The 72,089-nt window shown below is 44.5% G+C and overlaps 1 protein-coding gene across 1 annotated transcript; it reads right to left on the bottom strand.

The window, feature by feature from the left end:
- Positions 1–16,780: 16,780 nt before the first annotated feature.
- Positions 16,781–52,842, bottom strand: AKIRIN1 (akirin 1). Its single transcript, XM_073572245.1, has 5 exons — positions 52,205–52,842; positions 22,978–23,118; positions 22,732–22,863; positions 19,856–19,927; positions 16,781–17,837 (listed from the first exon to the last, which is right to left on the bottom strand). The coding sequence occupies exons 1-5, from the start codon at positions 52,404–52,406 to the stop codon at positions 17,827–17,829; spliced, it is 558 nt and encodes a 185-aa protein (XP_073428346.1). The 5' UTR covers positions 52,407–52,842; the 3' UTR covers positions 16,781–17,826.
- Between the last annotated feature and the right edge of the window lie 19,247 nt (positions 52,843–72,089).

The raw sequence follows: 72,089 nt of genomic DNA on the forward strand, positions 1-72,089 counted from the left end.
GATGGAGGATATGTATGATGGGTATATGGGCACTCGACTATGGGATGGCGAATATGTATGATGGGTATATGGGCACTCGACTATGGGATGAGGATGTGTGATGGGTATATGTGCATGGGACTATTGGATAGAGGATATGTATGACGGGTATATGGGCACGGGACTATGGGATGGACGATATGTATGACCGGTATATGGGCACGGGACTATGGGATGGAGGATGTGTGATGGGTATATGGGCACTGGACTATGGGATGGAGGATATGTATGATGGGTATATGGGCACTCGACTATGGGATGGCGAATATGTATGATGGGTATATGGGCATGGGACTATGGGATGGAGGATGTGTGATGGGTATATGGGCATGGGACTATGGGATGGAGGATGTGTGATGGGTATATGGGCACTCGACTATGGGATGGAGGATATGTATGATGGGTATATGGGCACGGGACTATGGAATGGCGGATATGTATGATGGGTATATGGGCACGGGACTATGAGATGGAGGATATGTATGATGGGTATATGGGCATGGAACTATGAGATGAAGGATGTGTGATGGATATATGGGCACTCGACTATGGGATGGCGAATATGTATGATGGGACTATGGGATAGAGGATGTGTGATGGGTATATGGGCACTCGACTATGGAATGGAGGATATGTATGATGAGTATATGGGCACAGGCCTATGGGATGGATGGTGTGTGATGGGTATATAGGCACGGGCCTATGGGATGGAGGATATGTATGATGGGTATATGGGCACGGGACTATGGGATGGAGGATAATTATAATTTGTTATAACTAACCACAGTTAGTTACTATGCCCGGGCAGCATCGGGCTCTTCAGCTAGTACATACATATAATTGCACAACATATTCTGGGTGCTGAGTGGTTCTGTAACACGGCTCCCCTTTTCAGCGACGAGATCGGCATACACAGTCTGATCCTCAACGGATCGGTTTGGGGATGACCGAAGTTTATGGGGTTGGTACAAGTTCCGTTTGTCGACTTAGTCCATCGGCGTTACCATTTTGCTTGCCGGGTCTGTGGTGGATGGTGAAGTCCAGAGGTTGTAGGGCTAAACTCCACCGCAGCAATCTGGCGTTGTCTCCTGAGACGCGATTAAGCCAGACTAGGGGATTATGGTCCGTTAGGAGGGAAAACTGTCGTCCATACAAATAAGGTTGCAACTTCTTGAGTGCCCATACTACCGCCAGGCACTCCTTCTCGATGGCCGCATAGCTTACTTCACGGGGCAGTAGTTTCCGACTCAGGTAAGCTACCGGGTGTTCTTGGCTGTCCGGCCCGACTTGGCTCTGTACTGCCCCCAATCCAAACATAGACGTGTCTGTGTGAACAAGGAAACGTTTAGTTGGATCGGGTGCAGCCAATACAGGGGTATTGGTGAGGGCGTCCTTTAGTTGGCGGAAGGCTTCCTCACACTCTGAGGTCCAGGTTACCTGGCGGGGGAGGTTCTTACGGGTCAGATCAGTGAGGGGCTTGGCTACGCTGCTGTAATTGGGAACGAATTTCCTGTAATACCCCGCTGTCCCTAGAAACGCCATGACCTGGGTTTTAGTGCGTGGGATGGGCCATTTGGCTATGGCCTCAATCTTGGCTGGTTCTGGTCGCTGTTTCCCACTTCCCACCCAATGCCCTAAATATTGAACCTCTGCTTTGCCCACGTGACACTTGTTTGGGTTCAGGGTGATTCCGGCCTGGTGGATCCTGTCCAATACTGTCTCTAGGTGATTTAGATGCTCTTCCCATGTCGCACTGTAGATGGTGATGTCGTCCAGGTAGGCACAAGCATAGTCCTGGAGACCATCCAGAAGCCGGTCAGCCAGCCTTTGGAAGGTCGCCGGGGCATTCTTCATCCCGAATGGCATAACTGAAAATAAGCCGAACGGGGTGACAAATGCCGACTTGGGAATAGCGTCAGGACTAAGGGGAATCTGCCAGTAGCCTTTGCATAGATCGATGGTGGTCAGATACTTTGCCCCCGCCAGCCGGTCTAACAACTCATCCACACACGGCATGGGGTATGCATCCATCACTGTTTTCTCATTGAGCTTACGATAGTCTACACAAAACCGTGCAGTCCCATCCTTCTTGGGCACTAACACTACGGGGGATGCCCAGGGACTATCTGACTCTTCATTGACCCCTAAACGCAACATATCTTGTATCTCTTATCGCATCCCCTCTCGTACAGACTCAGGGACACGGAAGGGGTTTTGTCGCAGGGGGGTCTGATCCTGGGTCTCAATCCTTGTGTTGTGCCAGGCGAGTGTACCCCGGTCTCTCTGAAAACATCCTCTGTCGCAGCCTCAACAACGCCTCCGCCTGATGTCTCTCCCGGGGGCCTAGGTCTTCACCCAAGTGTACCTGGTCCCATGTTTTAGACTGAGTCCTTTCCCCTAAGACATCTGGCAAGGGAAGTCCGGCTAAATCCTCTGCTTCAGGTGCACAGATGGCCACTACCTCTTCAGGGCGCTCCCGGTAGGGCTTCAGCATATTCACGTGGAACATGCGGATAACCCTGGGGTCGTCACAATCGGCGACATTAAAGGTTGTGTCTGCTATTTTTCCCACTACCTGGTAGGGCCCCTGCCATGCAGCTTGAAACTTATTCTGCTTAGTGGGCTCTAACACCAGGACCTTCTGTCCTATTTCCAAAGTGCGCTCTCTGGCCCTCCGATCGTACCATACGCGCTGGCGCCGCTGTGTCTCCTGCACGTTCTCACGTACAACCTGGGTCAGCTCCTGTAGGCGGTCCCGGAATTCCAGCACATAGGGTACAATAGGTACCCCTTCTATGAGGTCCTCCACTTCCCAGTGTTCCAGCATTAAGTCTAGGGGTCCCCTTACCCGTCTCCCGTATACCAGCTCGAACGGGGAGAACCTCGTGGATTCTTTGGGCACCTCCTGATAGGCAAACAGGAGGTGTGGAAAGAATTTCTCCCAGTCCCTGTAGGTCCTGGTAAAAGTCCCAATGAGCTGTTTTAATGTCCCGTTAAAGCGTTCACACAACCCATTGGTTTGCGGGTGGTACGGGGCACTTATAATGGACTTTTCGCCGCACAGCTTCCACAGTTGGTTGGTCACCTCTGCTGTAAACTGGGTACCCTGGTCCGAGATAATCTCCCGGGGAAATCCAACCCGTGAGAAAACCTGGAGCAGGGCGACCACCACCGTCTCTGCCAGTATGTTAGGTAACGCAACCGCCTCTGGATACCATGTGGCATAATCTACCACTGTCAATATATACTTTTTCCCGAATGGACTGGGTCTGGCTAACGGCCCTATCAGATCGACCGCTACTCAGCTAAATGGTTCCTCCACAATGGGGAGGGGGCGTAATTTGGCCTTGCATCGATTCCCCCCTCTTGCCAATGCGCTGACAACTGTCACAGGTCTGGCAGTACTGATGAACATCATAGGTTACCCCCGGCCAAAAGAAGTTTTGTGTCAGACGATGCCTGGTGCGACTGACGCCGAAGTGCCCGGCCAAGGGTATATAATGAGAGATTCGCAGTAACTCCTGCCTATACTTCTTGGGAACTACCAGCTGTTGTTTTAGAGTGGGGCTCGTCCCTGTGTGGTGTTGCTCTGTGATCCGGTAGGAGTCCCTGCTTCCATACAAACTGTTCCCCTTCCAGTACTCCTCTCCTCTCCTGTGCCTTCCCACGATATCCCTCTAATGAAGGATCCTCAAGTAACTCCCTCTTAAATTCATCTGGGGTGGCCCAAGAAATGTGTCTGGCTATGGGAATACGTGCAGGGCTGGGATGTCTTACCTGGGCCTCCTCTTAGTGTGATTCCGCCTCTGCAGCTCGAGCTTGTCTCCGGGTGGTCACAGGATAGGTCTCAGCCAGAGGGGCCACCGAGAATGCAGGCAACATGGGCCCCAAGTCATTTCCCAGCAAGACGTCTGCAGGCAAATCCTCCATCAAGCCGACCTCAACAAGGCCATCCCCGACTCCCCAGTTCAGGTGAATCCTGGCAGTGGGTAGTCGATGTATAGCTCCCCCTGCTACACGGACTGCCACTGTCCGGTCCGTCTTCTCTTGGTCCCAGATGAGATGAGGCTTCACAAGGGTCAAAGTTGCCCCGGAATCTCTTAGTCCCTGCATACGTTTCCCATTAACCCACACGACCTGTCGATGCTGTTGTCAATTATCTGCCTGGGCTGCCTGCACGGGGTCTACTTCATGCAGCACTTCCTCCATCTCTTCCACCCCTTGGTTAGTCGTTGCCCCCAATGCCGGGTCAGCTTCGCCTTGGTAGCAGTGTACAGCAGCCCGGCTGAAGGTAGCTGTTCCCGCCTTTAGCCACTGGGTATGCTGAGTCTGGTTGGGACATTGTCTTTGCAGGTGGCCCAGCTGACGACAGGTGTGGCATCGCGCCCCAGGGGGACTGTGGTAGGCTGGGTTTCTAGCTGGTCCCCCTACAATCTTCGGTGGTTTGGGGCCCTCCAGGTCCATGGGCGGGCCCCTAGTGACCACCTTTGATCCGGACAACTGCGGCCTCCTGGTATCATGATGTTCATCGGCCAGACGAGCGGCTTCCTCAAGAGTCGTTGGCCGCCTGTCCCGAAGCCATTCCTGTGTCTCGGGGTTTAGTCCATTAAAGAATAGTTCTAACAGGAAGAGCTGGAGGACGTCCTCCTTAGTGGTTGCTTGGCTCCTTTGTACCCACTGTAGCAGTGACCGCCGTAATTTACAGGCCCATTCAGCGTGGGTATCGGTTACACGTTTTACAAGTCCGCGGAACTTTTGGCCGTAGGCCTCTGGTGTCAGCGCATACCGGGCCAAGATCACTTCTTTGATCCGCTCATCGTCCATACAGTCATCAGGTACCGTGTGATAGGCGTCCGCTGCCCGGCCTGTCAGCTTGCTGGCCAGAATCTGAACCCGTTCCTCCGGCTTCACTTAATGAAGTGCACACTGCCGCTCAAAGTCCTGCAGAAAGCCATCAATGTCTTCCTCCGGTCCTGGTCCGATGGGTGTTGCGGTCAGGCGCGTCCCATCTTCTAATGGTGATGTCCTCTTCTTTGCTGCCTGTCGTGACTCCTGCGCAGGCGCACTGCTCTGCCCTGTTGAGGGCAGAGCAGAAAACTGCAGTGCTTAGGCGTCGAACCTCTCCCGGCGCCTGCGCACTGCAGGACTCTGCTCTGCCCTCAACAGGGCAGAGCAATGCGCCTGCGCAGGAGCCACGACAGGCAGCAAAGAAGAGGACATCACCGTTAGAAGATGGGAGGCGCCAGACCGGACCGCGGACCAAAACCGGAACCGAACCGCCCCTGGGTGAGTATAATCTAACTCATTTTTCTTATCTTTCAGGTTACATCGGGTGCTTATCTACAGAATTACAGAATGCTGTAGATAAGCCCCTGATGGCGGTGCCGGCAGCGGATACTCAAAAAATGGGGTGACAGATTCCCTTTAACCAGAATTTAGAGTCGTATCTCAGATGTTTTGTATCTGAAAATCAGAAGGTCTGGATTACCTATTTACCGTTAGCCGAATTCCCTATAATCGTTGTCAGGAATAGACCGGCAAGTCCCCGTTTTTCTGGACATATGGGTTCCATCCTCAGTTTGGTTCATTTAATAGTAATCGCCCTTCTGGATTACTGATTTTCATCTTCTATTTCTACCATATGGCAGGGGGTTACAAGTAATTTGAGGAAGATGGGATCTAAATATAAGAGAGTGTTGCTGATCGTAGACGTTTGGTGAGTCCGGATCTGTCTGTTGGTGACTTGGTGTGGTATTCCTCTAGGAAGATTAAGCTGAAGGTTCCGTCTTGGAAACTAGGTCCCAGGTTTATCGGTCCTTATAAGATTGCAGCCATCAATCCCATAACATTTCGCCTTGCTTTACCTCCTACCTTTAGGATCCATAATGTATTTCATCGATCTCTCCTCAAAAAATGCGTTACATCTTCATTACCATCACCACTACCACCATCTCCTGTCATTGTCGATGGAAACTTGGAGTTTCAGAATGCGAAGATCTTGGATTCTCATCTTGTTCGTCGGTTCCTTCAGTATCTGGTACATTGGAGGGGGTACGGTCCTGAGGAGAGGATGTGGGTACCAGCATTTGATGTTCATGCGGCCAGACTGGTCTGGGCTTTTCACGTGGCCCACCCCGATAAGCCTGGTCCGGAGGATCCCGAAGGTCCTTCATAGAAGGTGGGGGGGGGGATACTGATTTTGATGATATATATATATATATTTTCATTTTGTGAGAAGCACCTGTATCTTGCTTTTTTTCATATGTTCTCTTACTACCTGATCCATCTTTAGGATTATTATTCTATTTTTCGACTAATGCCTCAGGTCTAATGTCATGAGCAGCACTTCTGCTGCCACCAATTTGTCACAAAATCCACTCGCTCAGGACACACATGCCTCACGCTACTGTAAAGGGGGACTCCGCTTCCTACCCTTGTTTAATCACTTATCGCAATAGGCTGACAATGAGCTAAGCGCGCCCCACAGCCAATTTCCACATCAATATCACACTTTTTGCTGCCACCCCTCACATTTTTGATAGGCCAGCGAGATGGGTCACACCCACCACCCAGATTTCCTGTGCACCCGTTAGGTACATTTCTTGCACACTGGAGTAGAAGGAGTAAGTAGATTTTTTGTGGTTTTTTTTTTCTGCACAGATCTGTCACAAAACCTGAAGGATTTCCTGATACAAGCAAAGTGAATGAGAATCCAGAGGTTTCATGCACACAATGCTTTTTTTCTTTGCAGATTTAAATCAACTTTAGATTATAGATTTTTGCTAGAGATTTCACCCATACAAACTGCAACAAAAAGCCGACTATTTTACACACCGTTTTTCTTGCCAAGAGATGCAGAAATTTCTGCTGCAAATAGAGTGGAAAAGACGTAGTTATTTACCGGTAACGGGATGTCTCAGAGCCCATGACAGCACCATGGAGAGAGGGGATCCACCCTTCAGGGACAGGGAACCCACAGATATAAGGGAAGTACCTCTCCCCCCATCAGTTGGTTGGTTTACAGAGCATTGGAGGGCCTTCTGGTTAATGATAAAATATATATACATTATCAAAACTGCTTGTCAGAAAAAAAAAACACCGTGCCTATACATAAACAAGCTGCAGACAGTAAAGCCCCCGTCACACACAGCGATCTCGCTAGCGAGATCGCTGCTAAGTCACAAGTTTTGTGACGCAACAGCGATCTCACCAGCGAGATCACTGTGTGTGACAGGTATCAGCGACCGGCACCCGGCAGGGTATCGCTGATCGCGCTGGAATGGCCAGGACATTTTTTTGGTCGCTGGTCTCCCGCTGGCCAGCACGCATCACTGTGTAGGGCGGGGGGGGGGGGGGGGGAGATCAGCGATCAGGAGCTTGTAACCAAGGTTAACATCGGGTTTCTAAGCGCCCCGCGGCACTTAGAAACCCTCTGTGTACCTTAGTTACCAGCGCGCTGATGCAGGGAGCTGGTAACCAAGGTAAACATCGGGTTTCTAAGCGCCGCGCGGCACTTAGAAACCCGCTGTTTACCTTGGTTACCAGCTCCCTGCATCAGCACGCTGGTAACTAAGGTATACAGCGACGCCAGCGCTCGTCATCGCTAGTGCTAATCGCTGAAGCTGCCTGTTTGGCAGCTCACCAGCGATCATGTAGCGACACACCAGCGATCCTGACAAGTTGATATCGTTGTCGGGATCACTGGTGAGTCGCTATGTGTGACGGGACCCTAACACATGCTCACCACACACGTGATGGAAGGGAATAAGCAGGTGCTGTCATGTGCCCTGGGAAATCCCGTTACCAGTAAGCAACTACGTCTTTCTCTATCCCCCATGACAGCACCACAGAGAGAATTACAGAAATTTGTTAGCTTAGGGAGGGACCACAGCCTGAAGAACCCTTCTGTCAAAGATTAAGTCAGACGAAGATGCTAGGAACAGCCGGTAGTGCCAAAAAAAAAAAAAAAAGGTTGAAGGTGATGACCAGGTGGCCGCCTTAAAGATTTGTTCTATTGATACCTCTGACCTTTCTGCCCATAAGGTCGCCATTGCTCTTGTGGAATGAGCTTTCAGCCCCTCTGGGACTACATTCCCATTGGAAGAATAGGCCAAGGCTATCGCATCTCTTATCCATCTCGCCAGGGTACTCCTTGAAGCTTTGAGTCCCTTCCTCGGTCTCTGGAAACATATAGAGATCCTTCCTTCTTACATGTCTGGGTGGACTCTAGGTACTGAACCAAGCATCTTTTCATGTCTAGGGTGTGAAATCTTTCCTCTTCCCTATTCTTAGGGTTGAGCAAAAAGAAGGACTACCTCCTGAGACCTATGGAACCAAGATGCTACCATTGGTAAGTAGGCCGGGTCAAGCCAAAAAGAGGGAAGCCATATACTCCCAGTCCGATCCCTCCAGCTCTGGGGGCATAGACTCAGATATAGCAGATTCCTCATCCTCCGACGATGAAAAGGGGGGCGTCACTGCTTTCCCCCTAGATGAAGTAGCTACACTGGTAAAAGCAGAAGCAGAAAGACCTATCATGGGGGGGGGGTGGACCCTCGTCCCGATAAAACGCTCGACGATATCCTCCAAAAAGTAGGGAATAAGAAAAAGGGAATCCCAAACCTGGGCCCCCCATCAATTAAACGGTTCTTTCGGAACAAAAAAGTTTTTTTTGCAGAAAACCCCCGAGGGAAGAGAATAGGTGGGATGAGTGGAGAAAGACAGCAGGTTCCTCTTTGGTAATTCCTCCCGGAACAAAAAATCCTCGAAGTGACGGTCTCCCAAGGGGGGGGGGGGGGGTGGTGTGTGTGTGTGTGTGTGTGTTTAATTTTTTTCCTTCCGGCCTGGGAAAAGATCTTGAACAGCCCTTCGATCTTAAATCTAGTCAAGTCGGGCTTGCGGATAGACTATCTCTCTCACCCCCCCCCCCCCCCCAAAACTATGTAGTGACACCCATAAGATCCTCCCTGCAAGAACAAAGGGCTCTGGAGTGTGAAGTCATGAACCTCGTACAAAAGCAGTCCTTCAGGAAGTCCCCCCTCAAGAAATGGTAAAGGGATTCTACTCCCCGCTTTTTCTAGTGTCCAAGCCAGGTGGCACCTATCGTACAATAATAGCCATTCAGTTTCCGCAAGTTTATGTGAGAAATCAAAAATTCAAGATGAAGTCAACAAAATCGATCAAAATATTGATTCTCAACTGTTTTATGATTGTTTTGGATCTCAGCAATGCGTACTACCATGTCTCCATTCACAAAGAGTCCCAGAAATTCCTGACTGTCCGCTTCCATAAAATGGATAAGAGAATTTTAATACAGAGTCCTCCCCTTCAAAATATCAATAGCCCCCCTGTATTTTTTACCAAACTAGTAGCAGAAATGATGGCTCATCTCCGAGAACAAGATATTTTGATAATCCCCTATTTGGACGACTTTCTAATAGCAAGCGACTCGGCCCAACACTGCAGAGAGCAGAGGGACAGCGTAATGAATACCCGGGTGAATATAGGCTGACTTCTAAGCCTAAAAAAAAATATCAAGGCTAGAGCCCAGCAAAGTACAGGAATTCCTGGGGTTAACATTGGACTTTTGGAAACAAGAGTGCCACCTCCCAACTCACAAAAAAGAGATCATATGCATAGTGTCAAAAGCATTACAAACCCCCTCCATGACACTCAGGAAGGCGACATCTCTACTAGGCTCCCTTTCCGCCTGTTTACAAGCAGTACAGTGGGCACAGCTACACACAAGGGATCTCCAGTGAGACATATTAGAAAACCAGACTACACTAAGGGGTCACTTAGAGGGTCACATAATTTAAAATTAAGTTACTATTCATTCCCTAGCCTGGTGGAAGGATGGCGACAACCTATCCAAAGGAATCCCCTGGGTAACAGAACTGTGTCCTGCATAGTTACCACCGATGCAAGTCCTATGGGAAAGGGAGCGCACCTGGGCAACAGAGTTACTCGGAGTATGGGGAAGACAGGAGCTAAAAGCTTCTGCGAACCAGAATGAACTTTGGGCAGTGGGTCATGCTCAAGTTTTCTACAGATTCTGCAGGGTCACCAAGTCCGCGTTTTCTCGAACAATCACGTAGTAGTGGCTTACATAAACCATTAGGGGGAACCAGATCCCGAGCCCTAATGGACACCACGTCCAAGATCCTCAGTTTAGCAGAGAGCAATCTTCTATCCCTTTTTGCGTTACACATCCGAGGGGCAGAAATCCAAAAGGCAGACTTTCTGAGCCATACTCAACTGAGACAGGGCGAATGGGTTTTAAATCAGTCCATTTTTGAGAAGATTTTTGAAATGTGGGGAACCCCGGAAATAGACTTGTTTGCCGACTTCAACAAAAAGGTGGAGGCATTTTGTTCTCTAGACCCCAGGGGAAATCCTCAGGCCCTAGACGCCTTTATGCTTCCTTGGACTCATATGCCTTTCCCCCAACTTTCCTCATCCCAGCAGTCTTATGAAAGGTTGGGAAAGACAAAGCAAGACTAATATTAATAGCCCCTTTCTGGCCAAGAAGAAGTAGGTTCTCCTGGCTGAGGATGTTATCGGTCACCGATACTTGGATTCTGCTAGAACTTCTGGACCTTCTGTCTCAAGGACCGCTCAATGCAGGAAGAAGCTGTCAGCCCCAGGACAAATTAGGATGCAGGGGACGTTCAGCGATTGCACAGGAGTGCGAGTATGACGGCGCGGGGGGGGTAGGGAGCACGACGGGGGGAGAACTGAGGAGGACGGGGGTGCACTGAGGATTGAGGAACATGGAGGAGGATGAGCCATACATAGGATGGGACTGGGGAGCCGAGCCATGCATACTGGGAGGGGGGAAAGCCACACAGAGCGGGACAGGGATGAGGGAACAATGTATACCTGGCTTATACTCGAGTCAATAAGCTTACCCAGTTTTCCGTGGCAAGATTAGGGGCCTCGGCTTATACTCGAGTATATGCGGAATATATTTTTTTTTATCACCACCTAGTAAAAATTGCAAATTTTGTGCTAAATCTACATATTATTGTAACAAGTGTAATTTTCCATTTTCAGAGCCAATGGTTGAAGAGAAAATAAATCTTTGAAACACCAGCATGATAAAAAAATGCTCCATAGACGAATTTCTGGAAAGGTTTTGTCTCTAAAATGGGGTCATTATGTGGAGTTTCCACCAAGTGAGTGCCTCAGGCGCTCTGCAAATGTCATATAGCAGCAAAAAAAAAATAAAAAAATAAAAAAATCTGTCTGAATCGGTGCTTCATGTACAAAATGGCGCTCTTTCCCTTCTGAGCTCTGCTGGATGCACACTGTATGACTACATATAGGCTATTGGATCTACTTGGACTTTAGGGAAAAAAATATTAGTTTCAAGAAACCTAAAAACTGCTGCTAAGTTTATAAAAGTTTAGGTCTCGAAAAATTACATGGAAGTACCAAAAAAAAAATGATACCAACCTAAGTAATTTGGTAAATGTTAATTAACTATTTTAATACAAAGTACAATGTGTCACAGAAAAAGAAAATAGTTCCTTGGATGGTAAGGTCATGCCACCTTTATAAAAACAGGGCTGCAGATAACATGTCCATGCATAAAATTCATGTCATAAGACTACACTCCTAATATGCACACGAGAGGGGATGCACAGAAATCTGTTTATGCTTCCATGGTCATTAGTAAGCAAGCGCAATATTTTCATTCTGCAGCAGTTACATCAGGAAGAGAGCTTATGAAAACTATCCAGAAAAGGTATTTTCAAAGAAACCAATTGAGATACTTATGTTTGAAATGTTCAAAACCCCTTTCAATACTCCGTAGTTCTGAGTGCTCCGGTAGTCACACCACATCTTCACCAGCAAATACCTTGATGGTGCAAGACTAAGCTTATTGTCGAAAGCAACATCCTCAAAACTTGTGTTATAAAATGACACCCGGAAGAATTGAGAACTGCTGATCAGATCATGCGAACCCTACAGCCAATGAAGTCAGCACCTTTATCACTGGAACAACATCGGAGGCAAGTACAGGCGTTTTTTTCAAGGGGGGAAATACAGCAATTGAAAAGGGGTTCTCAGAGTTGTGGACAACCCCTCTGTCACAGTCCAATTCTTGGATCTGTGTCAGATTCTGGATTCCCTCATTTAAACCTTTTTTTTTTCCTTTCAGGCCTTTGGGGCCTTAATATGGGATTTTGCCCCCGGTGGTCACTGGGGTTATTACATGTCTTTGCTTTCTCTGATGGTGACCACTCCTCCTTTGCTCACCTGGTGTATCAGCTGGTGTTGGTAACAGCAGGTCCTTTTTGGATTCCAACCACGTGAAGTTAGCAGCTGGCTCTGAGGTGTTTAGCCACTGCTGAAAACTGATCTGGTGCTGAACTCTGCTGTCCGGTGTTTGCAGCAGAGAAAGATGGTGAAGGTAGCAGCTGGCTCTTAGGTGTCAAGCCACTGCTGAAAGCTAACCCGGTGATGAACTCTGCTGCCCGGTGACTGCAGCAGAGAAAGAAGTGTTTTGTTGTTTTCCCCGGTTGGTGTATTTTCCTTGGTGTGTATTAGTGCAGCGGTGGGACCAGTGTCCGCACTAACCAGTTCCCTAGTAAGGGATAGGTACAGAGCTAGTGAGGGATTCAGGTATCCTGGTCGCGACAGGTGAAGAGCCTGTATAGGGAACCTTAGGAGTGTTCAGGGACACTGCCTCAGGGGAGTGAAGGAGGTCTCCACGTCCCCTATTGCAGGGCCCACCGTTGTAACTGTTTCCCCTTTTATCTTGTTGGTTCAGTTACCGACCTGCGGGGCGTGTCACACAGGACAGGTATACGTGAAACCCTCTATTTCGGTAAGGCTAGGGTCACACGAGTTTTTGCTCATCTGAGAAAATCAGTCCGATTGTGATAATCACACTCCGAAGAGAGAGTGATCAGATTTTCTCAAATGAAAATTAAAAATAATTTTTCTGCATCTTCTCCATTCATTTTGTCTGTGAAAATTGGACTGCACTTGGATGTCATCTGGGTGTGATCCAATTTTTGCACGTCTTTGATGGCTTGTTCCCACCCCCAACCTTGATCAACAGCTCTCTCCCTTTGTGTTTGCGTAGGGATAGAGCCGGTAATCCTGTGCAGCAGGACAGGAGAAGCTGTTCTGCCTCGGACACGTCATACACGCAGAATAGGGTTTGGGTGGCTTCTCAAAATGTGTTCTCTAAAGCGCCACAGCGTTTCAAAGCAAAAGATACAAAACAACAATAACGCAATCAGTGTCTGCTTCGAGCCATCCATGGTTTGAGCAGCACGAATATCATGCCTGGCTCTCTTTAATTTACAACACATTTTTAAAAATTCCACACATTCTCAAGAACCTCTGTATGTCCTGTATAGACATCGTATGGACCTTCTTTCACTCAGAAGGTAGAAATATTTCTTTGGGGATTGGCTAGATCGAACAAGAGTTCGGCACATTGGATTTCAAGCCAAGCTCCTTCAACATAAGCAGCTGTGCGATATCCGGTGAGCACAAAGCCTTACCCTTACCATGCAGGTTTGGTGGAGGAGTCAGGGAACATTACAGTTATTCTGACAGTGTATTCAAGGCCAAAATTCAAAAAAGCTCAAGTTTGTTGAAACAGAAATCCAACTGATAAAAAAGCAATTCGGGGATAACAGCCTGTAACTGTCAGCTGCTCTTAACATTTTTTTCGGCATGGTTCTATTTATAATACCACTCCAAATTTATTCAACATAACAAATAGCCCCACAAATGATACATCCACATGACTGATGCAAAAAAAAAAAAAAAAAAAAATCACTGGCATACTACAAGATATGACAAGCGATTGCTGCAGGACTGAACAGATGTTGTTTCTTTTTTACACCCCTTTTAACTGTTATGGACAGGTTATAAATATATCTTTCTTGCAAATGTGAAGGTACACCAAAAATGTGGTAATTATGTGATCTATATCATGCATGTTGATCCTATACATTTCTAATGACAAAGCATTATTAAAAACGGTTATGTAATGCAAATAAGTTATCACCTATCCAGAACATTTTGATCCGTTGGGGTCCAAAAGATGTGACGGCAGCACGAGGAATTTTTATTCCAGTTAGAATGGAATGACAGTGTGCAATCCCATCCGCCTCAAAGCCACACTCAGGAACAACCCCATGGGAATGAATGAAGAGGCGATCAAGCATGCACATTGCCCGTCCATTGTAGACATGGATGAAAGTGTCCTCTTTCCTGATCGCCCAACACTGAGCAATAGGTTATCGCCTATTTCTAACTTGTTTTCTCTAGACAACCTCTTTAAGGCTACTAGACAAAAGAGAGACAAGTGTAAACAGGACTTGCATAGTATTATATAGTAACATTTTATTTTTAAATTTCAATCCTTTGCAGCTACATTACACCATTGCAGAAATCTGTAGACATTGCTTGCTTTTAGTATGCTCAATGTTTTCTTCTCAACCATACTGGTTACATAGAAGGAAATATCTATTGAGCACAGCCTAAGCATTAGGTTGTGCTCGGAAGGATTTCAACCTCATCTGGAAGTGTTATTCGTTTTGGTGCTCAGTAAGGTCTGGTGGGGATCAATTTCCCACTATTGTTTATGTACTTAAAGGGAATCTGTCAGCAGGTTTTGCTATGTAATCTGAGGACAGCATAATGAAGCAGCAGAGACTGTTTTCAGAGATGTATCACTTAGAGGCTGTGTGCCGTTTCCATACAATGAAGGTTTTAATCACTAGGAGATCACTGCCTGGACTGTATACAGGTCATGGGAGTCCTGGTCTGACCATGCCCCCTCCTCCGATAAGCAGCTCACTGTCAATACACAATATAAAGCTGTGCTGTCTGGCTTAGGCTAGGTTCACATTGTGTTAATGCAGTCTGCTCAACACATAGCATTGGCGGACTGCATTAACGCTACTCCTGATTTGTGATCGCAACATGCGATCCCGCTAGCGCAGATGCTTCATCTGAGCTAGCAGTGACGGACGCTGTAGACCGCATCCGAGGGTTCGTCACAGAATGATGGCACATCGCTAACGCATGCCGATTATGGCATGCGTTAGCAATGCGCTCGTCTATAGCGGTGTATGGGTGCGTTAACGCATCCGTTACATAGCGTTAATGCCGCTATGTAACAGATGCGTTAAACATACACCCATAACGCAATGTGAACCCAGCCTTAGCGTTCTGAGCTCTGCTGCATGCTACATCTAACTCTGTCACAACCGCTGCACACAGAAAACTACCTGGTGACATATTCCCTTTAAAAACATCTTGGTAGGGCAATTTTATTACTGAAACTAATGGTATGGCTGCAAAACATACTAAAATCCCCCAACAATAACTGTTTTAGTAATCCAATAGCAATCGCGAAGAAATCACATCAATTAGCGCAGAAGAGTGTTGATGCCCTTCATTTGCACTGACATGGCCCCAAAGCACTTCCAGGGCAATTTGCATTTGACTTCAAAGTTTTATTTTTCAGAACATTATCATTGTTTCTTGTACAACTAGAGCCTTAAAGGGAACCTGTCAGCAGGGTTGTGCATAGTAACCTACAGACAGTGTCAGGTCGGCGTCATTATACTGACTAAAATGATAGCTTTTTGTTGATGAAATCCATCTTGTTCTTTTTTTAATCCTTATTTTCAGTCGTTAATGATATGCTCGTGTCCTAAGGCAGGGTTGGTGTATGTGGTGCTCTGGTTAGATATTCATAATGCAGACTGCCGACAGATCCCCGATTCATCACTGACCGGCCTCCTAGACATAATGAATATACTAATGTGTGTGTATTTGAAAAAAAATGGCACTTCATCAAAACAGCGGTGTCTGCAGACTATCACGTGTCAGTTACCGCCTATTATTTTGCGCTGTTGAAAAAAAAAAAAAAAATCACTATCAAAATGGCATTGTCGGTTGCGCATTATCATCTATCGCGTTCTGATATATGCTACAGCGCAAGTGCCTCCACCGGCTCCTTGTTGCTGCAGCCCAAAAAATTTACACTACAACAAAATGGCGCCAAAGGCGCAAGTGAAGTAGCATCTATTGTTACGCGATAGATGCTAATGTGCAGTCCACAACGCCATTTTGATGTAGTGTAATTTCATTTTGTCTGCAGCAGCTAGGAGCCGGCAGAAATGCTTGCGCAGTAGCATCTATCGGAATGTGATAAATGCTAATGCGCAGCTGATTGCGCCATTTTGACTGTATTTTTTGTTTCTTTTCAGCAGCACAAGATAATAGGCGCTAACTGACAAGTGATAGCGTGCAGGCACCGCCATTTTGATGAAGTGTTATGTTTTTTCAAACAGACAAATTAGTATATTCATTAGGCAAACTAGAGGGCAGGTCAGTGAGTGAGCAGTGACCTGTCAGCAGTCTGTATTATGAATATCTAATCAGAGCACACGACATACATGAACTCCACCTTGGGACACGAGCATATCATCAACTAAACTGAAAATAAGGATTAAAAAAAAAGCACAAGACGGATTTCATCAACAAAGGTATCATTTTATTCAGTATAACAGCACCGACCTGACACTGTAGGGTTACTGTGCACAATCCTGCTGACAAGGTTCCCTTTAAACAACCACATCACTAGTTTTACTAGTTAATTAATTCTGACAGATTCCCTTAAATCAACAGAAGCAAACTTTAGAAATGAGATCTTAACGATATCAGTTTTCGCGGACAAACTTCATAAAGGTAGGATGGATTCCTTCCAGACCAACAAGAACAGAGCTTTATTCAAAACGTAGAAATGTCAGAAGTCAGACTGCATATGCAGTCCACCGACACAAAAACCTGTGAGGTTACAGATTCAGTTCTTGTGCTTTCATCTATCAATCACAACTCCTCATAAGAGACTAAACCCAGGAACCTTTATTCCATATCATTCAAAATGACAATAGAGGCACAATATTATTATATAAAGGCTGTGTGTGTGTGTGTAACTTCCTTCTCAACAGACTCAATCGAAAGAATCGTTGTTAAAGTATAGTATGACAAAACACGCAGTATATGATCATGCAAAAACCAGAAACCCCTTAAACAATGTATACATCAACTTCCCAGAAGAAATTTTACTACAAACAGGAAATAAATTCTGTCTGCAGCAAACAAAACATAGGCAGTTAAATAAAAAATACATATATTTCAGAATAAACAGGTTGGGATTGGCATGGTTATGTATATAGCAATCAGGTTAATGTCACTATTCACTAAATAAGCCACAGCTATAGTTTGTATGGTCCTTTATTTTTTAGATCCATATTTTAGGTGCCACTTCCACAAAAAAAAAAAAAAAAAAAAAAAAAAAAAAAAAAAAAAAAACAACAACAACTTGCATCTCAGTTGTAGTGCACAAAAAAAAAAATCCTCAATCTTCAGGGGATAAAAGTAAAATTATCTTGCCATGAAAAAAATAAAATGGTCCTTATACAAAATGCCATGTTAGGCGTTTTTGATTGGATATAGATGGATTATCCCAAAAAACACTATTAGAGTCTGGCAGATTACAGTCAGTTTTATTGGGCAATGCAGTAAGTATTACAAGGAACGTTCATGTAGATTACAGAAAAAGCTTTAAAAAAAAAAAAAAAAACACTAAAAAAAAAAACCTGAATGCAGCCAGCAATGACGTTAAAACTGTCTGGATGACGTGAAGGAAGAAAAAACATAAAAAAAAAAGAAAATCGTGGCACCTCCCAGGTGGCAATAATGTGGAGCAGCTGTAATAGTCAGGTGTTATAGATGTAAATTTCAAGACACATCTGTAAAAACAGAGAAAGAAATTAGAAAAGCTTGGAAAACAAGTAAATCACATTTTTCAATGAGCTAGCTAGATGAATTTCTTAGGTTGGGGCTGAATATACGCAAGTAACTGAATATGACCTTGAAGACACAAATAGGTCCAGCCTCAATTCTTCCAAGTACACTTGCAGAAAAAAAAAAAAAAAAAAAAAAAAATAATCAGGATTTTTGGAGGATTATGATTGTGTATGAAGCGACCAATTATACCACACATGATCATTATTTTCATATATAGGTTGAAACACAGTCATTAACTAAAGCAGTTATGTAGGAGGCTTAAAACTGGGTTAAGAATAACCAAACTGCTACAAAAATGGAGGTTATATAAGACAGTTTTATGTCACAAGGTAGTTGTACTGTATCAGCAAGGTCTCTCCAAAAGATTTCAGGGCAGACTGAGGTTTTAAGATGTGCTGTTCAAGCTCTTTTGATTAAAAACGGGCAATGTTGAGGACTGTAGATGCAGTGGTTGGGCCAAAAAAAACTTAGTGCAGTAGATGACATGATTACTTCCCTTCATAAATCAGAAGATGTCAGGCAGTGCCATCAGCTTAAAACTGGCAGTAACCAGTGGGACTCTGGTACACCCATATACTGTTTGGAGAAATTTGACCAAAAGTGGTCTTTTTAGAAGGATTGGCAGAAAAAAGTAATACCTTCAACATGAAATTTAGGCCAAGTGACTCAACTATGCATGAAAACTTAGGAAGGCCAAGAAGTGATGACACTGCTCCCTCAGAGTCCTGATCTCAAAATTATCAAGTTTGATAATGAAGAGACAACTGAATTTGAGAAAGTATACAACTACAAAAGGTGTGTGGTTAGTAGAGTTGAGCGACTTTGGTCGGATCGGGTTTCATGAAACAAAATTTGAGTCGGATGAAACTGGTCCGACTAGGGCAAAAAAAGTCGGGAGTTTCGTCCGAAACCTGACCCCAATGCAAGTCAATGGGGAATAAAAAGTCGGCATTGAGCGGACTCTAGTGGTTAGATATCCAAGATGTTTGGCTTGACCTATTGGTCAAGTACCTTCAAAAACTGTGTGAATGAGTACTTGCAAGAATTGATGATGTTTCAAAGGCAAATGGTGGTCATGCTAACTATGGACTTGATTTAAGCTTTCTCGCTTGTTTGTCCTCTGTGCATTTTATCAATTGATAGTTATACACTGATATATTTTCACTTAGGGGATTTGCTTCTTTGATCATCTGGTCCTAAGCCAGCTACATACAGAGGCACCCAATATAGTAAAGATCATTAAATTTTATATCGGAAAGAAGTTTACACAGAATGTAACTTACTATGATGGAAATAAGTTATATGAAACATTCAAATACATGAAAAGGGCAGGAATTTTACAATCAAGCTGTAAAATAAAGCTTGGAAACGCATGTTAGAGATGCCAAACATATTCCAGGTTCTGATGAAGATCAGTCTTGAAAGCTTGCTGCAATCATTATAAGGTCTAACATTGTGGTGCAATACACTTATTAGAATTCAACAGATATGTATATAGGCATGCAACAGTAGGAAAGCTCTGTGCTTCTGTTCCATACTGAGAAAAATTAAGTTGGGCAGTGGAAGCCACCGACAGTTGCATGACATTCAAGACGCCATCTCGTTTTAGACTAAAACAAAAAAAATAAGAACAAGCAATTAATTCTTGAAGAATGACCACAAAACCAAAAATTGTGCAGTCGATGCCTGCAGCCATGGTTTACTCTCATCCTTCTGTATCCTCTTGTACCTGTCTGTAGGTTAGCAAAAAGCAGTAGGAGACTAACTCATGACTGCAGTACTGGACTACACAGGATTGTTTGTGGTCTGTAACCATGGAAACACGTCTGTATAGCATCTGTATGTACAAAACAGGAAGATTTATAATTGAGCTATGCATCGTGGTTGCAGTTGGGGATGTTGGAAAATACATTCTTTTGTTCAAACCCAAGTCAACTTAGAAAATCATTGAAATACTTACAGCTGGCAGGTCTTGCCCCATACCGTCGCATTATCTGATCATGTGTAAATTTCACAAATGATTCATATTGTTCTAGGAAAAAGGCAAAAAACATAAGTACAAAGATGTGCTCACACCAGTGTTTTGGCATAAATTCATTAAAAAAGCCCTAACTAAAACGGTGCACAGCTGTTACAACACATGCAGCTTCAGTATCAACTATTCCATTGCAGCCCATAGGAATTCAGTGTGAAATGTACGTGCACAGCTTTCACAAGATCCTGCTATACCATTTTGCTACAAATACTAGTAGGAAACAAAAGTGTGTTCAGAGCCAAAAGCATCTTCATACAGCTCTAGATTGTGTGGCAAGGGAATGTGCCGTATGTCCTGGGAAGCCTTTTCCACAGTATATCTAGTTAGAATTTCTAAAATCTGTCAGAACTCCATTTGCCATCTTGACATGAACGCAGTTAAAAGGGTTGGCCTCTGCTTTCCATGTCCCTTTCATGTGAACCAACTCCTGTAGAGCATTTCACCAAATACCTTGCTTTGCCAAAATCCTGCTGTATCCTGAGCTGATTTTATTGCCACATGACCTCTGGCTGAGAATCTCCTGTTTCTTGTGATATCACCCCAGATTCTCCCTCAATTCTGGGCTCTGGAAACTGACAGGTGGTGGTTGGGGATTGCCACAGAGTTGCATTCAGCAGAGCTCACTGTTTCTGTGAATGCTGCCAGCTCTCCCATACATCTTGTATGCACACAGCAGGTGGTATACACACATACACACACAGGGGACTGTGCTGGAGCTGTGTGACTCTGGAGGAGTGAGAGGCATTTAGGTGGGAGTTACAGGTCTGTGCTCACTGCTGGCTTGCAGCCCAGAACAAGGAATGATGGGGAATGTAGCAAGATGGGACCAGAGGATTCTGAAGAGCAAGTGATCGCTATAACAGCAGAGATGGTGCCAGGGCACAGAAAGTGAGGTACAAAACAACATGAAGCTTGGCAGAAAAGGTGTATGGGGACCTTCAGGGATATCATCCTTAAAGGGAACCTGTCAGCAGGACTTTGCTCAGTAAACTACACACAGTGTCAGGTTGGCGCCGCTATACTGATTAACATGATACCTGGGATGATGAAATTCGTCTTGTGTTTGTTGTTTTTTATGTGAAGCTTTCAGTTAATGAGACTCTCGTGTTTGGGGGCAGCCTGTAAGCAGGGCTTTATGTGGTGCTCTACTTACATATGCATCTTTATGGCAGTTCGCTGATGCTTCAATTACGTGCCCCCTATTTTACATTCTGCATATACTATGGCGTATTTAGAAAAAATACATTTACACAGAGCAAAATGGCATCGGCCATGTCACCTGCGGACTAGAATGTAAAGCATTATGCCTATAATATTGCAGGGTAAAAAATTAAATAAAATTACCTTCATCAAAATGGCGCCGGTGGCGCTTGCTCAGTAGCAGATATCGGATCACAATCGATGCTACTGCACAGACACCATCACCATTTCAATAGAGAAAAAAACGGCTGCAGTAAAATGGCAGCAGTGATTGTGCAGTATCATCTATTGGAACGCAATAGATGCTACTGCGCAGCGCCCCCGCAATTTTGATGAAGGTTTTTTTCTAACCCAGCAGTATTATAGGCACAATGCTTTATATGCTAGTGTGCAGACACCATTTTGCTCAATGTAAATTTATTTTTTTCCCTAAAACACACCATACTATATGCAGTATGTAATATAGGGGGCAGGTCACTGAAGGATCTGTGACCTGTCATAAGCCAATACACACGAATATCTCGTCAGAGTACCACATAAAAGCAGGTCAGCCCCGGCGCACCAAAATCTCATTAACTGAAAACTACAAATACAGATTAGACAACAAGACAGATTTCACCAAAGTATCAATTTATTTAGTATAATGGCACCAACCTTACAGTGTCAATGTACTGAGATCAGAGGTAGGGGATAGAAATCTTTTGAAACAGTGTTCATCTTTGTAAATTATAGGAAAATGGGACTACCAAAAAATCACTGCATGTACTAAAAACTGGGGTGGGGGGGCTGCATTGTCTTTGACTGCTTACATCTTCTATGACTGGATAACTAAAGATAGTTCTTAATAGCCCCCAGACCTTAAGGGTCCTATAAACAATAGATTGCTGAACCATTGGCTGACTCACAATGCTCTTGTTTTATTTATCAAAGAGCCGCTGCCAAGTCTTAAGGCCCTTTTACATTTAGAGATGTACCAGCGATCCGACGAGCGATCCGCCCCGGTCAGGATCGCTGGTGCATCGCTAAATGATCGCTAGTGAGCTTTCACACAAAGATCTCACAGCGATACATCAGCGACGCAGCACACGATACTCGCCTTTCACACACAGCGATCCTGGCGTCCTCCCGCCCGCCTCCACGCGTCGCTCGTCGTCACAGCAGGAAGCCCAGCAGGAAGCAGACGACGAGAAATGGAGCCGGACATTCTCGCGCAATCAGCGATGGACAGCGGGGGAGCCAGTCGGAGGTAAGTATCACACATAGCGATATCGCTAGCAATATCGCTATAACGTCACAAAACCGGTGACGTTTTAGCGATATTGCTAGCGATATCGCTTAGTGTAAAACCCCCTTTATAGCAGCAACTTATCTAGAAGAAAACAAAACCATTGGCTGTCCAAATTGGTACATGCCGCATATTTCATCCTTTTGGATAGATTCGAGTCAGGAGAATCCCATACACCTTAGGCTTTCTAACGAGTCCATAGATATAGGCAGATTCATCCGACGCTAGCCTAGTGTGTATGGGAACCTATATGGTGGTGAAATACAGTTCAGACCAAAATATGAACACTCATGAATATGAGAGATACTGTACTGACCCTCTAGTTTTGTGTTAAGTATCTTCTCGTATTCTTCCTTTATCTTATCTTCATGGTCTTTCAGAAGACGTTCACACAGAATTCCTACTTGTCGTAAGCTAAAGGTTGGCTGGTCTTTCTTTACCATAGACCCTTCAGGGAAACAAAATGACACACCATGCTTGTTATTGGCCCAAAAAAGGAATCGATACTGATGGCAAATTAAAAGGGGGGGAGGGAAATCATAATTAGTAAACTTTCATTTACCTGGAGAAGACGGGGCTGTAAGTGCTGAACTGGTCTGAACCTCACTAGACTGGCCGACTTCACTTTGGTTGAATGTTACTTCTAATTGCCTTCGTCTATGGTAACGTGTATACTCTTCTTTCAGGTTCTGAAAAATTTGTTCTGCAGAAGAAAAAAAAATGTAAATAAATATGCTCTATCCATCAACGCAAATTACACAGCTAACATTTCCACTGAACAGGCCCACAGTGCTAGAGATACAGTCACAGCTATGCTCCCATAACCACAGAGAGGATAAGCAGATTTTCCTTAGCAAATTTATGATGGGAAAATCTAGTGCATATTAAAAGAACAGTGGTCTTGTCTTGATCTCTCTCTTTTCATGTTCGTCAGGATTCCTGGACTACAGCAGAACAGAGTGGCTTTCTTTTTTAATAAATTGGGGAACCAGGGAAAGTGTGGGGGGAGTGTTTTTTCAAATAACGTATTTTTGCATGTGTTTTTATTTTTGGGTTAATAATGGGGGTGTCAGACAAATCACAGCTGGTATCATCCTGAACTACCATTACCCTGATTGCCACTGCACCAGGGCAATTGGTGAAGGCCAGGCAAATAGCCAGAATTGCACATCTACTGTGAAGCACCACTTCTGGGGCAGCTGCAGGACGGTATTTCTAGGCTGGGAAGGGCCCAATAACCATGGACCTTCCCAGCCTGATAATATCAGCTCACACGCTACACACCCTTTAGTGCCACATGAAAGGTACTAAAGGGTGCAAGTTTCTTATGTGTAGGGGGAGGGGCTTGTGAAATTACAGTATATAGCTATAGGACATTTTCTATATCTATTATATTTATCTAATATATTTCTATAATCTACCTACATCTTTATAAGATTGCTTTATTAGCTTTGTAAACTAGCTTTAAGTTACATAGCGCATCATAACTTGTAAAAGATGAGGTTAAAAATGCATTGCATAAAGAAAAAAGTCGCACTTGCATGACAACCTTCTGTTCTGAATGAACATCAAAGCATTTTTTTTTAATTATTTTTTTTTAACGCAGATGTGAGTGAGGCCTGAAACTGACTGTTTTAACATCAGTTTTTGAAAAACAGGAAAATGCGGGACAAAAAAGAAAAAAAGCTTCATTAGAACGTACAGGAATAGAGAGATGAAAGTGTGCTGTTCCAGCAACTTACACCGATACTTTCAGCTGCCAAGGAACTGGCAAACATTTAATAGGTGAAGGTCCCAGGTGTGGGACCCACACCAGTCTGATACTGGTGACATATCAAAGAATTACAAGGAAGGGAGCCAATAATAGGCGAAACATTTTCTTGGGACTGTTGCTCCCAGAACCAAATAGATCTACCAATCTGTCAAACAGACTTCCAAAGCTGGTCTGGAGATATTAGCCACTGATCTTGTTTATCGCTTTAGTATTGTGAGAATGCAAGGTTCTTCACTGTCATTAGTCCCTGTACACATTTTTTCAGATTACAGGAGATGGAAAAATATCCACTGGGACTCTGAACTCTCCATGGCTGCTTTACTCTTGGGTGAATTGTTCCTGCCTATTAAGGAAGGGATTCAGGTCCAAACCGTATACTAGGGAATTGCAAATGGAAATATAGTTTGCCGAATAAGAGGGAACCCGAACAAATTCACTCAACTCTACTAAGGAGTAGTCTTAAGGCCCTTTTACATTTAGCGATGCACCAGCGATCCAACCAGCGATCCGACCCGGTCAGGATCGCTGGTGCATCGCTAAATGATCCCTAGTGAGCTTTCATACAGAAAGATCTCACAGCGATGCAGCAGCGACGCAGCGCACGATACTTACCATTCACACACAGCGATCCTGCGTCCTCCCGCCCGCCTCCACGCGTCGCACGTCGTCACAGCAGGAAGCCCAGCAGGAAGCAGACGACGAGAAATGGAGCCGGACATTCTCGCGCGATCAGCGATGAGCAGCGGGGGAGCCGGTCGCTGGTAAGTATCACACATAGCGATATCGCTAGCAATATCGCTATAACGTCACAAAACCAGTGACGTTTTAGCGATATTGCTAGCGATATTGCTTAGTGTAAAACCCCCTTTACTTGAGAAGATTCACCTTTGCTAGGCAAACTTTATAACATCCCTGTTCTTGGTATTCCCAGTATTCATGAAAAAGCTGCATCTCTCAACCTCTACTGGCATCTATAGAACCACTATGCCGGGATTAGTAATCTTCAATGCAAGACCACATGACAGCAGTGGCTATATGACCTATTCAGAGACACAGAAAACAGTCCACACTGCTCACTTTAACCCCTGCCCATACACAAGAAGTAGCCTGCTGTACTGTATTGCCAGAACCCCCACTAATCTCCCACACAAACAGCAGGGACCAGCGATAGCTACAATTGCAGGTGTAACCCCTAAAATGCTCCTGTCAATCGAGGAATGCAACACCCATCAGTGCCCTGGAACATGATCATATTGTGTTGACAGGTTGCCAAGGCAGCCAAGAGTTTAAAGAAAAATAATTGCTACCACAAAACAGCAGCTTGAATCAACCTCCTATTTTCCCTATACAAATATATATATTTTTTAAATGACATAAATAAGCCCTCACACAGCTCCAACGTATCTGAAAACTTTTTTTTTTTTTTTTTAAAGAAAAGTCTTTAAAAAAAAATAGTAAACACTGTACAAGTCTGCATCACTGTAGTCTTACTGGTTTGATCATACTGTACACAAATTGATTTTCTATTTTTTTTTTTTAGTTTATTTGGTAAAATGAATGCTGTTATTCAAAATGTTCCACATGAAAACAAAATTTAGTTTAAAAGGTCCTTAACCTTTTCCACCATCAGTCTGAAAATCAGAAGACACACTTTGATGTCATCTGAGCGCAGCCCAATTTTTTTTTTTTTTAAATCGATCCATTGACTCACATAGCCGAGTGTGATCCGATAATTGTATTCAACTCTGGCATGCTGCGATTGTTTCCTCGGACTGACTCAGAGGGAAGAAAAAAAAAAATTGGACAAGTGCACAACCCTATAACATTGGTATGAGTTATGATCCAGTATTTTGTCGGATTGCACTTGGACTGAAAATGTGCACATGGGAACCTGTCAGCAGGATTGTGCCCATTAACCTACAGACAGTGTCAGGTCGGCACTGTTCTACTGAAGAATATGATATCTTGGTTGATGAAATCCGTCTTGGTTGTTTCTTAATCTTTATTTTCAGTTTTGTGTTAATGAGATTCTCGTGCCATAAGGCGGGGCTGGGGTATATGTGCTCTGATTAGATATTCATAATGCAGACTGCTGACATGTTACTGATCCCTCACTGAACTGCTCCCTAGTTTGCCTAATGAATATACTAATGTGTGTCTTTGAAAAAAAGCATGTCACTTCTTCAAAATGATGGCATCTGAGCACTCTCCCTTATCGGTTAGTGCCTATTATCTTCGGTAAGTGATAGATGCTACTGCACGTGTGCCGCCTCTGGCGCCATTTTGTGGTAGTGTAAATAATTTTTTTTTTTTTTTTTTTTAACTGCAGCAACAAGGAGCTGGCGGAGGCACTTTTGCAGTAGCATGTATCCCGTACCGATAGATAGATGCTACTGCACTTTCGCCGCCTCTGGCGCCATTTTGTTGTAGTGTACATTTTTTTTTGGCTACAGCAACAAGGAGCCGGCAGCAGCATTTGCGCAGCAGCATCTATCGGAACGCGACAGATGTTAATGCGCAGGAGCACCCGACGGCGACATACTGATGGGGACTTTTTTTTCATTGAAATGCAGGAAGATAATAGGCACTAACCGATAATAAAAAGTGTGCAGGTGCTGCCATTTTGATGAAGTGACATGCTTTTTTTCCATATACATACATTAGTATATTTATTATGCAAACTAGGGGGCAGGTCAGTGAGATCAGTAACCTGTCAGTAGTCTGCATTATGAATATATTATCAGAGCACTACATATACCAACCCCACCTTAGGACATGAGCATATCATTAACTAAAAACTGAAATTAAAGATTAACAACCACAAGGCAGATTTCATCAACCAAGGTATATTTTTATTCAGTACAACGGCGCCAACCTGACACTGTCTGTAAGTTACTGTGCACAATCGTGCTGACAGCTTCCCTATAACAGAAGCTGCAAGTATATGCAACTGTCTCATTACTCTGATCTCTCTCAGGCTCAATCGCTGCTACAGCCACAATCCTGGTCTTGTTTTAAAGTGAAAATCAACCCACAAAACCATATGTGGTGTTGCAGGTTTTTCAAAGCTAAATTTATGGAAACCTTTATATCTATTGCTACATTCCCAAGAAAGCAACATTTTAATTCACATGCTAATGAGGTGTTAATTGCTCTGGGCATGACAAAGTACTTAAAGGGATTCTCTGAGAGTGAGATGGCGTTCTCTGGCACAATTCAAACTGAACTGCACCCTGTCCTAGTTACGTGTCAGTACAGGCTGCAGACTGAAGACATACAACTCCCGACCCCTGTGGCCCACTGATAAGAGCTGGGAGCACTACGGTCATAAGTAAAGATCACGGGTTAAAACATTTCTTCACATATGACAGACATGCTCCTGGCCGCCAACTGAAATATGTGTGATACAACTCTTGTTAGGCGAGACACAGGTCTTGGGAGCTCTATGTCCAGTCAGTAGCCGCTACTGACATGTGACTAAGTTGGGCTGCAGTTTGAATTATATCAGGGCCTCCATATTAGGTCATTTGTGCAGAAGCCCTTTTTAGAAGCCATTAACACCTGAGGTCATTTCTTTAACTTAGCGGAAAAAAAAACAAAATTTTCAGGTTTGAATATATACACAAACACACACATACTAGCTGAGGAGCCCGGCATTGTCTGGGCATAGTAACCAACTGTGGTTAGTGATAACAAATAATAATGATTATATTGCACATAAAAACATTTCACATCATATATTCAACACTACAGATTTGCAACACAAATTAACTAAACGATTACCCAAGTATTGATAGTATTTTATTTTCAACTCATTCAAGATTTTTGGTTTTTCCTTTCGGTGCAAAAATGAACAGATTTTTGGCAGTTCCAACTCTTGAACAGACCACGTAAAGTTGACCATGCGAAAAGCATGGAGATTGCAAATCGATCCCTACTACTTTCAAGGACTGTCCCTGAGCATTGTTAATGGACATTGCAAATAGCAGTTGAACTGGAAACTGGGGGAGTTTAAAATGAAAAAACAAAATCAGATGGAATGAGTGGAATTCTTGGAATGAAAATGTCCTCTCCTTTGGCACATCCTGTTTCTGAGCTGTGCATCTAACCCTATCCTGTGTGATAATGTCTGCTGAGCTGTGTATCTAATCCTTTCCTGCGTGATACTTTCTGCTGAGCCATGTATCTATTCCTATCCTGTGTGATACTGACTGCTGAGCCGTGTACCTAATCCTATCATGTGTTAGACTGCTCAGCCGTGTATCTAAGCCTATCCTGTGTGATATCGTCTGCTGAGCCGTGTATCTAACCCTATCCTGTGTGATACTGACTGCTGAGCTGTGTATCTAATCCTATCATGTGTTACTGACTGCTGAGCAGTGTATCTAATCCTATCCTGTGTGATACTGACTGCTGAGCCGTATCTAATCCTATTCTGTGTGATACTGGGCTCCCCCTGCAGTCTGTGTCAGAGGGTGGTCTTTGTTGGCACGGTAATAAATTGTGTTATTTCCAGCTTTACAGAAGGACGATAACACCATAGAAATGATAAGAATAAGGCCTCTTTCACACTTCAGTTTTTTAGCATCAGTTCCAATCCGCCAAAAAGTCCGAGAAGCGGATCCGTTCTGAACTGATGCGAACGGATGGCACAGGATCCGTTTTCAGACACGTTGCAAGCTCCGTTTTTAAATCTTTGAGGATGGTGACGGACAGCAACTTTTGGCGGATCCTCACAAAAAACGGATGCAACGGACAGCAATCCGTCACAATCCGCCATTAATGCAAGTCAATGGGGAAAAAAACGGATCCTCAAAAGAAAATTGAGGATCCGTTTTTTTCAAAACCTGGCGGATTGTGACTGATTGTAAAAAACGGAAGTGTGAAAGAGGCCTAATAGGCCACATTGTTTGGTCAATTGGAACACTCGGGTTAAAATTTCACCTCACAACAGAGCCTATAACACTCTCGGGGTCCAGACATGTGACTGTACAAAATTTTGTAGCTGCGACGGTGCAGATGCCAATCCCGGACATACACACATACATATACACACACACATTGAGCTTTATATATTAGATATATATATAAATATGATTATCTATCCATCTCTCTTTGTACCGTGTTAGCCAGTAGATAGAATATTTAGAATTGAGTCCTCAGTGGTTGATACCATCTTTTCAGTTAGTCATTAAAAGTTAACAAATTGCAAGCTTTTGAGACTACTCAGGTGTCTTCATCTGGCATTGACTAATACTACAAAATCTGAAGAATCACAATTATACACAACAGACCACAGAAAGAAATAATGCAATAGAAAAGACAAGTGACATGACATGAAGCAGAAATATCATTATGGGAGAGTGATAGACAGTTTTGGCCATAAATATTGGAACAGATCATAGATAAGGAGTGTGAATTAGTGTTGAGCATTCCGATACTACAAATATCGGGTATCGGCCGATATTAGCTGTATCGGAATTCCGATACCGAGTACCGATATTTTTACAATATCGAATACCGGAATCGGAAGTTCCCATAATGCAATGAGCCAGTTGTGTTAGCCATGTTAACTAATGGCATGGCTGTGATTGGCTGCCAAAATGATATCATGATGCACGGTCGGTGCGGGCCTGCTGGGGGTCTGTGTGTGTGTGCAGGCATTGTCCGATGGGACTACAAGTCCCATCGGGCTATGCCTGCTACAATGACAGTGATTAACACATTAGCCAATGATGGGACAGTAGTAGTCCCATCATCCGGCTAAGGCTGGTTTCACATTCGCGTTAAAACGACGCTGCGCACTGCGTCGTTAAGCCCCGCCCCGATCCGGCTCCCTGCCTGCCCCATCCGGGATCTCCGCCTACTTTCGCATTTGCACGCATTCGATCGGCGCACCCTATCTTTAGCATAGGGTGCGCAGATCATGCGCTGCCAGTGTGAAAGTAGCATGCTGCGCACTTTTGACGGTGCGCCGTGCGCGCCGAAGTGCAACATGCTGCATTTCGGCACGCACGGCGCACCGTCAAAACTGCGCAGCACGCTACTTTCACACTGGCAGCGCATGATCTGCGCACCCTATGCTAAAGATAGGGTGCGCCGATCGCATGCGTGCAAATGCGAAAGTAGGCGGTGATCCCGGATGGGGCGGGCAGGGAGCCGGATCGGGGCGGGGCTTAATGACGCAGTGCGCAGCGTCGTTTTAACGTGAATGTGAAACCAGCCTTATGCGTTGAAAGAAAAAAAAAAAAAAACGTACATACTACATACATACAGCGTACATACTAAATAAATACAAACTACATTCATACAACATACATACTACATTCATACTACATACAACATACAGTTGTGGCCGAAAGTATTGACACCCCTGCAATTCTGTCAGATAATACTCAGTTTCTTCCTGAAAATGATTGCAATCACAAATTCTTTGGTTTTATTATCTTCATTTAATTTGTCTTACATGAAAAAACACAAAAGAGAATGAAGCAAATAGCAAAACATTGATCATTTCACACAAAACTCCAAGAATGGGCCGGACAAAAGTATTGGCACCCTCAGCCTAATACTTGGTTGCACACCCTTTAGACCAACCGCTTCCGGTAACCATCAATGAATTTCTTATAATGCTCTGCTGGAATTTTAGACCATTCTTCTTTGGCAAACTGCTCCAGGTCCTGATATTTGAAGGGTGCCTTCTCCAAACTGCCATGTTTAGATCTCTCCACAGATGTTCTATGGGATTCAGGTCTGGACTCATTGCTGGCCACCTTAGAAGTCTCCAGCGCTTTCTCTCAAACCATTTTCTAGTGCTTTTTGAAGTGTGTGTTTGGGTCATTGTCCTGCTGGAAGACCCATGACTGAGGGAGACCCAGCTTTCTCACACTGGGCCCTACATTATGCTGCAAAATTTGTTGGTAGCCTTCAGACTTCATAATGCCATGCACACGGTCAAGTAGTCCAGTGCCACAGGCAGCAAAGCAACCCCCAAAACATCAGGGAACCTCCACCATGTTTGACTGTAGGGACCGTGTTTTTTTCTTTGAATGCCTCTTTTTTTCTCCTGTAAACTATGTTGATGCCTTTGCCCAAAAAGCTCTACTTTTGTCTCTTCTGACCAGAGAACATTGTTCCAAAACGTTTTAGGCTTTTTCAGTTAAGTTTTGGCAAACTCCAGCCTGGCTTTTTTATTTCTCGGGGTAAGAAGTGGGGTCTTCCTGGGTCTCCTACCATACAGTCCCTTTTCATTCAGACGCCGATAGTACGGGTTGACACTGTTGTACCCCCGGACTGCAGGGCAGCTTGAACTTGTTTGGATGTTAGTCGAGGTTCTTTATCCAACATCCGCACAATCTTGCGTTGAAATCTCTTGTCAATTTTTCTTTTCCGTCCACATCTAGGGAGGTTAGCCAGAGTGCCATGGGCTTTAAACTTCTTGATGACACTGTGCAAGGTAGACACAGGAGCATTCAGGTCTTTGGAGATGGACTTGTAGCCTTGAGATTGCTCATGCTTCCTCACAATTTGGTTTCTCAAGTCCTCAGACAGTTCTTTGGTCTTCTTTCCTTTCTCCATGCTCAATGTGGTACACACAAGGACACAGGTTGAGTCAACTTTAATCCATGTCAACTGGCTGCAAGTGTGATTTAGTTATTGCCAACACCTGTTAGGTGCCACAGGTAAGTTACAGGTGCTGTTAATTATACAAATTAGAGAAGCATCACATGATTTTTCGAACAGTGCCAATACTTTTGTCCACCCTCTTTTTTTATGTTTGGTGTGGAATTATATCCAATTTGGCTTTAGGACAATTCTTTTTGTGTTTTTTCTTTTAAGACAAATTAAATGAAGATAATACCAAAGAATCTGTGTTTGCAATAATTTTCAGGAAGAAACTGAGTATTATCTGACAAAATCGCAGGTGTGTCAATACTTTTGGCCACAACTGTACATACTACATACAATACATTCATACAATACATACATAGACATACAGTACATATAACAGAGTACATACTCACCATCACTTGTCACTTTGATCCCCGAAGCCAGTGTCATCTCACTGTAAAAAATATTAAAACAAACAACCGATATACTCCCTGATCCGCAGAAATCCACGAGTGTCCCACGAAGATCCATCACTGAGAGGTTACTATAGTTCACTGGTCTCACTTTATGGCAAAAGCTGCGTGGGAACTTTCTCACACAGCAATGCCAAAAGTGAGACTAGGGACTATTTTTTTTTTTTTTACAGTGGCAGAGGAATACAGTGCGGAAGGATACCTACCTCCCATCATTGTATTCCTGGGGCCCCTAGAGAGCAGTCGCATCAGCTGATGCTGCTGTTCTCCACGGGAGATCGTCGTGAGACACTCGTGGATTTCTGCGGATCAGGGAGTATATCGGTTGTTTGTTATTTTAATATTTTTTACAGATGACACTGGCTTCGGGGATCAAAGTGATGGTGAGTATGTACTCTATGTTATATGTACTGTATGTCTATATGTATGTATGAATGAATGTGTTGCATGTCTGTAGCATGTTGCATGTATGTAGTGTAGTATGTATGTTTTTGGTTTTTTTTTTTACATTCAACACATTAGCCGGATGATGGGACTACTACTGTCCCATCATTGGCTAATGTGTCAATCACTGTCATTGTAGCAGGCATAGCCCGATGGAACTTGTAGTCCCATTGGACGATGCCTGCACACACACACAACCCCCGGCAGGCCCGCGAAGACCACCGGCAGGCCCAGACAGTGTCCGCCCACGCACCGCCCACACTCCCCCCCCCCCCCCCCCATCCCGAACTGGATGTGCAAGGAAAGAAAGGGTTTATTTTCATTCCGATATTTGTGCCCCATTGACTTGCATGGGTTTCCGGTATCGGAATCGGCGATACCTGATATTTTTGGGGTATCGGTCCGATCCAATCCGATATTTCCCGATATCGGAAGGTGTCGCTCCACACTAGTGTGAAAGTTATATTGTCCTCTGCTTGGGGTCTGGTTCTGTGATGCCCCCATAAGGTCTGAGGGGCAAATTCCTTAACTGATGTAAACAGACATAAATCCATGCGACATTCATTCCTGCACCGAGTGTACCAAAGGTCGCCATCAGTTTATACTCCAAGACCCTCTGAGATTTGTAGTTACCTTTCAATACAAGCAATTTCATGTCCATAGTGCTGTGATCAGGCATGAAAAATGTTTTGCCACAGGTAGATCCATTCTTTTTTCTTTTATTGTGCGACGACGAGAATTCATCCTTATTCTCAGTTTTTGCCCTGTCTCCCCCCCACATACAGACCCCCTGTTGGACATTTAGTACAAATGATTTGGTAAACATTAGATGTGATGCAGCTGTACCTGGGATCTTGTAGTCCTGAAGTGAGTTGGGAATCTTTATCTTGTCCTTGGTCATTATAAATGGACAGGTTTTACATTTTTTCAGGTTGCAAGGAAAGGTTCCTGCAGCTGTTGGGGAGGACAGAGAGCTTATGACAATGATGCTTCTTAAATTTGGGGGCTGCCTAAAACACAGCAGTGGGGGGTCTGGAAATATGGATTGTAATCGGGCATCTTTTAGTAGTAAAGGTTGTAATTTCCATGCAGCTCCCCTTAGCACCTCCAGATTTGGATTGTAGGTGACTACTAGAGGCACCTGGTGATTTTCTTCTTTAGCTTTGTCATGTAGCAGGTGATTCCTTGATATTCTGGTGGGTCTTGTAATTTGGTTTTCAATTTTCTTGGATGGTAGCACTGATTCAAAAAGGTCTTTCTGAGGTGACCAGAGGACTATAAAACTTTCAAACTCCATATCTAAGAACTGCTCTAATATTTATGGCCACAACTACTTATCACTCTCCCATAATCATATTTCTGCTTCATGTCATGTCACTTGTCTTATCTATTGCTCTTTCTGTGCTGTGTTATGTATAAATATGTGATTCTTCAGATTTTGTATTAGTCAATGCCTGATGAAGAGACCTGAGTAGTCTCAAAAGCTTGCAATTTGTTACCTTTTAACCCCTTCACGACCTTTGACGCCACATAGGCGTCATGAAAAGTCGTGTCAAAACGACCCATGACGCCTATGTGGTGTTATGACTTTAAAGACCCCCTGCGGGTCGGGTGACCGGGGTCACTGAAAGGTCACCCGACCCGCACACAGAGAACACCTTAGAGTTAACCCTAGGGGGCGTGGCTTAGCCCCCACGTGCCTACGATCCCTCCGATTGGCTGTTAAAAGTGAAACTGCCAATCAGAGCGATTGTAATATTTCAACAATGAAATTTGATGAAATATTACAAATCCAACCATGGCCGATGCTGAAATAGCATCGGGCTGGGCGGGAGACACTGAACCGACCCCCTCCCCAACTGACTGACAGCGCCGACCGGCCACCGCCACCATCTGACGGCGCCGATCGGCAGCCGCTGTCAAAATCTGCCCCCCCGCCTTCCCTCCGGTCCCCCCGCCCAACGATCACCCCCTCTCACCCTTCACGAGGCCTCCGAACTCCCTCTGGCCGTCCCAGTGTCCCGCCGTCCCGGAAAATGGCGGGCACATTCGCCGTGCGCCTGTCAGGAATCTGCGACGCTGCAGATTCACTCATTTATTTTGATCACTGTCACAGTGATCAAAATATATAAAAAAGTAAATCACCGCCCCCCTTATCACCCCCATAGGTAGGGACGTATAATAAAATAAAGAAAATATTTTTATTTTTCCATCAGGGTTAGGGCTAGGGTTGGAATTGGGGTTGAAATTACGATTAGGGCCGGAATTAGGGTTAGGGCTGGCAGCGTCCATATAGTCCACTATGCTGTTGTGTTCAGTTGATTGGGGTAGGGAACCTTTTTTCTGCCAAAGGCCATTTAGATATTTATAACATCATTCTCAAGCCATACAAAATGTATCAACTTTTAAAAGTTATCCTGCAATATGTCCAAAATACTACCCTTAAAAATAAATCTATGTGGGCCATGCGTGTGTATAACCTTTTGATTAGAGAAAAGGAGCAACGCAGCTCTTTCCATATGAGGCAGGAATATTTTGAAAACGGTGATAAATGTGGCAAGCTGCTAGCTTACATGGCAAACACTCCCTCAGAGCCTCCGGTGATCACAGTAATTAAGGATGGGGAGGAGTAGTTGGGGGCCCTAAGCAGGCACTCTCAGAGTTTGGGAAGGATAGAGTCCAGCTCACTCGCATGCACTGTTTGAGGAATCGGAGCAAAGGAAGCGTCTGTGTCTTGGACGTGAATGATTGCAAAGAAAGAAAAATCCAGCTTCACGAAAATCCAAAAACTCTTCTTTATTGGTGTGAATAGAAAACATGATTAAGGGTTTCACTACCTGAAACTAGTTGTTTAATCTACCACCATGGCATTTTAATTTATGGACTGGAGAGTTTTTTATACACACCAATAAAGAAGAGTTTTTGAATTTTTGTGAAACTGGATTTTTCTCTTTACTCTCGAAGTTTGTTCACTTTTACAAGTCTAAACATTCTCCACTTTAAAATTGAAAGCTCAAATGGAGGAATAGTGGGCACAGGTGCCTGTCCCTTCCCTGAATCAGGAATATCTAGTGATGAGCAAGTATACTTGTTGCTCAGGTTTTCCCGAGCATGCTCGGTGATCTCCGAGTATTTGGGTGTGCTCGGAGATTTAGTTTGTCGCCGCAGCTGCATAATTTGTGGCTGCTAGAATACATGTAGGGATTGCCTGTTTGTTTGGAAATCCTTAGCCTGAATACATGTATCTGCAGCAAATCATGCAGCTGCGGCAACACAAACTAAATCTCTGAGCACGGGAGAACACCCGAGCATACTAGGGAAAACCTGAGCAGCGGGCATACTCGCTCATCACTACTTATATCCTATTTACAGTTAGGTCCACAAATATTTGAATAGTGACTAGTTTTGGAATTTTAGCGGTTTACCAAAACATACTCAAGACAGTAAAGCCCCCGTTACACACTGCGATATCGCTAGCAATATCGCTGTAAAGTCACCGATTTTGTGACGTTGCAGCGATATTGCTAGCGATATCGCTGCATGTGATACTTACCTCCGACCGGCTCCCCCGCTGGTTATCGCTGATCGCGCGAGAAGCTGTTGGATCATTCCTCGTCGGTCACTTCCTGCGGCGCTTCCTGCTGTGACGACGAGCGACGCGTGGAGCCGGGCGGGAGGACGCAGGATCGCTGCGTCTGACAGGCAAGTAGCGATCCCCGTCCCCAGCGATGTCGCTGGTGAGATCTGCCTGTGTGGCAGCTCACTAGCGACCACCTAGCGATGCACCAGCGATCCTGACTGCGTCTTATCGCTAGTCGGGATCACTGGTGCATCGCTAGGTGTAACGGTACCCTTATATAATCAATTTGGACTTAAAGGGAAACTGTCACCTCATTTTTCCGATATGAGATGCGGCCACCGCCATCAGGGACTTATCTACAGCATTCTGTAAAATGTAGATAAGCCCCAGATGTAACCTGAAAGATAAGAAAAACGAGTTAGATTATACTCACCAGGGGTCCGGTGCCTCCCATCTTCTAGCGATGACGTCCTCCTTACTTCTGCCGCGGCTCCTGCACAGGCGTACTTTATCTGCCTTTTTGAGGGCAGTGTAAAGTACTGCAGTGCGCAGGCTCCGGACCTCTCTGACCTTTCCCGGCGCCTGCGCACTGCAGTACTCTGCCCTCAACAGGGCAGATATAGTGCGCCTGTGCAGGAGCCACGGCAGAAGTAAGGAGGACGTCATCGCTAGAAGATGGGAGGCGGAGTACCGCACCGCGACACCCACCGCACTGGACGACACCACCTGGTGAGTATAATCTAACTCGTTTTTCTTATCTTTCAGGTTATATCGGAAGGTATCGCTCCACACTAGTTTGAATGTTTTATTGTCCTCTGCTTGGGGTCTGGTTCTGTGATGCCCCCATAAGGTCTGAGGGGCAAATTCCTTAACTGATGTAAACAGACATAAATCCATGCGACATTCATTCCTGCACTGAGTGTACCAAAGGTCGTCATCAGTTTATGCTCCTAGACCCTCTGAGATTTGAAGTTACCTTTCAATACAAGCAATTTCATGTCCATAGTGCTGTGATCAGGCATGAAAAATGTTTTGCCACAGGTAGATCCATTCTTTTTTCTTTTATTGTGCGACGATGAGAATTCATCCTTGTTCTCAGTTTTTGCAAGCGCTTTTCCAAGCAATTTGAAGCATCGCTTGGAAACGTGATTGACAGGTTGGTCACACTTGTCAAGCATAGTGCTTGACAAGTGTGACCAACTTTTTAGATAAGAGTGTTAAAAATAATGCAAAAAAAAAAAAATAGAGATGTACTTACCCCCGTCGGCCCCCGGAATCCTCCCAGCCCTCTTGGTGCTGCCGGCAACTTCTGCTCCCAGGGATGCATTGTGCGAATGACCTCTGATGATGTAGTGATCACGTGAGACTGCTACGTCAGAGGTCATTCGCGCAATGCATCCCTGGGAACGGAAGTTGCCACCAAACTCAAAGAGGGCCAGGAGGATTCCGGGGGCCGACGGAGGGTAAGTATATCTATTTTTTTTTTATTATTTTTAACAGGCATATGGTACCTATGGCATGGAGGAGAGTCTCCTCGCCTTCAGACCCTGGGTACCATCCACACATGAAGCGCTCACTTCACGCATGGTGGGCATAGCCACATGCGTAAAGTGAACGTTTCAATGCAATCCAATGGCGGCGGAATGGCCGCGGTTCTGCAGAAATAATGGACATGCTGCGGATTTTACCGCTATGCGATTCCGCAGTGGTAAAATACGCAGCATGGGCACAGCAACTGCGGAATCCCATAGGATTTCATGGGAATGCGTTTTATTAGTGTTTACGCTGCGGCAAAAACACGGCAGAAACGCATAAAAGATGAACAGAAATTCACTGACCCTATCCTCAAATGATGTTTACCGGTTTCCTCTTTTGTAGCAAAGAGGGCCCCAAATTTACAGGACATTTTGGTCCACAGTACATATGACCCAAAGGGGAGAGAAAGGTCTAAAAAAAATTCCAAGCGTGAACGATTTTCTCCTTGTGGTCTATGTAAGGGCTGTGCCAACATGAAGAAGGGGTCTACCTTTTTCAATTTTGATCAATCCAGGAAATATGATATCAGAGCGCACATTACTTGTTCGTCCAAGGGTGTCGTGTACTATACAGAGTGTCCCTGCAGGAAGGTTTATATAGGCATGACATCCCGTGAACTCAGAATGAGCGTGCGTGAGCACTGCCTAGACATTGACAAGGCAAAAACTACCAATGATGAAACTACTTTTAAAACTCTTCCTAGGCACTTTAGGGAGTACCTTAGTTGTAATTCTAGACTACTGTTTGTCAAAGGAATTGACGTAGTTGATTTGGGTCCTAGAGGGGGTGATTTGCATAACAGACTTGCAAAAAAGTGTGTCAATGGATCTTTAGATTAGGGACACTAGCACCACAGGGTTTAAATTAGAGTTTTGGCTTTAGCGCTTATTTATAAATAGCCTAGAAGTATAGGGTGGTGGTGGTGGGGGGGGGTTATATGTTTTGCATTTTTTAAAAAAAATTTAATTCTTTGTTTTTTTATTTTAATTATGTTTATTATTCTAGCTATACAAAATCCGCAGCATGGGCACAACAACTGTGGAATCCCATAGGATTTCATGGGAATGCGTTTTATTAGTGTTTACGCTGCGGAAAAACGCATAAAAAAACGCAACGTGGGAACACGTTTAAGGGTTAAAAGTTGACCAGCGATTTCTCATTTTTACAACTAAATTTACAAAACCATTTTTTTTTTAGGGACCACATATTTAACCCCTTTACCCCCAAGGGTGCTTTGCACGTTCATGACCGGGCCAATTTTTAGGGTATGTGCACACTTTGCGGTTTCCGCAGCGTTTTTGGCTCTGCAGAAACGCAGCAGATTCTGCTGCGTTGTACAGTACCTTTATTTCCTATGGAAATAAAAAAAAAAAAAAAGCTGTGCACATGCTGCGTTTTTTTCCGCGCGGTTTTCAAAACGCAACATGTCAATTGTTTGGTGCAGAAACGCTGCAGTTTTACACCTCATCCATTATGAGGTGTAAAACCGCAGGGCAAAACCGCAGAAAAACCGCAGCACTTTGTCCTGCGGTTTTCTCAACAAAATCCGCAGAGACAAAAAACTGTGTGCACATACCCTTACAATTCTGACCACTGTCCCTTTATGAGGTAATAACTCTGGAATGCTTCCATGGATCCCAGTGATTCTGACATTGTTTTCTCGTGACATATTGTACTTCATGTTAGTGGTAAAATTTCAATCATATAACTCGCGTTTATTTGTGAAAAAAAAAAAAAAAAATAATGAAGATTTAATGAAAATTTCGCAATTTTCCAACTTTGAATTTTTATGCCCTTCAATCACAGAGATATGGCACACAAAAAACTTAATAAACAACATTTCCCACATGTTTACTTTACATCAGCACAATTTGGGAACCAAAAATTTTTTGTTGTTCGAAAGTTATAATGGTTAAAACTTGACCAGCGATTTCTCATTTTTACAACACCATTTTATTTTTAGGGACCGTATCACATTTGAAGTCACTTTGAGGGGTCTATATGATAGAAAATACCCAATAGTGACACCATTCTAAAAACTGCACCCCTCAAGGTGCTCAAAACCACATTCAAGATGTTTTCTAACCCTTCAGGTGTTTTACAGGAATTTTTTGAATGTTTCAAAAAAAAAAAAAATGAACATTTAACTTTTTTTTTTTCACAAAAAGATTACTTCAGGTCCAGTTTTTTTTATTTTACCAAGGGTAACAGGAGAAATTGGACTGCAAAAGTTATTGTGCAATTTGTTCTGAGTACGCTGATACCAGATATGGGGGGGGGGGGAACCACTGTTTCAGTGCATGGCGGAGCTCGGAAGGGAGCGAGCGCAGTTTGCCTTTTTCAACGCAAAATTGGCTGGAATTGAGATCGGGCACCATGTCACGTTTGGAAAGCCCCTGATGTGCCTAAACAGTGGAAACCCCCCACAAGTAACCCCATTTTGGAAACTAGACCCCCCAAGGAACTTATCTAGATGTGTAGTGAGCACTTTGAATCCCCAAGGGCTTCACAGAAGATTATAACGTACAGCTTTTAACCCCCAATTTTTATTTTCCCAAGGATAACAGGACCCCAGTAGTTATTGCGCAATTTGTCCTGAGTACGCTGATACCCCATATGTGGGGGTAAACCACTATTTTGGTGCATGGCAGAGCTCGGAAGGGAAGCAGCGCCATTTGACTTTTTTGGCTGGAATGGAGATCGGACGCCATGTTGCATTTGGAGAGCCCCCGATGTGCTTAAACAGTGGAAACCTTCACAAAATGACACCATTTTGGAAACTAGACCCCCCCCCCCCCCCCAAAGGAATTTATCTAGATATGTGGTGAGAACTTCGAACCCCTATAGGCTTCACAGAAGTTTATAACGCCCGGGCGTGAAAATAAAAAAATTATAGCTTTTCCACAAACATGATCTTTTATTCCCCTTTTTTTATTTTCCCAAGGGTAACAAGAGAAGTTGGACCCCAAAAGTTGTTGTACAATTTGCCCTGAGTTCGCTGATACCCAATATGTGGGAGAAAACTACTGTATGGGCATACGTCGGGGCTTGGAAGGAAAGTAGTGACGTTTTGGAATGCAGACTTTCATGTCGCATTTGGAGAGCCCCTGATGTGCCTAAACTGTGGAAACCCCCCATAAGTGATCCCATTTTGGAAACTAGACCCCCCAAGGAACTTATCTAGATGTGTGGTGAGAACCTTGAACTCCCAAGTGCTTCACAGCAGTTTATAACGTAGAGCCATAAAAAATTATTATATTTTTCCCCCCCCAAAAAAAAATATATATTTTGGCCCCTAAGTTTTTATTTTTTCAAGGGTAACAGGAGAAATTGGGCCCCAAAAGTTGTTGTGCAATTTGTCCTGCGTAGGCGGATACCCCATATGTGGGGGTAAACCACTGTTTGGGCGCATGGCAGGGAAGGAGCACAGTTTGACTTTTCCAACACAGAATTGGCTGGAGTTGAGATCAGACGGCATGTTGCGTTGGGAGAGCCCCTGATGTGCCCAAACAGTGGACTCCCCCCCCCCCCCCCCCGATTCTAAATCCAACCCTAACCCCAACACACACCACACACTAACCTTGATCTCAGCCCTAGCCCTAACGCGAAAATGGAAGTAAATACTTTTAAAAAATTTTTATTTTTCCTTAACTAAGGGGGTGATAAAGGGGGGCTTGATTTACTAGTTATAGTGGGTTTTTATGTTTGGCAGCTGTCACATGCTGAAAGACGCTTTTTATTGTTAAAATAGTTTTTGCATCACCACATTTTGAGAGGTATTTTTCCATATTTTGACCCACAGAGTCATGTGAGGTCTTATTTTTTGCGGGACGAGTTGACGTCTTTCTTGGTACCATTTTCAGGCACGTGACATTTTTTGATCGCTTTCTATTTCGATTTTTGGGACACAATGAATAAAAACCAGCATTTCATTAACTTCTTGGGAGGGGGCGCATTTACACCATTCCGCGTGTGGTAAAATGGATAAAGGGGTTTTATTCTTCAGATCAGTACGATTATAGCGATACCTCATTTATATCTTTTTTTATGTTTTGACACTTATACAATAAAAACAATTTTATATAGAAAATTTTTGCATCACTTTATTCTGCAAGCTATAACTTATTTTTTCGCTGATGACGCTGTGTGGCAGCTCGTTTTTTGCGTGACAAGATCACGTTTTCAGTGGTACCATGTTTATTCATATCCGTCTTTTTGATCGCGTGTGTTGTGAACTCATTTTCTGGTGAGGGAACTGTTTGTGCTGACAAAGGAGTTGTGAGTTTTCTTTCCGGGCTCCCTCTGGTGGTGGCAGGAGGTAATGAAGCTGATCTAATTAAAGACCTGCCACCTGATAATGAGGATGAGGAGTGGACATCTGGAGTCTCAGACTGGATTTAAGACAACCGACTCTATTCCCATGCTGGTGATTTTTTCCTGCCTCCTGAGGTCTTAGTTTCCAGCTCAGTTCCTGCCATCTCAAGCTAAGTTGTCTCTGCTATTGTTCACATTTGATTTGGTCTATTCAGTTTTTTGTGTGGTCAGCCAACCCCAGCTGGGACTGTGCTGAATTTTCACTCTTATGTTACTGTATGTGCCAATTTTCTTATTGTCCCTTATTAGATTGGCCTCTTTTTGCTCTGTTCTCAGACTATGCCAGAGTGCTGATATAGTGGGTGAAGTCTAGTGACTTCAGGGGTTTTGCTATCAGAAGTGTTGGACATTTTTGCAGGGTTTTTTGGCGTGATTGCAGACCGTATCTTTCCTTTCCTGTCCTTTCTAGTTAGTGTGGGCCCCATCGTTTGCTCAGCCGATTTTCCTACCGGTGTTTGTGCTTTCATCTTGTTTCACCGTCAATACATGTGTGGGGGCTGTCTATTCCTTTGGGGTCTGCTCTGGGGCAGTTTAGATTTCCCCTTTCCTTGCTTTAGGCTCATTTAGTCCTCCGGCTGTGACAAGGCGTCTAGAATCATCGTAGGTACGCTCCACGGCTGCTGTTAGTTGTGTGGTTAGGATCAGGGGTCTGCTATCCACGTAGTTACCAACCTCTCTGGTTTTCTGTGACTTAGCTTGGTTTTGTTTTCCTCCTCGGTGACCCAATCATAACAGCATGTTATTGCACTTTTTGTTCGGTAGTATGATGATAAAGCATTGTTTTTTGCCTACCGTATATACTTGAGTATAAGTCGACCTGAGTATAAGTTGACCCCCCTAATTTTGCCACAAAAAACTGGGAGAACTTATTGACTTGAGTATAAGTCTAGTGTGGGAAATGCTCCATAGATTATTCCCCCATATGGTGTCCTCAGAAGAAGCTCCATAGATTATTCCCCCATATGCTGCCACTTTTTTGGGCTGAAAATCTCGACTTATATTCGAGTATATACGGTAGATTTTTTTTTTTTGAAGGGGTTCACTAAAAGGGTTAACTAGTGGGACAGTTTTATAGGGCAGGTCATAACGGACGCGGCGATACTAAATGTGTGTATTTTTATTTTTTTTATTTACAAAAAAAAGAATTAGGGATTTTTTTTTAAATTTAGGGATTATGAATTATTTTTACACTTGTGCTGCTCCGAGGGGCTCAGGGAAGCACGCAGGGAGCCCCCTCCTTGTGCGATTCTTCCCTAATCCCCCAGTACACTGCGATCATGCTTGATCGCAGTGTGCCAGGGGTTAATGTGCCGGGGGCGGTCCGTGACAGCCCCTGACAGTGCCGGGTGTCAGCTGTGATAATCAGCTGACAGCCAGCCGCGATCAGCGGTGCTCCCCCCCGGGTGCGCCGCTGATCGCGCTGACGTACTATCCCATCCCCAGTCATGGGGGCCCGGGTACCGTGGACGGGATAGTACGTCAGATGGCAGAAAGGGGTTAAAGTCATTTTGAAGGGTGTACATAATATAAAATACTCAGAAGTGACACCATTCTAAAAACTGCACCCCTCAAGGTGCTCAAAACCACATTCGAGAAGTTTATTAACCCTTCAGGAGCTTCACAGGAACTGAAGCAATGTGGAAGGAAAAAATTAACAACTTTTTTTTTGCAAAAAATTTACTTCAGAACCAATTTTTATTTTCACAACTGTTAAGAGAAAAAAAAAAACCACAAAATTTGTTGTGCAATTTCTCCTGAATATGCAGATACCCCATATGTGGGGGTAAACCACTGTTTGGGCACACGGCAGAGCTCAGAAGGGAAGGAGCACCGTTTGACATTTTCAATGTAGAATTGGCTGGAATTGAGATTGGACGCCATGTCGCGTTTGCAGAGCCCCTGATGTGCCTAAACAGTGGAAACCCCCCACAAGTGACCCCATTTTGGAAACAAGACCCCCCCCCCCCCCCCAAGAAGCTTATCTAGATGTGTGGTGAGCACTTTGAACCCCCAAGTGCTTCACAGAAATTTATAAACGAAGAGCCGTTATTTTCCCAAGGGTATCAGGAGAAATTGGACCACAAAAGTTGTTGTGCAATTTGATACCCCATATGTGTGGGGGGAGGGAACCACTGTGTGGGCACATGGGAGAGCTCAGAGGGGAAGGAGCGCCATTTTGAAATGCAGACTTTGATGGAATGTTCTGCGTGTGTCATGTTGCGTTTGCAGAGCCCCTGATGTGCCTCAACAGTAGAAACCTCCCACAAGTGACCCCATTTTGAAAACTAGACCCCCCCAAGGAGCTTATCTAGATGTGTGGTGAGCACTTTGAACCCCCAAGTGCTTCACAGAAGTTTGGAACGCAGAGCATTAAAAATATCATTTTTTTCCCTCAAAAATGATTTTTTTAGCCCGCTATTTTTTATTTTCCCAAGGGTAACAGGAGAAATTGTACCACAAAAGCTGGTAAATAGTGGAAACCTCTCAATTCTAGCTCCAACCCTAACCCCAACACACCCCTAACCCCAATCCTAATGCTAATCCCTAACCCCAATTACAACCCTAACCCCAACGGAAAAATGAAAATAAATGTTTTCTTTATTTCATTATATTTCCCTAACTAAGGGGGTGATAAAGGGGGGTGGTTATTTACTATTTTTTTATTTTATTTTGATCACTGTGATAAACCCTATCACAGTGATCAAAATGCACATTGAATGAATCAATGGAATCTGCCGGCTGATTCGGCGGGCGCACTGCGCATGCTCCCGCCATTTTCTCCTGGTCCAAGATGGCGGTGCCCACCGGAGGCAGGATGGCCTGAGGACCACCGGGAGGTACCGGGGGGGGAAATCGGGGACTCTAGTTCTCTCTCCTCTGATGAGCGCTCACATCAGAGGAGAGAGAAATTAAATGCAAAACCACTGCTTTTTTTGCGGTCGCCGTTATACGGTTAACGGAGATCGCAAAAGCGGGGTCGGTAAAAACCGACCCGAATCATTTTCTCTGGGGTCTCTGCTACCCCCGGCAGCCGAGACCCGGGAGAAAATCAGACTCTGGGGGGAGCTATTTACTTTTTCCACAGCGCTGTTAATTAACAGCGCTGTGGTTTAAGTACCCTTAACAACCGCCGTTAAAAGGCGTATCGGCGGTCGTTAAGGGGTTAAAAAGGTAAAGTAATTGGACAATCTCAAAAGCTGCTTAATGGGCTTTTCACTAGTTGACCAGTTAAGAAGGTAAAAAGTCAGGAGCCGATACTAGATGTGGCATTTGCATCTGGAGCTGTTGCTTTGAACCCACAACATGCGGTCAAAGGAGCTCTCAACGGAATAGAACCAGACCATCATTAGACCGAAAAATCAGAGCGACAGAAGAAATGTTAGGAGTGGCCAAATGTCCAGGTAGGTACATTCTGCAAATAAAAAAAAAAAAAAAAAAAACCACAACAAGCCAGTGCAATGGTGAGCATGGGAACTCAAAAAGCGCAGAACATCTGCAGAAGACAGCAGTGGTGGATGATTGCAAAATCCTTTCCATTGTGAGGAACAACAGCTTCACAACATCCACCCAAGTGAACACTCTACAGGAAGTAGATGTTTCAGTATCTAAGTCTATTATAAAGAAAGCACTTCAAGAGAGAAAATACATAGTGTTCATCACAATGTGCAACCCATTAATAAGCGTTAAACATAGAAAGGCCAGATTAAACTTTGTCAAAAAACATCTAAAGAAGCCAGCCCACTTCTGCAAAAACATTATTTGCACTGAATAAACTAAGATCAATCTGTGCAAGAATGATGGGAAGAATAATATGTGCAGAAGGCTTGGATTAGCTAATGATCCAAAGCACACCACATCCTCTACAAAACACGGTGGATGCAGTGTGATGGCATGGGCATGTCTTGTTTCCAGTGGTACTGGGTCTGGGCTGATGGGACGACACTTCACAATACAGATGGACAACAATCCAAAACATACTGCAAAAGCTAACTAGGAGGTTTTTTTAAGACAAAGAAGTGAAGTATTCTGCAATGACTGAGTCAATCACCAGATCAACACCATCGAGCATGAATTTCATATATTTAAGACAAAATTTAAGGCAGAAAGACCCACAAACAAGCAACAACTGAAGTCAGCTGCAGTAAAGGCCTGGCAAAGCATCGCAAAGGAGGAAACCCAGTGTTTGGTGACGACCATGGCTTCCAGACTTCAGGCAGTCTTTGCCTGCAAAGGTTTCTTTACAAAATATTAAGAGTGAATAAAGATAAAGATAGTGACATGCAGAATCCAAATCACAGGTCACAATATTTCTGGACCTAACAGTATATGCCCTTTTAGTGTAAGGGAGTGTGGAACCGCTACATGACATGACGAACAGCAAGTGGGAGATGATGTAGGACCAATAAACACTGGGAGCTCGCCTCGGAAGACCCTCAACAGGTTTCCACTAGCTGCACGTACTACCTCATATCCAGAATGAATAGAGTGCAACCTGAATTCCCGGATAAGTCCCCCAATTGACACAGGGGAAAAGAACTTTTTGTTTCCACCTTCTGTGGGACTGCCCGGAAATTATGGGATACTGTGCCCAAGGGGGTCAGCTGCTATTCGACTGCGTGGGATTATCCTTCACAGGTGACCATAAGACTTGCCTATGATTTGTTGACCCTGAACAATAACAATGGACTGTGGATAGATTACTACGCATGGAGGGTCTATTTATACCCTGCAAGTGTGTGGCTAGACACTTGAGGACATCCAGAGTGTATCATCACGCAATGGAAATAGAAGAAAACATTTCCCTTGCTTTAAAAATAATAATCATCCATATATGCCGCAGCTGCCCTGGAAAATGCCAAAGAATTTGGGTTAGATGGATTGATTACCCCCTGACTACCTAACCAGTGGGTGGTGTGCAGTGATGGCTTGGTGGCCATACCAGGGGAAGAGAGGGAGGAAGATTTCTGGGACTGCACTTTCCTCTATGCGGTCTTTGAACCCACACTACCGTATCAACCTCTCTCACTAAAGAGAAAGCGACAAGCAGCAATGACTATTGTGTAACGTAGGTTATATGGTATGATGTTCAGTTTGTGGGCAGAACCCACTAATATATGTTTTGAAATATTCTATTTAGGTTCTCTGTATTTGTCCTACATTACTTTTAATACTGTAATTCCAATGTACTAAATGTTTATATTTGCTCCTGTTTGTTAATTTGCTGTATCCTTTAAATCTCCTCAAAGTTGATGTGGTTTTAAAAAAATAAAAAAAATGTATATATCTGATCAAACATTTAACTAACGTAACTCTCCCCTAATGGGAAATGTGGGCAGTCCGTGCATACTGAAAGTATACTGAAAAGGACACTTTTTGAAAGCAGTGGACAGCATATGGCAGTGTGTGTGAGACACTATATGTTGCTGACATATTTCTAACGACATGTATACAGAGGCTAATCACTGCACTAAAATTAAAGGGAACCTGTCAGCAGGATTGTGCACAGTAACCTACACACAGTGTCAGATCGGCGCCGTTATACCGATTACAATGATACCTTGATTGATGAAATCCGTCTTGCGGTTGTTCTTTAACGTCCAATGACTGACAGTTCGTCATTGGACGGCTCCCCCGCTTTGATGAGGGCTCTGGCGGTGAGCCCCCATCAAAGCCGGGATATGTCAGATGTTTTGACGTATTAACTAGTTAAACGCCGCTGTCAAACGCTGACAGAGGCATTTAACCAGCACTTCCAGCAGCGTGGCTGGAAATGCGTGCATCGCTGACCCCCGTCACGTGATCAGGGGTCAGCGATGCGTTGGCATAATAACCAGAGGTCTCCTGGAGACCTCTATGGTTGTTGATGCCTGATTGCTATGAGCGCCACCCAGTGGTCGGCGCTCATAGCACTGCTGTATATAAAACAAACTAGATGGTGGCCCGATTCTAACGCATCAGGTATTCTAGAATATGGCCAGCGGGGGCTATACTCACCTTCCGACAGCCCCCGATCTCTCCACGCTCCCGGCATCTTCCAGTCCCAGTAATGCTTAAAGGGCATGTCACACTAAGAGATATCGCTATCAATATCGCTATAACTGGTGACGTTATAGCGATATTGCTAGCGATATCGCTGTGTCTGATACTTACCTATGACCGGCTCCCCCGCTGGTTATCGCTGATCGCGCGAGAACTTTCAGGACTGTTTCTCGTCGTCAGCTTCCTGCTGTGAGGACGAGTGACGCGTGGAGCTGGGCGGGAGGACGCAGGATCGCCTGGTGTGACAGGTAAGTAGCGACTCCCGTCCCCAGCGATGTCGCTAGTGAGATCTGCCTATGTGGCAGCTCACTAGCTACCACTTAGCGATGTACCAGCAATCCTGACCGCGTCATATCGCTGGTCGGGATCGCTGGTACATCGCTAAGTGTGACAGTACCTTTAGCGCGAAAGATCAGAGATGACGTCACTCTCGCGAGAGCGCAACATCATAAGTTATCTTTCGCACAAAGCATTACTGGGACCGGAAGATGTCGGGCGCGTGGTGAGAGGAGGGAAAGAGTACGGGGGCCGTCAGAAGGTGAGTATATCACTATTTTTTATTTTAATTCACTGTGCGCTGTGCCAGTCATCTCCCGGCTGCGTCGCCGCTGACCTTTGTGCGGCAGGAGATGACCCGCGGCAACCGTCGGGAGATCAGCAACTAGCGCCGCCGATCTCCCGACAGTAGCGTGCAATGCATCGTTCGAATTCCGTGCCAATTCGCGGCCGGACTGTACCTGTCGCTGATTGGTCGCGGCCAATCAGCGACGCAGGATTTCCGTTACAGACAGAATTAGACAATTATATAGATGTTTTAAAAAAACAAAAAAAATAAAAACGCCAGAATTACGTTTTTTGGTCGCTGTGACATTGCATTAAAATGCAAAAACGGGCGATCAAAAGATCTTAGGTATATGCACGAAAGTGGTATCATTAAAAATGTCAGCTTGGCACGCAAAAAATAAGCCCGCACCCAACCCGAAATCACAAAAAAATGGAGACACTACAGGTCTCGGAAGATGGTGAATTTTTTTTTCACCACTTAGATAAAAGAGAACCTAGACATGTTTGGTGTCTATGAACTCATAATGGCAGGTCAGTTTTAGTATTTAGTGAACCTAGCAAGAAAGCCAAGCACAAAACAAGTGTGGGATTGCACTTTTTTTGCAATTTCACAGCACTTGGAATTTTTTTTTCCAGTTGAGTGACATGATAAAATCAATGGTGTAGTTCAAAAGTACAACCCTTAGGGTATGTGCACACATAGTTTTTTGTCTCTGCGGATTTTGTAGAGAAAACCGCAGGAAATCCGCAGGACAAAGTGCTGCGGTTTTTCTGCGGTTTTTCTGCGGTTTATCTGCGGTTTATCTGCGGTTTTGCACCTCATAATGGATGAGGTGTAAAACCGCAGCGTTTCTGCACCAAACAATTGACATGCTGCGGATTGTAAACCGCAGCAAAACCGCGCGGAAAAAAACGCAGCATGTGCACAGCTTTTTTTGATTTCCATAGGAAATAAAGGTACTGTACAACGCAGCAAAATCTGCTGCGTTTCTGCAGAGCCAAAAACGCTGCGGAAACGCAGCAGAAACCGCAAAGTGTGCACATACCCTTAAATTTTATCAGCGCAGGCGCTCAAACTGTTTTCCAGCACAATTTGCACAGCTTTGAAGTCTGCCTCTTACGCTTCAACAAACATTTTTGCACAAGTCTCTTTGGGTATTAATTCCTTGAAATGCATCTCTTATGTAGTTTTCTCAAATCACTGACACTTTATGGTTTTCGACTATAAGCCTTGTCCTTGAGTACTCCCCAAAAGAAAAAATCCATTGGGGTCAAGTCTGGTGAACGTGCCGGCCAATCAAGTGGGCCTCTTCGGCCAATCCATTTATTAGGAAATGTTTCATCAAAATACTCACAGACTACTCGTGAATAATGTGGAGGGGCCCCATCTTGTTGGAAATAAAGGTCATTTGAATTAGGCTGTTGCTGTAACTGGGGAACAACTTTATTTATTTGAATTATGAGATGTTTATCTCCTGTGACTGTTCCATCAAAAAAAGTCCAAAAACACCAAAACTTGAAATACCACCCCAAACATTGACACCAGGCTCATTTAGTTGTTGCTGTAATGTTAAATGCATGTTCTCATTATACCAGTCAATACAATTATGTCTGTTAATATGGCCAGATAATTTGAATGAAGCTTCATCACTCCACATAATGTTATCTAAAATTACTGGATTTTCTTCAATTTCGTTAAGCATCTCACTAAATTGCAGTCGCCTGTCTGGATCTTCCTCCAATAAACCATGAATTAGACGTGGACTATACGCTTTCCACCCAATAGATTTCAAGACGCGCATGATGGAAGCTCGTGAAATTCCCAATTCTATACACTTGTGGTGGACTTTTTTGGACTCTGAACAAATGTTTCAGCAACAAGTTGTTTATTATTTTCTGTACAGGCTGTTTTGGGTCGACCAGTTTTTAGAGCATTAAGGATTGAGCCAGTGGCATCGAATTTGTCACGAATGTGGTAAATGGCTTGTCTCTTTGGGGCTTGCTCTAACTGTTTCAGCATTTTGAGATTTCCAATACTCTTCTAAAATCCATTTTCATCTGTATTTAAATTATTTGCCATTATGGGTTATCTGAATAGAAAACAGATTTGGGGGAGATTTATCTGTGAAATTGACTCAGTTGCCCTTAGCAACCAGATTCCATCTTTGATTTTCCAAACAGTCTGTGAAGAATGAAAAGTGGAATCTGATTGGTTGCTAAGGGCAACTGAGTCAGTTTCACTTTACACCATGTTTGATAAATCTCCCCCTTCATAACCCTATTACACATACTGTCCACCTACTTTTGGACCACCCTGTATATTGAAAAAAAAAAAAAAAAAATTACCTTCAGCAGGCAGGCACCAGCATGAATGCATGTGTAATGTGCTTTTAAAATATTTTATTTGCTGGTATAAATAAAGAAAATAAATTCTGTCTCAAAATGGTGCCAGCCACCCCTGCGCATTAGTATCTATCGGTGATCCGCTAGATGCTACTGCGCAGGCGGCGCCATCTTGGTGGAGACAATTTTTTTTTTAACTTCTCTAGCAAGATGAAACCGGCGGCGCCTGCGAAGCAGTATATATCGGATCGCCAATAGATGCTACCGCACAGGCAGCGCCATTTTGAGACAATTTTATACTAGCAAAAATAATGCTGCAGCGCTGGCGCCTGCCTGCTGAAGGTGATTTTTTTTTTTTTTCATTTTTCTTCAAAATATAGATTATATAAAATAGTGGACATGTCACTGAGGAATTTGTGACCCGCCATACAGATGAATACCTAAGCACAGCACCACATGAAGCCCCCCAATGTTTGTGTCCCGCAACAATCTATGGGGGGGGGGGGGGACAGCAGAGGGACCCCAAACCCACTCACTTATCTAATGTGTATGGGGGCCTTAAAGGTGTTAGCCATTACTGCAGTCCATTTTCAATAATCAATCCTTCTGGCAGAGGCGATGGCGGCGGAGAGGGATGCCACTTTGTTGTGTTGTGAGCAGGTTGTGGCCAGAGAACGGCTGATTGTCGGTGGCAGCTCGTGAGATTTTGACAGCGCAGGCGGCACCACCATTTTCACATGGCAGGTACGGGGCCACCGGTTAATCGATGACGCCGGACTTGCCCAGTAGGACGACCCGCTAACCCTAAACCAACAATCTGCAGATACTAGTCTGCAATTTCACATTTGCAAAAAACAAAGTAAACCTCCCCGCTCCATCAGCTGTGCCCAAGGCTGTGAGGATGACCCTCCTCAGGTCCCTGTTACCACTCACAGGCAGCCTATAGGGAGCTGCCTCCACAAGCCCAGGCCGCCGGGGTCTGTGGCCAGCTATGGCCGCTCTCCCACCCACAGACAATAAGCACACAGCAGCCATGACAGCCGCGACCTACCCGGGGTGAGCCGGCGCTCTCCTCCCAGCTGGGGCAGCGGGGGTGGCTGGCCCGCCGGACTCTCCTGCCTGAGGCCGCATCTCTGAGGGGACGGGGTGGCCGGAGCTCCGGGCAGCGGGGTGCACCGACGCCGCTTGGGAGACTGTGGGCTCAGCAAGGCCTCAAACTCCATTGAGCGTTTTAACGTCGCTCCGCAAGCCATGGTCTCCTCGTCGTAGGAATCCGCTGAGTCCGGGGTATGGCCGCTGAGGGGTAGACAAGGCGCAGCCGGCGGAGACCTTCACCCTGCTGCTTCCTCTCGGGTAACTTCACACCACAGCAATGGCGACTCCTCCCGGCAACCGGCCAACTGCCGCGATTGTGACGTCACGAGGAGGACCACACCACTGCGCGAGGGGAAGGGCGGCTGACAGCACTGCCCTCGTCGTTACACAGCGCAGGAGGCTTCTTAGGGCAGTAATGCCTGGCTATCAGCTTCGTGTGTGGGGGATGGAGTCGCGCTGTGGTGTTGGCCTCAGTATACTATCCCCCCCTTTGTATACGCAATGGCATGCTCCAATACAAATGTGAACGCTTCAGAGGCAGAGGTCAGAAGCTGGGGCGGCTTCTCCCAGGGAGGCAGGGGCCTGTGTCCGGGCACCGGGAGGGGATGGGCGGGCTAGGGCTGAGGCGAGAAAGCTGCTGTGTGCAGCCCCAATAGTAGGGGCATGTCACATGGCAGAAGGTGAGACTGGTGTGGTTATTATCCCCTGTCCTATGCAAATGGCGGAAGATGAGACTGGTGGTGTTATTATCCCCTGTCCCATGCAAATGGCGGAAGATGAGACCGGTGGGGTTATTATCCCCTGTCCTATGGACATGGTGGAAGGTGAGACCGGTGGGGTTATTATCCCCTATCCTACAGGCATGGCAGAAGATGGGACTGGTGGGGTTATTATCCCCTGTCCTACAGACATGGCGGAAGGTGAGACCGGTGGGGTTATTATCCCCATCCTATGGACATGGTGGAAGGTGAGACCGGTGGGGTTATTATCCCCATCCTATGGACATGGTGGAAGGTGAGACCGGTGTGGTTATTATCCCCTGTCCTATGGACATGGTGGAAGGTGAGACCGGTGTGGTTATTATCCCCTGTCCTATGGACATGGTGGAAGGTGAGACCGGTGTGGTTATTATCCCCTGTCCTATGGACATGGTGGAAGGTGAGACCGGTGGGGTTATTATCCCCATCCTATGGACATGGTGGAAGGTGAGACCGGTGGGGTTATTATCCCTGTCCTATGGACATGGTGGAAGGTGAGACCGGTGTGGTTATTATCCCCTGTCCTATGGACATGGTGGAAGGTGAGACCGGTGTGGTTATTATCCCCTGTCCTATGGACATGGTGGAAGGTGAGACCGGTGGGGTTATTATCCCCATCCTATGGACATGGTGGAAGGTGAGACCGGTGGGGTTATTATCCCCTGTCCTATGGACATGGTGGAAGGTGAGACCGGTGGGGTTATTATCCCCATCCTATGTACATGGTGGAAGGTGAGACCGGTGGGGTTATTATCCCCATCCTATGGACATGGTGGAAGGTGAGACCGGTGTGGTTATTATCCCCTGTCCTATGGACATGGTGGAAGGTGAGACCGGTGTGGTTATTATCCCCTGTCCTATGGACATGGTGGAAGGTGAGACCGGTGGGGTTATTATCCCCATCCTATGGACATGGTGGAAGGTGAGACCGGTGGGGTTATTATCCCCATCCTATGTACATGGTGGAAGGTGAGACCGGTGGGGTTATTATCCCCATCCTATGGACATGGTGGAAGGTGAGACCGGTGTGGTTATTATCCCCTGTCCTATGGACATGGTGGAAGGTGAGACCGGTGTGGTTATTATCCCCTGTCCTATGGACATGGTGGAAGGTGAGACCGGTGGGGTTATTATCCCCATCCTATGGACATGGTGGAAGGCGAGACCGGTGGGGTTTTTATCCCCTGTCCTATGGACATGGTGGAAGGTGAGACCGGTGGGGTTATTATCCCCATCCTATGTACATGGTGGAAGGTGAGACCGGTGGGGTTATTATCCCCATCCTATGGACATGGTGGAAGGTGAGACCGGTGTGGTTGTTATCCCCTGTCCTATGGACATGGTGGAAGGTGAGACCGGTGTGGTTATTATCCCCTGTCCTATGGACATGGTGGAAGGTGAGACCGGTGGGGTTATTATCCCCATCCTATGGACATGGTGGAAGGTGAGACCGGTGGGGTTATTATCCCCTGTCCTATGGACATGGCAGTTGACGGGGCTTTGGGGACTTGAAAGGCCAGAGTCTGAGACTGTCTGTCCATAGAGGTGATCTGGAAGCTTTCATGAGTTTATTTAAAAACAAAAACGAATTTCATGTTTTTTTTCCTATACAAAATCCAGAAACGCATGAAAAAACGCCTTGACCATGCTAAGGATTTTTTGTTTGTTTTTTTAAAGGCCAGCAAGGCAATCTGAGGCAGACTTACCCATCCTGAGGGTGTAAACTGGACAGTGAAAAAGAACCAAACTGAATGATAAATGTGCATCTGTACAGAGGGGTATCTGGGTTTAGAAACAGTAGAATGACTGCAGACTCATCACAAACCTGGACAATCCCTTTAATGCTCCTGACATAAGTAAAAATATGAGAATTAGTATCACAAAAAAATGTTAACATCCAGGTGCCTGCTGCGTTGTCTGGAGTCGTTCACTTTCCTATCATCATCATCTTATCCAGACGTCATGATGAGTTTTCTCATCCACAGCCTATCTCTGCAGACTTCCATCTTCTCAGAAAAAAATCAGGTTGTTGTGGTATCAGGGTAGGTGCACACGGTCCATAAACGCTGCAGGTTGGACGCTGTGTACTTCTGCAGCGTCCAGATGTTACAGCATAGTGGATGGCATTTCAAAAAATCATATGCCCATTATGCAGCCAGAAGTAAAGAATACAATTCACCGCACACTAAGATTTGGTACTTTGCAAAAAAAAGTGAATTTTTTATTCAAGAACATTCAGTCCAGACAAGAAGTACCAATAATTGAAAAGCAGTAAATACAGATTAGTTATCCAGTTAGCTACCCAACGTTTCAATCCTCCCGGATCTTACTCATGGGGTACTAAAAAATAAGAGAAATACAACATAAGAAACAAAGACCGTCTAGACCTACCGTGCATGCGGTGTCGCTACCGCGGATGCCCACAAGTGCTGCTGACTGCAGCGTGGCAACTGACACAGCCGCTATACGACAGTGCCCAGGAGGGGCGCACCGTTGGACGCTAGTTAGGTGATGATATGCACTGTGGCCTGTAGCGTGCCACTGACTGGCGCTGACTCTAAGACTAAGTCCCTATCCACATACATAATATCAGAGGGAGGGGAATCTTAATGAGTCATTCGCAGGTTCATGCATCCGTCATCATTCACACAGGTAGCAACTAGAGTCTATACTAGCGCATTATAGCTGGGACCTTCCGGAAGCTTCCAGGTCCCTGAAATAGACCAATCAGATCTGGAGAAGGACCTGGGCATGTGACTCCCGATCTCCAATGGGAGATCGTCTCGTGAGCATGCCCAGTAGAGCGACTGAGGGACTTAGCCTCTGGAGTGGCTTGCTGCAGAGCATCATGCATTGTTATCACTGACCCAAAGGTGGCAGCAACAGCCAGACCCGCAGAGCGTCTGGACTGACAGGACTGCTGAGCAATCTCCTCTGAGGTCGATAGATAATGGGAGACCGCAGAATGTGAGGCTCTGGATTTCTGCTGTGCCGCTGCAGGAACCCGACGCCTAACACTAGGCCTGCGCAGATGGCACCCCCGTTCACCAGTGGCTGACCCTTCTTTCCCTATTATACCCTAAGGGCGAGAGGGATAAGATCAGTCAGGAATGTGCTAATGCCAATACATATACTGAGTTTGCTTTACAAAGCAGATTTCATAGTGTGAGGGTCTGTGCACACGTTGTGGATTCCACAGCGGATTTGGCCCTGCGGATCCCATGGTACAATACCAGTAAAGTGAACCTAAAATGGAAAACGCAGTGCACATGCTGCCGAAAAATCCGCAGCATAAACGCTGATGGTTCATTTCCGCAGCATGTCAATTCTTTGTGTGGATCCGCAGCATTTTGACATCTGCTCCATAACAGGAATACGCAGGTGTAAAACGCAGGTGAAATCTGCACTAAATCCGCAGGTAAAACGCAGGTCATTTTACCTACAGATTTAGCCAAATCTGCGTGGAAAAATCTGCAGGGTAATCCGAAACGTGTGGACACACCCTAATAGTTAAGAATAATCAACCAGAGACATGTCCTCATTAGTATATGGTGATTTTTGCATGCAATTTACTTGAGAGAGATGTCCTCATTGGCCTACGTCTAAGGGCCCCGTCACTCATAGCGACTCACCAGCGATCCCGACAATGATATGACCTTGTCAGGATCGCTGGTGTGTCGCTACATGATCGCTGGTAAGCTGTCAAACAGGCAGCTTCACCAGCGATCAGCACCAGCGACACGCGGGTAACAAGCGACGCACGTCGCTTAGTTACCCACTGTGTACCTTAGTTACCAGCGCGCTGGTGCAGGGAGCTGGTAACCAAGGTACACATCGGGTTGCTAAGTGCCGCACGCTGCTTAGAAACCCGATGTGTACATTGGTTACCAGCTCCCTGCACCAGCGCGCTGGTAACTAAGGTACACAGTGGGTAACTAAGCAACGTGTGTTGCTTGTTACCCGCGTGTCGCTGGTGCTGATCGCTGATGAAGCTGCCTGTTTGGCAGCTCACTAGCGATCCTGACAAGGTAATATCGTTGTCGAGATCGCTAGTGCGCCGCTATGTATTACGGGGCCCTAGGAGTCCCTCATTTGGGACAGAATACACTAGGTCACTCATGAACTCTTTGATATTCAAGAGCCACTAATCTACATAAAGCTTTTCCATACAAAGCCTGTGTAAAAAGGGCTCCTGTGTTACAATCCCAGTGAAGCTCATTAACATAGTGTTGTAATTCATTCAACCTCCCCTGTAAGGTAGGAGTAAAGGTGAGAGGTGACACAGGGATAAATTGTGCCTTTAGGCCTTTTATTGTATTTGCACCTAATATCTCATTCGCTTCCCATACTGCATTTGCGCCCATCCTTTCCATTCAGTGTCCACACCCATCCCCCCACTCACCATACTGTGTCCACACCCATGCCCCCACTCACCATACTGTGTCCACACCCATCCCCCCACTCACCATACTGAGTCCACATCCATCCCCCAATACTGGTTCCTCATACATGCCCCTTCATCTCCCACCTTGCTCATACTGTCTCCAAATTTCTCCCACTCCATATTGGTCTACATCTGTCCCTTCCTTGCTCGACAAACTTGTATCCTCAAATCTTCCTGTCACTTACTGGGCTGCTTGCTGTATTTTTTTATAAAATGACAGAATTTTTCAGTGGGAGATTAACATTAGAGGACCAGCAAACCTGCTGCCATTTAGTCCTCCATATTAATGAGCTCTATATAACCTACTACCACTGGCAGCTTACAGTGTACCCTGTAAGTTGCCAATTAGTGGTGGTGGGGTTATACAGAGCTCAGCATTCAGATAACTGCTAGATCTGCAGCAGATAAAACTGGGATTTTTCAAAATGACAGCAAGCAGCCCAGTAAATTATCCATCACTGGACTCAGTGTCTCTGCCCCTACATCATGTGGCTCTCAGATGGGGTGGCAACAACCTGGTGACAATCCATATATCCCTGTGTTGTCCGTATGCAAAACAAGTGTCGTACAGAGGTCATAAGAAGCAATATAAGTTCATATGAACGGTTTTACACACTGATCAATAGGTTTTCGTGTAATAAATTGCACCCTGCATTCCTTTAATCTGTATTTCAGATCAGTCTCACCCATTATAAGTCTATGGGCACACCAAAACCAGATCATATACAGGTTACCATCCACCATTATGTCATGTGCATGGATACATTACAGTTATTATGATAGAAAACTGTATTTGGCCTTTTATTAGTTTGTTAATGTAAAAGCCAAATGCCACACGGATATTAATATGGATGAAAAATTGTTTTATTTTCGTCCCGTGGAACAAAAGCCCATCGAAATAAATAGGGATCTTTAAAAATATTTAACCCCTTCCTGACATGGACATTTTTCAAATTTTTGCCCTTTTTTTTTCCCCCCAATGCTTCTTGCATGGAGCCATAACTTTCTTTAATTTTTACACCCACGTAGCCATATTAGGACATGTTTTTTGAGAGACTAGTTGCAGTTTTGAATGACTTTATCATTATTTATTTTTAAACTCCATTGATTCCATGGTGCTGTACATGAGAAGGGCTTACATAAAAAATACAGTTGTGGCTAAAAGTATTGACACCCCTGCAATTCTGACAGATAATACTCAGTTTCTTCCTGAAAATGATTGCAAACACATTCTTTGGTATTATTATCTTCATTTAATTTGTCTTAAATGAAAACACACAAAAGAGAATGAAGAAAAAAGCAAAACATTGATCATTTCACACAAAACTCCAAAAATGGGCCAGACAAAAGTATTGGCACCCTCAGCCTAATACTTGGTTGCACAAGATTTAGCCAAAATAACTGAGACCAACCACTTCCGGTAACCATCAATGAGTTTCTTACAATGCTCTGCTGGAATTTTAGACCATTCTTCTAGATCTCTCCACAGGTGTTCTATGGGATTCAGGTCTGGACGCATTGCTGGCCACCTTAGAAGTCTCCAGTGCTTTCTCTCAAACCATTTAATAGTGCTTTTTGAAGTGTGTTTTGGGTAATTGTCCTGCTGGAAGACCCATGATCTCTGAGGGAGACCCAGATTTCTCACATTGGGCCCTACATTATGCTGCAAAATTTGTTGGTAGTCTTCTGACTTCATAATGCCATGCACACGGTCAAGCAGTCCAGTGCCAGAGGCAGCAAAGCAACCCCAAATCATCAGGGAACCTCCGCCATGTTTGACTGTAGGGACCGTGTTCTTTTCTTTGAATGCCTTTTTTTTTTCTCCTGTAAATTCTATGTTGATGCCTTTGCCCAAAAAGCTCGACTTTTGTCTCTTCTGACCAGAGAACATTCTTCCAAAACGTTTTAGGCTTTTTCAGGTAAGTCTTGGCAAACTCCAGCCTGGCTTTTTTATGTCTCGGGGTAAGAAGTGGGGTCTTCCTGGGTCTCCTACCATACAGTCCCTTTTCATTCAGACGCCGACGGATAGTACGGGTTGACACTGTTGTACCCTCGGACTGCAGGGCAGTTTGAACTTGTTTGGATGTTAGTCGAGGTTCTTTATCCAACATCCGCACAATCTTGCGTTGAAATCTCTTGTCAATTTTTCTTTTCCGTCCACATCTAGTGAGGTTAGCCACAGTGCCATGGGCTTTAAACTTCTTGATGACACTGCGCACGGTAGACACAGGAACATTCAGGTCTTTGGAGATGGACTTGTAGCCTTGAGATTGCTCATGCTTCCTCACAATTTGGTTTCTCAAGTCCTCAGACAGTTCTTTGGTCTTCTTTCTTTTCTCCATGCTCAATGTGGTACACACAAGGACACAGGGCAGAGGTTGAGTCAACTTTAATCCATGTCACCTGGCTGCAAGTGTGATTTAGTTATTGCCAACACCTGTTAGGTGCCACAGGTAAGTTACAGGTGCTGTTAATTACACAAATTAGAGAAGCATCACATGATTTTTCGAACAGTGCCAATACTTTTGTCCACCCTCTTTTTTATGTTTGGTGTGGAATTATATCCAATTTGGCTTTAGGACAATTCTTTTTGTGTTTTTTCATTTAATACAAATTAAATGAAGATAATACCAAAGAATTTGTGTTTGCAATCATTTTCAGGAAGAAACTGAGTATTATCTGACAGAATTGCAGGGGTGTCAATACTTTTGGCCACAACTGTACAATAGAAATTACAGTCAAGAAACTAACCGACAAGTACCGTCTGAAGCATCCATATCTGTTGGATAATCGGACTTGTTAGGGCGCAGAATTCCAGAGGATGGGGGATATTTTGGAGAAGTCTTGGAGGCTATTGGTTGAGGAGCGTACAGTTGTGTGAAAAAGTGTTTGCCCCCTCCCTGATTTCCCATTCTTTTGCATGTTTGTCACACGTAAATGTTTCAGATCACCAAACAAATTTAAATATTAGTCAAAGATAACATGGGTAAACACAAAATGCAGTTGTTAAATGAAGGTCTTTATTATTAAGAGAAAAAGCAATCGAAATATATAGGGCCCTGTGTGAAAAAGTGATTGCCCCACCCTTAACTTATGTTTTACCTGTGGTTTATCACATCTTTGGGAAGCTGAGTTCAAATCCCCTTGTCACACACAGGCCTACCATATTTTTCGGACTATAAGACACGTTGGAACATAAGACACACCTAGGTTTTAGAGGAGGAAATTAGAAAAAAAAAAACAAAGCAAAAAATGTAAATATCCCCTATCCTGGTTTATATGGTCCCCTCATCCCCATCCTGGTGTACATGGCACCCTCATCCCCATCCTGGTATGCATGACCCCTCTCATACCCATCCTGGTGTGCATTGGCCCCCTCATTCTTATCCTGGAATGGGTGGCCTCTTCATCCCCATCCTGGTATACATGGCATCCTCATCCCTATCTTGGTATGCATGGCCCCTCTCATCCCCATCCTGGTGTGCGTTGGCCCCCTCATCCTTATCCTGGAATAGATGGCCTCCTCATCCCCATCCTGGTGTACATGGGCCCCCCCTGGCTTCCTGCAGCGGCTGGGCGGTTACGTGTGCCGGCTACTTAAGAGAAATGAATATTCACCGCATTCTACTCCCATGGGCAGTAGGTGACCTCCCTACCATGTGGTGCTTTCAAGCATAAAGCAGCTGCTGGCATCGGGACAAGACGCTGCGAGGGAGCTCAGAAAGGTAAGTGTAATGTTTTGGGTTTTTAATGTTTTTTTTTTTACGGGGCCATGCATACCAAGATGGGGATGGGACATGCATATAATAATAATAATAATCAACTTTATTTATATAGCGCCAACATATTCCGCAGCGCTTAACAGTTTCAAAACACAATTCATAAGTAATAACGTTAACAATACAGTGATTAAAGCAAAATAAGACGACCCTGTTCGTGAGAGCTTGCAATCTACAATGAGGTGGGGGAGATACAAAGTACAGGTGTGTATTTACAATTATGTATTTACAATGATGGTCCAGCCATCTTGAGGGAGTGAGGGATGTATGGAGATAGTGAATGGGCTACACACGCACACTTACACATAGAATGACTTTGATTAGTGAATGTGATAGGCCGCTCTGAACAAATGTGTTTTGAGGGAGCGCCTGAAACTATGCAAATTGCGGATAGCCCTAATTTCTTGGGGTAGAGCATTCCAGAGGATTGGCACAGCGCGGGAGAAGTATTGGAGTTGGGAGTGGGAGGTACGGATTAGTGCAGAGGTTAGTCGAAAATCATTGGCAGAGCGCAGCGGTCGGTTAGGCCGATAGACAAATGAGGGAGGAGATGTAGGGGGTGCTGCACTGTGGAGATCTTTGTGGGTGAGAACAAGTACTTTGAATTGGATCCCATAATGAATGGGCAACCAATGTAAGGACTGGTGAAGAGCGGATGTGTCCGAGTACCGATTAGCCAGATAGATGACCCTGGCTGCTGCATTAAGTATGGACTGGAGAGGGGATAGGGGATGCTATTAAAGAGAAACGAATATGCATTGCCCTCCATGCCCATGGGCGTGGAATGCAGTGAATATTCATATCTCTTTAGCAGCGGACAAAGGCTTTAGCTGGCTCCTGCCTCCTGTGACCTGCTGCTCTGCCACTGCCACTCCCCTACCTCCCCAACACAGCCAGAGCAGGTACATCCAGACTGTAAGATGCACCCCCCCATGTTCCTCTGTATTTTTGGAGGAAAAAAGTGCATCTTACAGTCCTAAAAATACGGTAATTACTGCCACACCTGTTCTCAATCAAGAAATCACTTAAATAGGACCCTGCATGATGTGAAGTAGACCAAAAGATTCTCAAAAGCTGACCAAAATCACCCCAAGAGCACAGCGATGACTCATCCAAGAGGTCACAAAAGACCACACAACAACATCCAAAAAACTGCAGGCCTCACTTGCCTCAGTTAAGGTCAGTGTTCATGATGCCACCATAAGAAAGAGATTTGGCAAAAAGTGTCTGCATGGCAGAGTTCCAAGACACAAACCACTGCCGAGCAATAATATAAAGGCTTCTCTCAGTTTTGCGAAAAACTAGCATTTTGCAAGCGTAATTAGCAGTGTTTGACAAGTGTGACCAACTTTTTACTATTGAGGCTGCCTATGCAGCATCGGTAGTAAAAAGATATGTTAAAAATAATAAAAAATAATTAAAAATCGTGTTATTCTCACTTTCCGGCGTCCCACGCAGCGTTCCCGATCCTCGCAATGCTCCCGGCAAGTCCCGTTCCCAGCGATGCCTTGCGACAATGACCCCAGATGACGTAGCATCTCGCGAGACCGCAACGTCATCACAGACATTGTCGCAAGGCATCGCTGGGAACGGGACTTGCCGGGAGCATCGCTGAGGCCTGGGGACGCTGCGGGGGACACCGGAAGGTGAGAATATCACAATTTTTTTATTTTAATTCTTTTTTTTTAACAGGGATATGGTACCCAGGGCCTGGAGGAGATTCTCCTCTCCTTCAGACCGTGGGTACCATCCGCACATTTTCCGCTTACTTTGCGCATGATGGGCATAGCCACATGCAGAAAGTAAGCGGAACAATGCATTCCTATGTGTGCGGGATTCCCGCGATTCCGCAAAAAGAATGAGCATGCTGCTTATTTTTCCGAGATGCGATTTTGCCACGGAAAAATACGCAGCATTAGCACAGCATGTGCAGAATGCCATTGAATACAATGGGTTGATTATGCGTTTTCGAGGCAAAAACACATAAAATCCACGGGAATTCCGCACGTGTGCACATAGCCTAAATCATAACAAGTCTGCAACGATAAGTGGGCCAGAGTGTTATAAAAGACTCATTGCCAGTTATCAAAAACGCTTGATTGCAGTTTTTGCTAAGGATAGCCCAACTAGTTATTAAGTTTAGGGGGCAATCACTTTTTCACACAGGGCCCTGCACGTTTGGATTTCTTTTTCCCTTAATAATAAAGACCTTCATTTAAAAACTGCATTTTGTGTTTATTTGTGTTATCTTTGTCTAATATTTAAATTTGTTTGGTGACCTGAAATATTTGTGACAAACATGCAAAAGAATAGGAAATCAATGAGGGGGGCAAACACTTTTCCACACATCTGTATAAGTGTGAATGATAGAAGGAGGTCGTTAGAGGACCAGACATTAAATATTGGAAGATATCTGGAGATCAAATTGGAGATATATGGAGACAGATTATGGATGGCTTTGTAGGTAATTGTTAGTAGTTTGAACTGGATATGCTGGGTAATTGGGAGACCATGAAGGGATTTGCAGAGAGGAGAAGCGGAGGAGTAGCGAGGAGAGAGCTGGATTAGTTGGACAGAGGGCTGAAGGACAGACTGGAGAGGTGCAAGAGTTTTAGGCCACAGAGGAGGTTATTGCAATGGACGTGGCGGGAGATGATGAGAGCATGCATTAACATTTTAGTAGATAGTTAAAAGAACATTCTGGAAATATTTTTGAGTTGGAGGTGGAAAGAGCTTGGATGTGCAGTCTGAAGGACAGGACAGAGTTGAGGGTTACACCAAGGTAGTGGACTTTCGGTACAGGGAAGAGCGTGTTGTAATTTATTGTTATAGATTGAGTGGGGGAATTAGATGATATGGAGGAAAGATGATGAGTTCAGTTTTATCTACATAGAGTTTTAGGAAGCGAGAGGACAAGAAGGAGGGTATGGCTGATAGAGACTCTGGGATTATAGACAGCAGAGAGGTGATGTCTGGGCTAGAGAGGTATATTTGAGTGTCATCAACATATACAGCCATGGCTGAAAGTGTTTGCACCTTTGAAATGGTTCCAGAAAATAAAGTATTTCTCCCAGCAAATTATTGCACTTACACGTTTTGTTATACGCATTGTTCTTTCCTTTTGTGTGTACTGGAAGAACAAAAAAAGAAAAAAAAAATGCAAATTGGACAAAATTTCACACAAAATCCCAAAAGTGGACTGGACAGAATTGTTGGTACCCTCATCTTAAAGGTAACCTGTCATCAGAAAAAACCGCTATTAGCCTGCAGATATGAGGAGTTAATCTGCAGCCTGCCCGGCGCCTGAAGTTAGCCGAACACTGTGGGGAAAAAATTAACTTTATTCTCCCCTGCAGCATTCCGATTTCAGTCACAGGGCGGTGCAGATACCGGTGGTGAAGTCATTAGAGGCAATGGTGGACCCGGGGGTTGGTATATGTCAGCCACTTGGAGGTTGGAGGGAAACAAGATATGGACAGAGTAGATTTTATAAGAATGGAGAATAAGGTAGAGTAGAGGTGGGACTGGGTTGAAAGTGAAGTTGTTAGAAGACAGTAGACCCACTCCTCCACCATGTCTATTGCCAAGGCGAGTAATGTGAGTAAAATGAAGGCCTCCGTAACGCAGCACAGCAAGTGAGACTGTGTCGGATGGTGTCAACCGTGTTTCGGTGAGGGCCAGGAAGGATAGAGTGTGAGAGGTAAAGAGTTCATGAATGACGTGAAGTTTATTGCAGATGGAACAGGGGTTCCAAAGCGCTCCAGAAAATGGGAGCGGCAGAGTAGGGGTCAAAGGAATGAGTTTTATGTTGCAGAGATTTCAGTAGTTTTCGTTAAGTGGAAAGTAATAGGAGGGAGAAATAATAGACATCAGATATTGGAAGTTCAGGATTGGGAGATACTGTATATCGCCAGCAACAGAGAGAGAAAGAGAGTGGCCAGCTTGTTTGTGTTTTAGTAGGAGGGATGTGAAATTGAGGAGCAGGTCAGCAGATGAGGTTAGGTGGAGGAGTATGAGGGAAGGTGAGAGAAGTATTTGGAGAGTGCTGGGGTTTGGGGATAGTGAAGGAGCGAAAGGTTTAGTGGAACAAAAACTATAATGGCATTTGTAAGCATGGTGAAAGAGTTAGGCTATGTGCCCACGTTGCAAAAATACTGCGGAATTGTCCGCAGAATTTCCTCAAGTCCCTGCTGCGGGTAAAACGCATGCGGAATTCGCATGCGTTTTCCCGCAAAACACAAGCGTTTTTAGCTTGCAGAATGCTTGCGCTTTCCAAGCGATTTGAAGCATCGCTTGAAAAGGTGATTGACAGGTTAGTCACACTTGTCAAGCATAGTGCTTGACAAGAGTGACCAACTTTTTACTATTGATGCTGCCTATGTAGCATCAATAGTAAAAGATAGAATGTAAAAAAAATAGGGATATACTCACCTTCTGTAGGCCCCCAGCCCTCAGCGACGCTGCCAGCAAGCTCTGTTCCCAGGGATGCATTGTGAAAATCACCTCAGATGACGTAGTGGTCACGTGACCATGACGTCATCTTGGGTGATTCGCGCAATGCATGCCTGGAAACGGAAGATGCCGGCAGCGTGGCTGAGAGGCGGGAGAGCTCCGGGGGCCGTCAGAAGGTAAGTATATCCAGATTTTTTATTTTAATTCTATTTTTTACAGGAATATGGTACCCAGGGCCTGGAGGAGAGTCTCCTCTCCTCCAGACCCTGGGTACCAGTCGCACATGAAGCGCTCACTTTACGCATGGTGGGCATAGCCACATGTGTAAAGTGAGCGTTCAATGCAATCCTATGGCAGTGGAATCGCCGCGATTCCACAGAAATAATGAACATGCTGCGGATTTTACCGCTATGCGATTCCGCAGTGGTAAAATCTGTAGCATGGGGACAACAACTGCGGAATCCCATAGGATTGTTTGGGATGCGTTTTGATAGCATTTTTTTAGCGTTTCCGCTGCGGGAAAAAAGCAGCAAAAACGCAACGTGGGCACACAGCCTAAGTGTGTGAAAATAAAGGGGTACGCAGTTAATAAACAGTGGTAATTCTTACCTTTTGGTCACTTCTGGCAAGTTTCTGGTATGTTTCTTCTGTGCACTTAAAATGCTGAACTTTATGAAACCGCACGCATAGACATCATTTATCCAAGGAAAGAAAGAAACATCCGGCACTGTCCCTGGATAAGAAATACCCGCAAGGCTGCTTGTAACCGCTATCAGTGTGACACCTATAACCCTTATTGAACGGGTGCTCTATCCATTTAAGAAAAACATGAAATATCATAGTAGAAAAAGACAGCAGGATGGCACTCACCGTTCTCTTGAAATGATTCACTTTATTTCATATTGACAAAGCATAGGCATCGGCACGGGAGAGATGTAAAAAGACGGACAACAGCCTTTTTGCGCACATAGGACCTGTTGAAGTGCATTGTGCACGAAACGGCTGTTGTCCATCTTTTTACATCTCTCCCGTGCCGATGCCTATGCTTTGTCAATATGAAATAAAGTGAATCATTTCAAGAGAATGGTGAGTGCTATCCTGCTGTCTTTTTCTACTATAGACATCATTCATTTTACCATTCAATTTACTGAAAAATGAGTGTAAAATGCGGTGAAAAAAATGCAATTCAGCAAATTGTTTTTGGGTTTGGTTTTTAGTACCATTACAGCGTTATCAAACATATTTTTAATTAACCCAATAAGGTCTTAAAATTTTTTAGGTGTTATATACTGAAATCAAACTAATCAATAAAAACTACTTCCATTCTGGTAATATTAATGATCCATCTTTATTAATGCAGCTATACACCAAACAATAACAAAACAGTAAAAAAAAAATAGTATAAGATAAAAAGGTAACTGCAGAGACTGATATAAATAGCAATTATGCAACAGATTTTTAGTGCCAAAAAATGTGCTCATCAATTAAAACAACAATGGAGAAAAGTAATATAAATAATGAAGTAGATGAATAATATTCACAGATAAGAATTTTATGTGTTCTCCCCTTAGTGATGTTAAAATAAAATATTCCAAATGGAAAAATAAATAAGCCAAAGAGATGTTGCACAGCAGATAAGCTGATAAAGTGCAATGTAACTGATGCATAACAGATTTTTATGTATGGTTACCGAAAAGGATATTGCACAACAGATACGTTGATAAAGTGCAAGATGACTAAATGCAGATAAATAAATTAGAACTGACAACCACATGCAGAGATGTGCATCCGCCCCAAACAGAGGTCACATAAATCAATAAAGTGCTAGCGCTTCATGATAACAAATATTGTGACACTGAAGGGATAGCACACAACGAGGCACGCTGGTGCCAGCAATACAGTTCGAAACATAACAGACAGAAAAATCCACTTCATAATTACCCCAGAACCCCCCGACGCGCGTTTTGCAAATTGCTTCTTCAGAAAGGGTATACGTCAAGTGAATAGATGTGAGGACTTACAACTGATAGACTGCCTCGGCATATAAGTATCAGCGTTACTGGTCAGCTGTGTATAGCGGTCACGTGGGGTGGTCGCGACATTCGCTCACTCAGTCCCAGCGTCCAGACAGCACGCAGGTGCGCCCTCATGTGATCATATCCTGGAGCGCGACGTCAGGTGGACATGATGCTTAGGAGATCGTGACACAACAGCCCGCCGTGAGCGCTGAGCTGTCAATGTATCAGGATCCTCAGTCTGCATAGTCCAGCACAACCACATATTGCTACATTCCTATCTTCAGCTTATAAGAAAAGAACGAGAGGGCAAATGAGAGACATAAAAGGAGGGTTGTAATCCCAGGGGGGTTGAGAAATAAAGCGTGAAGGAGAAAATCAAGAAACAAAAAAATAAAATATGTGCCGTATATTTTTTCTATTTAGCAAAATACTATGTACAATGAAGAAAAGCATGAAACCAATAGAAAAAGATCTCTAATAAAAATGATAAATCTAAATAAGAAAAATGAATGTTAAATAATAAAGGAAAAAATATTTGATACATACACTTATGTGTAAATGCCTGCACACATACATTTATGCATTTGCACACATATGCATACCTACATATATAATATATATATACACGTGCGCAGAGAAAATATAAATTATTCCGAAACTTCTATTTCGGTGGACTGAGTTAAAAGTTAAAATAATAGTGATAAAGATTATATGTGCAGAGATAAAAGGAAAAAAGAAAACGTGCAGGAAGACCCCATTAAATATAGAAGAGGAAAAATAGTGACGAGATGGACAACCATACTACTGAGAAAGAAACGGGTGAGACATATGAATCAGTGAATATAAAAAAAAATAGTGCACACAAAAAAGATACGAACAAATTTATTTTGTAAATATATTTAGTCAAATATCACACTCTAGACAGTGAATCACCCAACAAAGAATTATTAGGAAAACTCTTTATTGAAAAGAAAAAAAGATAAATCCCAATGTGCACTGCTGAAAGATAAAATTCAAATGAAAATACTGCGTGAAGTGAGGTATATGCATATAAACATGTGAGTTAGATTCTCGCGTGCATAGTGTCTCCCAAGGGTATGTGCAGACGTTCAGTAATAGGCAGCGCTTTGCACGCAGCACATGTTCGCTATTGAACGCAGGTGAATCTGCATGTGATCACTGTGAAAGATGCGCCACATGTCCGTCTCCGCGGGTGAGCCACGGGCGTCTGTGGACGCATAGTGCACATGAAACAACTGGCCGCTGCGGTTTGGATACTGCACAGGTGCGCAGCATCCAACCCCCAGCGTTTACTGACCGTGTTGCACGTATCCTAATAGTCCTCAAGTGATTGTAAAAAAAAGGGGTAGAAAACAGAAAGCAAAAGAAAGAGGAAGGCTAAACAAAACAGAATAAAAATATATCTCAAGTGATTGAGCGATTCTCAATTCAAATTCTCCACTTTTCCTTTTTGGTGTTGGACAAATAGATAAAAGTCCTTTTGTTGAAGACAGCCTTCATGTAGAACAAATGCTTCCTTAAAGTGTCTTGATGCGATGTGAGGTTAGAATGCTGGGCAAAGGAACGTACTGTTTTCAATCTCCAAATCAACTTTGTCTAAAGTTGTCATAGGCTCCTCTTTATATCACCTCCTCCCAATTTGGTCGGAATTCTGTCGATACCACACACCCGTAGCAAGGTTTGGTCACAGCAAGGGTGGTTTACTTGTTAATGACCAGGCCAATTTTTACAATTCTTACCACCGTCCCTTTAGGGTGTGTGCACATGTTGCGGATTCTGCTGCTGGATTTTCCGCACGGATTTGTCTAAATCCGGAGGTCAAAAGACTTGCAGTTTATCTGCGGATTTTCTGCAGTTTTGCTGTGGTTTTTCCCTGCGGTTTGACACCTTTCATGGAGCAGGTGCCGAACTGCTGAGGAATCCGCACAAAGTGACATGCTGCGGACTTTGGATTTAAAACCTCAGCAAATCCGCACGGAAAATTCTGCAACGTGTGCACTGCGGTTTTTTATTTACAAAGGTTATAATGGTACTGTACACTGCAGCAGGGCCAAAACCGCTGCGGATCCGCAGCAGAATCCGCAACGTATGTGGATCGCCCTCCCAGGGCAGTGGGGTACTCAGTACCGGGCCCGTGGAGTTCAATGGGAGATGTCACGGTAGCTGTGACCCGGTCCGTGGCCCTGGGCGTCCATTGTAAAAGGGGAATGTTGAGTGTGTGGATGTTGATTAAAGTTTATTAGTGAATGATTCGTGACGCCACCTGTGGTGTTCGGCAATGAAGATGTTAAGCCAATGCTGCAGGCAGATCCTCTGGGACAGATGGTGTGGTGCAGCAATGATGTTGTGACCCTCCACAGGTAGGGCAGTAGTCCCAGGGCAGTGTAGGTGAAGAGAGGGAGGAGACGTAGATGGTGCGGTGTCAGGCACAGAGATGTAGCAGTGCTGAGTAGGTTTGGCGCAGGATTAAGCGGAGGACACAGGGAATGTAGTTCCAAAGCTTTACTCACAGTCTGTTGTGCATACAGGTGCCCGCATCCGTGCCGTGTCCTCCAGGTCAGGGGCTCAGCCAACCTCCAGGCAAGATGAAGTACTCCGTTCCACCACTCAGCCAACATATGTGCTTTTTCTGAACGTCTCCCTCCTTAGCGCTCGTAGGGAAGTACTCACAGTACTGAGTTACACTGGAGTTCCTCCTTTCAGATGTTCTTAGAACTCTACTTGTACGGCAGACAGCTGTAGCCTGCTTCGGTGACTCCTTGCTACTAAGTCCCGGCTCACTCTGGTTGCTGTTGTGCCCCCAAGTCTTGTGTGGGAATAAAGTGGTGACAACTTCTATTCCTCCGGTGTCTGCTGCAGGACCATTATTATCCATACAACCTCAGGGACCGGACCCTGGCCATGCGCCTAGAACTTGAGGGAGGGCTCTGCTCTAACCCTAATCCTTGGTTCACTTCTTCTCCTCACGTTCCGTACAAATCAGTCTTTCTTATGGAGAATTAGGCTTTCTGAATATCTCTTTCCTGTGCCAGCAGACCCAGGTCACTGAGGTCTGCTGCAGCACTTCCTTCATCTATCCCACTCAGGGCATCCTCTCTCTAACTCCTCGTCAGACTGACTGACTTAGTCCCAATAATCTCCCACTCTCTGGTGCAGACTAAGCTCCACCCACCTCCCAGCACTCTTCGTGTTCCAAGCAGGGAGCCACCAAAGGTGCTTTGCTACACTACTATGTTGTGTGGGATGCAGGTGTTGGAGTGTGGTCAGGTGTCTCCACCTTACCTGGATGGTGGGGCACCACATCTCAGGAGGAGGTGCAGTACCTCTGTGGCGACTGAACCCTCAGGGGCGCCACATATGCACACACCCTTATGAGATAATAACTCTGGAATGCTTTAATGGATCCCGGAGATTCTGAGAATGTTTTCTCGTGACATATTGTACTTCATGATAGTGGTAAAATTTCTTTCATATGACTTGTGTTTATTTGTGAAAAAAAAAAACAACGGAAGTTTGGTGAAAATTTTGCAATTTTACAACTTTGAATTTTCATGTCCTTAAGTCACAGAGATGTGTCACACAAAATACTTAATAAGTTACATTTTCTACATGTCTACTTTATATCAGCACAATTTTGGAATCAAAATTTTTTTTCGGCAGGAAGTTATAAGGGTTAAAAGTTGTCCAGCGATTTCTCAATTTTATAACACCATTATTTTTTAGGTACTACATCACATTTGAAGTCAATTTGAGGGGTCTATATGATAGAAGAAAACAAAAAGTGACACCATTCTAAAAACTGCACCCCTCAAGGTGCTCAAAACCACATTCACGAAGTTTATTAACCCTTCAGGTGCTTCACAGAAATTTTTGGAATGTTTAAAAAAAATAAACATTTAACTTTATTCACAAAAAACTTTAATTCAGATCCAAATTTATTTTTCCAAGGGTAACAGGAGAAATTGGACCCCAGAAGTTGTTATGCAATTTGTCCTGAATATGCTGATACCCCATATGTGGGGGTAAACCACTGTTTGGGCGCATGGCAGAACTCGGAAGGGAAGGAGCGCCGTTTGACATTTTCAACGCAAAATTGGCTGGAATTGAGATCGGACACTATGTCGTGTTTGGAGAGACCCTAATGTGCCTAAACAGTGGAAACCCCCCATAAGTGACCTCATTTTGGAAACTAGACCTCCCAAGGAACTTATCTAGATGTGTGGTGAGCACTTTGAATCACCAAGTGCTTCATAGAAGTTTATAACGTAGAGCTGTGAAAATAATAAAATCACATTTTCCTCACAAAAATGTTATTTTAGCCCCAAATTTTGTATTTTCATAAGGGTAACAAGAGAAATTGCACCATTCA

Source organism: Dendrobates tinctorius, unplaced genomic scaffold (genome assembly GCF_039654945.1).
Source record: "Dendrobates tinctorius isolate UK_male_01 unplaced genomic scaffold, ASM3965494v1 ptg000007l, whole genome shotgun sequence".
Taxonomy (NCBI): Eukaryota; Metazoa; Chordata; class Amphibia; order Anura; family Dendrobatidae; genus Dendrobates; species Dendrobates tinctorius.

Bases quoted from the DNA above. Each gene is read 5' to 3' on its own strand.
- AKIRIN1 (XM_073572245.1), bottom strand. From the start codon at position 52,406: ATGGCTTGCGGAGCGACGTTAAAACGCTCAATGGAGTTTGAGGCCTTG. The intron at 23,119-52,204 runs GTAGGTCGCGGC...TTTCTTCTGCAG, and splicing joins AGAGCGCCGGCTCACCCCGG to AACAAATTTTTCAGAACCTG. The intron at 22,864-22,977 runs GTAAATGAAAGT...GTTTCCCTGAAG, and splicing joins TACAGCCCCGTCTTCTCCAG to GGTCTATGGTAAAGAAAGAC.